The 72089-nt window shown below is 40.7% G+C and overlaps 3 protein-coding genes across 4 annotated transcripts; 2 read left to right on the top strand and 1 right to left on the bottom strand.

Annotated features, from left to right (window-relative positions):
• Positions 1 to 15247: 15247 nt before the first annotated feature.
• On the bottom strand, positions 15248 to 17239 carry LOC149389715 (putative aquaporin TIP-type alpha). Its single transcript, XM_089623570.1, has 3 exons — positions 17025 to 17239; positions 16782 to 16887; positions 15248 to 16405 (listed from the first exon to the last, which is right to left on the bottom strand). Exons 1-3 carry the CDS (start codon positions 17111 to 17113, stop codon positions 15614 to 15616), a joined length of 987 nt encoding a protein of 328 aa, XP_089479696.1. The 5' UTR covers positions 17114 to 17239; the 3' UTR covers positions 15248 to 15613.
• A 26589-nt stretch (positions 17240 to 43828) lies between these two features.
• On the top strand, positions 43829 to 47344 carry A/N-INVB (Plant neutral invertase family protein). 2 transcript variants are annotated; one of them, XM_089623378.1, is made up of 5 exons: positions 43829 to 43937; positions 44329 to 44720; positions 44846 to 45277; positions 45996 to 46554; positions 46842 to 47344. In XM_089623378.1, exons 2-5 carry the CDS (start codon positions 44331 to 44333, stop codon positions 47129 to 47131), a joined length of 1671 nt encoding a protein of 556 aa, XP_089479504.1. In that variant the 5' UTR covers positions 43829 to 43937; positions 44329 to 44330; the 3' UTR covers positions 47132 to 47344. The 2 variants fall into 2 exon arrangements, with proteins under 2 accessions (XP_089479504.1, XP_089479505.1); XM_089623379.1 differs by having other exon boundaries at positions 43870 to 43937; positions 44324 to 44720.
• Positions 47345 to 61026: 13682 nt separating this feature from the next.
• LOC149389713 (5'-methylthioadenosine/S-adenosylhomocysteine nucleosidase-like) lies at positions 61027 to 64250 on the top strand. Its single transcript, XM_089624586.1, has 8 exons — positions 61027 to 61263; positions 61371 to 61434; positions 61662 to 61753; positions 62190 to 62296; positions 62407 to 62481; positions 62936 to 63010; positions 63096 to 63188; positions 63667 to 64250. The coding sequence occupies exons 1-8, from the start codon at positions 61176 to 61178 to the stop codon at positions 63862 to 63864; spliced, it is 792 nt and encodes a 263-aa protein (XP_089480712.1). The 5' UTR covers positions 61027 to 61175; the 3' UTR covers positions 63865 to 64250.
• The last annotated feature ends 7839 nt before the right edge of the window (positions 64251 to 72089 follow it).

The following is a 72089-nucleotide window of genomic DNA, read 5'->3' as shown; positions in this document are numbered from 1 at the left end:
ATGTAAAGAAGCATTGTGTTAATTATCACGTTTGGCGTGTTAAAAAATGTGTGCTTCTTAATTTGGTTTGTTCTGAGGTTAATTTAACTTCGGTACCTAAGGACACCTGGTGGATAGACTCTGGTGCAACCACTCACATCATGTGTCTATGTAGTTATGCCTCCATTAACGATGCTTAAAGATACACCTATGTGGGCGTTGACCAGAATATTGAAGTTGAAGCAATCAAGAAATTTAGATTATTATTAAAGACTAGATTTTATTTGGATCTTGATGAAACATTTATGGTACCGTTTCTTAGACGAAATTTGATATCTATTTCTTCTTGGGACAAATTTGGTTATTTTGTTCATTTGGGGATAAAAAAATTAGTTTGTTTCACAATTCAAATATGGTGTTCTATCTTTTTATCAGGATATGATGATCTATATTTCATTGATATAAATGTTTCATTTAATGAATCCTAACAGTTAAGTACTCAAGGTGGAAAGAAAAAATTAACCATCGAGACTTCGGCCGCGTTATGGCACAAACGATTAGGTCACATCTCCCAAAAAGAATAGAGAGACTTGTATCATACAAAACTCTAGATCCCTTAGATTTCACAGACATTTATATATGTGTGAATTGCATATAGGGAAAATAAATCAATAAGAGAAGATTTGAAGCCAACGGAACTTCAGACGTGTTAGAACTTATTAATACAAATATTTGTGGACCTTTTTCAACATCTTCTTGGAACGGTTGACAATATTTTATAACGTTCATGAACGATTTTTCAGGATATGACGACATATATCTCATTCATGAAAAGTCACAGTCATTAGACGTGTTCAAAAATTTCAAAGCTCAAGTTGAAAATCAACTCAGAAAAGGAATAAAAAGAATCAAATCTAATCGCGGTGGTGAGTACTACAGTAGAAATTATAGTTCAGGTGAGCAACGTCCACGACCGTTTGCTAAATTCCTAAAAGAATGCAGTATCGTCCCACTGTACATTATGCCCGGTTCGCCCACTATGAATAGTGTTGCTGAAAGACAAAACAAAATGCTTAAAGACATGGTAAAAAGTATTATTTGTCATTCTACATAATTTGAATCGCTCTAGGGAGAAGCACTCAAGACTGCAGCATATATCCTTAACAGGGTTCCAACTAAGCCAACGAACAAAACCTCATACGAACTTTGGACGGGCAAGAAGCCTAGTCTGAATCATATGCACGTTTGAAGATGTCTAGCTGAGGCAAGGCCTTGTAAGCCTAATGAAAAGAAACTCGACTCAAAGACCCTGAGCTGTTATTTTTTTTGTATACTCTGAGAGATCCCGAGGGTACAAGTTACCATAATTAAGTCAATTTTCGACACCGAAAATGCTTGGTTCTTTGCAAATGTCGAGTTTGCAGGGGGGAGATACAATAAGACAATTTGTCTTGGAACATGATTATGTTAATATTCCCATAGATGATATTGACAATGATCAGGAATTAACTCCAGACATTGTTTAAGACACAATTCAAGACAATGTTAGGGAACCCCTTGCTCAAAAAATGGTTCCAGAAGAATAAACTCTAGAACCTCAAGAACATATGCCATTAAGAAGATCCACTAGAAACAGAAGAAGTTAAATACCAGATATGATTAGGTTGTAATTCTTCAAGAACATTATGATGATATTGGAGTGAAGAAATATGATCCTATCAACTTCCCTAAATCCATGGAAAGTTCTGACTCTCAAATGTGGATCGGTGTCGTGAATGAAGAGATGAAATTCATGAAGGACAATGACGTTTGGGACCTTGTACCATTACCAGAAGCTGTGAAACTCATAGGTTTAAAATGGATATTTAACACCAAAGTTCATCTTGTTGCAAAAGGTTTCACACATAAAGAAGTCACCGATTATAAAAGAGAATTTCTCTCTGGTTTCTGCGAAAGACTCTTTTAGAATTAAAATGTCATCAGTGACGCATTTTGACCTTGAGTTACATCAGATGAATATGAAGACGACATTCCTCAATGGTGACATCGAGGAAACAATTTATATGCTGCAACGAGAAAATTATGTGTCAAAAGACATAAATGGCTTGATCTGCAAACTTAAGAAATCCATCTATGGACTCATTCATGCATCTCGACAATAGTATTTCAAATTTCACCAAGTGATTAATTCGTTCGATTTTGAAATGAACTTGGTGGATGAATGTATATACCATAAGTTTGTGGGAGTAAGTGTATTTTCTTGTCTTATGTGTCAATGAAATTTTGATTGTCAGCAACAATATAGGCTTATTGCACATCCACTTCATGATCTATGACGTTCAGTTGTATCAATATACGTGACCATTGATGGGTATAGCTATGATAAATGTAGTGGATGCCGCTTTGATTCTATGTTGATATGGTTGATAGACTGGATTGGTTATGAGATACATTTAATTAATGACAGTAAAGTTGAGCTCCTTCGGTTATTTTTTTGCGATGTATAATTATAAAGTTAAACATATAGCCCAAGTGGCAGATTGTTGAATCATTAATCCAACGTTGGGCTTATATATTAAATAATTATGTGTTGTGGGCTGTCAATAAAGATTGCTCATTAAAAGTTATCTGATAAGGTTTACGTATATTGGGCTGAAATATAAAGTCCTCTAGGTTAACATAATGGTTCTCTATAAATAGGGCTGGTCTTTAGGTCACACATACTAACTTGTTATTTTCTGATATCTCGTCGTTAGAGTGAAACAAGAGAGAAACAAAAAGCTGTTCAGAGTATACGTATTGATTTAGAAAGCCAACCGTCATAGATTTATCAAGTACGCTTCCGCTTTTGATTTGTGCTTTTTTAATTATTCAACATGATTCGATTATAAAATTATGTGAGCCGCTCTTTAATACTATGTTCTTAAAAAAATTTATTGGCAGCCATATTTTGAAATGCTGTTTGGAAACTGATACAGTTTCATTTCCTCGACTTTTGCCATACAGCCTATGTCCACTTCCCCAACCGGTCAATTTGTTAAGAACAAGTGGAAACTGCTTATGTTAAGGATAACGTAGCTTGCTTTTAAATAATCAATATTAAATCTTTTAAGAAAAAATAAATTAAATATCGAAAATCAGTCGATTTCTGCACAAGAAATTAGACCGTGGGGCACTACTACAAATATGCTTTTAGAAGCAAAAATGAATTAGAAGCAACATGTCATGTCTAATTAGAGGCAAAATCTAACTTTTAGAAGCGGTATGTCGCTTCTAAGCAAATCACCGAGATATGGTACAACAAAAAACATTAATTAAAACCATGGATATATCATATGTGTCTTTCTTTTAATTAGACGTTTTCAAAGATAGATTATCCGATACACCCTCAATGTCTAATATAATTTATGATATAACAGGTGGTGTAGAATACAAATTAAAATTAGAGAAAATGATGACAAAAATACTTAATATATTGGATTAGATACATTTTATTATTCATTTTTTTTTCGACGTGTCGCAATCTTGTGATGGTCTGATTTTACAAAAATAAATGGAGAAGTTTCATCCAGAGGGAGAGAGAGAGAGAGAGAGAGAGAGAGAGAGAGCAATGGTCAAATAGCTATACAAGAATCCAAATTTACATACCAATTATATTAAAATCATAGCTCAAAATTGATACACATTATTCAAATTCACCAGCAAAGAAAAACATGGAATTTACCTGTCTAATGTGTTCTTTATCACCTCGTAATCTGATAAGCCCAAAATAAAGAGTCACTTGTTCTCATGAAAAATATCGAGTTCCAGGCTCGCTCACTATCAACGACCAACAAATATTGAAAAATTAGTACATAAAATAATTTTAGAGTGTTGAAATCTAGGTCGTCAGTTCGCCCTCTCCTTATCATTTTGTCACCTCGTCTAAGCCAAGCTTCACCTCGTCACTTCGCCTTTCCTTCTGACAAGCGTGCCTCGGAAACTTGCACTTCTTGGAACTCATCTCATATGGAAAAATGTTGCATTTATTTGTCATTCTTTTTCTATGTATTGTTCTCTGTGTAATATTTATTCTTCTCTATTTCCTAGACATATTTATTACACGTATTTATTACACTCATGTATCCACCATATGTATAAATAGGTGATACAAGTTCATATCAATATAAGAAATATTCAAAGTCTCGGAACACTCTCTCTCTCATTTCGGATTCTCTCTTTCTTTATCTTTTCTACATGGTATCAGAGCCCAGAAATTCAATCATCATGAACTCCTTTGAACACTCATCCGCCCTCAACAATACTTCGACCACCTTGCAGACCTCACCCACTCAGTCTCAATCTGAATCCTTCTCCCAACATATCACGAGCCATAAACTCAATGGCCACAACTTCCTACAATGACTCAATCTGTGCTCATGTTCATATCGGGACGAGGTAAAGATGACTACCTCACAGGTGTGGCTACATCTCCGAAGATCGAAGATCCGGAATTTAAGAGTTGGAAGGCAGAAAACAACATGGTGATGTCCTGGCTCATAAACTCTATGCATCCCAAAATCAGGGAAACCTTCCTCTTTTACCCAACGGCAGCGGAAATCTGGCAAGCAGCTAGAGAAATCTTCTCCAACTCCGAAGATGTGTCCGAGCTGTTTGAGACTGAGAACACTTTCCACGACCTACGTCAAGGAGAGATGTCTGTTACTCAGTTCTTCAGCTCGCTCACGCATCTATGGCAGAAGATCGACCTCTACGAACATCACCAGTGGACCTGCTCCGAAGACTCAAAACTCTACCGCAGGATAGTGGAGACCAAACGTGTGTTTAAACTATTATCCGGGCTCAACCAAGACCTCGATGAGGTCAGAGGTCGGATACTCTGTACAAAACCACTACCATCTCTCCGTGAAGCCTTCTCCGCGGTCAAACACGAGGAAAGCAGGAGGAAACTCATGCTTGGAGTTATCCAATCGAGCTCAATTCCGGGCTCATCCTCAGAATCGTCCGCCCTCACTATGCATGGAGACGAAGCACTTGTAGCTCGCATCTCAACAGAGAGACCTCGCAAACCTCGCCCCTACTACGATCATTGCAGACGACCTAGACACCTCCGAGAAACCTGCTGGAAGCTGCATGGGAAACCACTGAGCTCGAAGTCAACCCGAGACACTAAGGATCTGAACTCAACTAGAAACTTAGTATCCACCTCGTCCGCTGCCTCGACCTCGACCTCGACCTCGACCTTGGACTCCTCTCCCTTCAACAACGACCAGCTCGCTATTCTCCAGAAGCTTATCCAACAAGTCCAACTCAGTGGAGAACGCTTGGGCATTGGTCCTCTAGGTAACTCTCCTAGAGCCCTCCATGTAAGCTCAGAGAATCCCACAACATGGATTGTCGACTCTGGAGCCTCTGATCATATGACTGGTAATTGAAGTCTATTCACAACTTACTCCGTTTGTAATAGAAGCATATCAGTCACCATCGCCAACGGAGCCAAAACTCAAGTCACTGGTATTGGCACCGTGGTCTTGACGAAGTTCATGAGGCTAGACTCGGTGTTCTTCATTCCTCAACTACAGTGAAATCTCTTATCTGTGCATAAGCTCAACAAAGACTCTAAATGCCGAACTATTTTTTATCAAAGTTCATGTGTGTTTCAGGAATAGGTCACGGGGAGACAGATTGGTAATGTCGAGCTGAGTACCGGACTCTATGTCATCAAGCCAGATCAGCCCGCCGTGTGTCAACTAGCCCAACATTCACCCCGATATAAAGAGATCATGCTCAATCACATTAGACTAGGACATCCAAATTTCATGTATCTCAAAAGACTGTTTCCTTCTTTGTTTATCAATAAAAATATCAATTCCATTTAGTTTGACATGTGTGAGTTCGCTAAACATACTCGAAGTTCATATCACCCCACCTCGTACAAACCATCTCGCCCATTTGCCACAATTCACAGTGATATATGGGGGCTCTCAAAAGTTCCCAATATCACTGGAGTTCGTTGGTTTCTTCTCTTTGTTAACGACCACTCTAGACTCAGTTGGATATACATGATGAAACAAAAATCCGAAACATCCAACATATTCAAAACCTTTCACAAAATGGTCTTAACACAGTTCGACACCTCAATTCAAATTGTCCACACCGACAACGCTCGAGACTACTTTAATTCCGAGCTCGACGATTTTTTCAAAACACATAGCATAATTCACTCCAGCTCGTGCGTTCACACCCCGCAACAAAATGGGGTAGCCGAGCGGAAAAATCGACACATTCTCAAGGTCGCTCGAGCCATCATGTTCTCCTCAAACCAAGGAAAAAAATGTCGTTTTCGTTGCCGTTTTGAGGCTCCTGATTTACGGAAAGTCGTCATGCCGATGGAAAATCGAACGGAAAAAATGTGGAAAAGGGCAAGTGAAATGCCGTTTTCAAATGCCGTTTTCCATGGAAAACCGACGTGCCGATGGAAAACCGAACGGAAAAAATGTGGTAAAATATATTATAAATATATACATACATATATTTTTCAATTTTTAAACATATATAAAGAAAATACATTATGTATATAATCTTTTTTAATAGAAAATTGTATATATATAATATTTTATAAATGTGTGTTATTAATAATATTTAATATATATAATTTATAAATGTGTGATATTATCTATTAGAATTATCTCATATAGTATGTGTGATATTATATATAATAGAATTGAATATTATATATAATTTTTAAATGTGTGATATTATATATTAGACTATGTGTGATATTATCCATTTAATTGTGGACTTGAATAAGGAATTAAATGGATATGACCCATTTGCAACAAAAATTAAGGACCCAGTTGCAACAAAAAAGTTAATTTTGGGTCAGAAGTGAAGCTTAGGGAAAAAGCTGATGACTTAAATGATCAATTAACCAACTCTTGGTTATTACGTTTGTTTTCTTCTTCTTCTTCTTCCTTTCTTCTTCTTCTTCTTCATGCGTCATCTGCTGCAGAAACGAACAAAAAAACCAGAGTTTCGCTTTTTTTTTTTTCTTTTCCTGGGAATGTCGGCGACTTTCCACGACACGTTGATGGTTTTATACAGGGAGATGAACGACATTGACCGGCAGAGACCAAGCGAAAACGACATGCCGTTTCTTGGAAAACCGAACGAAAAATTAGAAGGAAACGACACAATTGCTTGTTGCCAGCCGTTAACCCTCCGAAATGGAATTTCCAGCCGAAATTCCTGGAAATCCGGCGGCATTTAGTTCCTTGCCTCAAACGTACCATCTCATTCTTGGGGAGAAGCAGTCCTCACAGCCACCTACCTCATAAATAGAATGCCATCTCGTGTCCTTGGTTACAAAATCCCAGCCCAAGTCCTTCTAGAGACATACCCTCATTCTCGTCTCATCTCAACACTACCTGCAAAAGTATTCGGCTGTTCAGTCTTCACTCATTCTTATGACCAAGATAAACTAGAACCAAAATCACTAAAGTGCATCTTCTTTGGCTATTCAGCAACTCAGAAAGGATACAAATGCTATGAACCCCAGTCACGAAAATTCATAGTCTCCATGGATGTATCTTTTCATGAGTTCAGTACTTACTTCGCCAATTCAGTTCGTCAGGGGGAGAATAATGGAAATGACTTCCCAAATTAGCTCATCATAAACCCAGAATTCTCCTCTCCTCTTAGTCCATCCAGTTCGCCCTCAAGTCCAACCTCGCCTATCCAAAACACGATCACCTCGCCTCCAAGTCCGACCTCACCTGTCCAAAACACGATCACCTCGCCCAGCTCGCCTCTGACTCCTAGCTCGCAAACATCTGAACCTTCTCCTTTCGAACTTAACATCACGCAGAGTCCGGTACAAGCTCGCGAAAAGGATGTCTCTCCGAACCTAAACCGCGACACTACTGAATAAGGTAACACCTCATCCCCAGACTTACCTATTGCATTGAGAAAACCTGTTCGGTCGTGTGGTCAATACAGGATGGAGGATTACGTGTACTATGAGAACCTATATACGGGCTACGAAGCCTATGTGGTGAAGTTAGATGAAGGAAAAGTGCCACAATCCATCGAGGAAGCCCTTCAGATTTCAGAGTGGCGAGATGCTAGTCATGCCGAGATCCAAGCCCTCGAACAAAATAATACGTGGGATATCGTCGAGCTGCCACCAGGCAAGCGAATTGTTGGATGTAGATGGCTCCTCACCATCAAACACAACCCAGATGGCACAGTGGAGATATTCAAAGCTCGCCTTGTCGCAAAAGGGTACACTCGGGCATATGGCATCGACTATCAAGAGACGTTCACTTCAGTCGCGAAGTTCAATACTATCAGGATCCTTCTTTCACTAGCAGCCAACTTAGATTGGCCTCTCATTCAGCTCAATGTGAAGAATGCTTTTCTAAATGGCGAACTGGAAGAGGAAGTCTACATGCAATTCCCACCAGGATTCGACAATGATCAAGGTGCCAACAAAGTCTGCAAACTCAAAAAGTCTCTATATGGACTAAAACAGTCCCCTCGAGCATGGTTCGGAAAATTTACCAATGTGCTCAAACGTTGCGACTACGAGCAGAGTCAAGCAGACCCGACACTCTTCTCAAAGATCTCACACAAGGCAAGCACATCATCCTTAGTGTGTATATGGACGACATAGTCATCACCAGAGACGATCTAGAAGAGATCGGGAGACTGAAACAAACTTTGTCATCCGAGTTTGAAGTCAAGGACCTCGGCATCATACGATACTTCCTCGGCATGGAAGTAGCTCGATCTAGAAAAGGGCATCTCTGTTTCCCAGCGCAAATACACTTTGGATCTCCTCAAAGAAACTGGCATGCTTGGCTGTAAACCAGTTGACACTCCGATGGATGCCAATGTGAAACTTCTAGCTCGCACCACCGAGGTCGTCACCGACAAAGAAAGATTCCAGCAGCTCGTAGGAAAACTCATCTACATCGCTCACACGAGACCAAATATTGGATTCGTAGTGAGTATGGTAAGTCGATTCATGAGTAATCCTTTGAAAACTCACATGGACGCAGTTATGCGGATTCTCCAATATCTCAAAGCTGCCCCAGGGACTGGTCTCTCCTTCAAGAAAAGATGAAGTCGTGGTGTCGAAGTGTTCACAGATGCGGACTTGGCCGGATATGTTCCAGACAGACGATCAACATCAGGCATGTGCACATATGTCTGGAGAAATCTTGTCACATGGAGAAGCAAGAAACAGTCTGTTGTCTCAAGAAGTAGTGCTGAAGCCGAGCTCAGGTCATTAGCAAGCGGAGTATGTGAAGGCATTTAGCTGAAGAGAGTTCTCGAGGATCTCAAGATCGTCATCGAAGGTCCAATCAAGATTTTTTATGATAATCAAGCCGCTCTCAGCATAGCTAAAAATCCAGTCCACCATGACAGAACGAAAAATATTGAGATCGATCGATACTTCATCAGTGAAAAGATTGAAGCAAAAATTATCGATATGGAATACATTCCGTCAGGTCATCAGCTCGCCGACATTCTCACCAAAGCCCTTCCTCGAGCGACATTCTCCGAGCTAAGCTTGATCTCCTTAACATATACAGTCAAGCTTGAGGGGGAGTGTTGAAATCTAGGTCGTCATTTCGCCCTCTCCTTGTCACTTCGTCACCTTGCCTAAGCCAAGCTTCACCTCGTCACTTCGCCTTTCCTTCTGACAAGCGTGCCTCGGAAACATGCACTTCTTGGAACTCATCTAATATGGAAAAGTGTTGCATTTATTTGTCATTCTTTTTCTATGTATTGTTCTCTGTGTAATATTTATTATTCTCTATTTCCTAGGTATATTTATTACACGTCTTTATTACACTCATGTATCCACCATATGTATAAATAGGTGATACAAGTTCATATCAATATAAGAAATATTCAAAGTCTCGGAACACTCTCTCTCTCATTTTCGATTCTCTCTTTATTTATCTTTTCTACATAGAGCGTTACCCAAAAAAATATATGAACTTGAGTTTTGTTTCTACAACACAATTGAGGGCTGGTTGTGGTGGTTGCGAGAAGTTGCGACAGTGGCTGGGGGGCAAAGGCAACGGCGATGGAAGTGGCGGTGGCGGGCTTTGGCGGTGGAAGGTTGGCGAGGAAAGTTTTACGGCAGAGAACAAACGAGAGAGAGAGAGAGAGAGAGAGTTTCTTTTTAGTTTTTTTTATATATATTATTAGATAATAATTAGAAAAATATACAATTTAAACGTTTGACATTGCTAAATAGCAAATGTTGGTAAATTTTAGGTAAATAGCCATTTTCATACGTAAATCTTAGATAAATAGCCAATGTTTGATACATGAAAGTAACTATTTACTTAACATTTACATTTGAAAGTAGCTATTTATCACCTAAGATTTATCAAATATTGGCTATTTAGCAATGTCAAACATTTAAATTGGTTATTTTTCTAATGAATACATAAAATAATATTAATAATAATAATAATAATAATAATAATAAATTTAGACTATTGATTTGAAGTAGGTAGTAACGGTGAAACTCGAGCTTAATATTAGGTATATTTTCCATCGAAAAAAAATGAGTAACAAAGTATATCTAACTCAAAATATTAGATATTTCTATTGCCATTTCTTCTACACAAAGAATGAGCGAGAAGAGAAATAAGATAGCTTATCCGATAAAGAAAAAAATAGTTGGTCTATGGAATTGGTCCGACGACTTCTTCACTTAGTACCCGGAGTTCAATAAAAATATATAGCAGTGATTTATAAAAGCTTATTCATGTATATCAACAAAAGGGTGCTTGACTATATTGTGTTTAATTCGTGCTATGAGAGTGATAATATCATTTGTTTCCTTTCTTTCTTTCGTTCTTTCAATAGTAGGGATATATAATATTATATTTGATCAAGGAAAATATCGCATATCACTTATCATTATCAAAGATCAAAGTTGGCTAGCGATCCCCTATTCTCATTATTAAATGTGGTCCTATATGGACAATGATGTTTTGTAATAGTAATAACTCGTATAGGTCATCTAAAGTAGTTCCCTTCAATCATGAAAATGGTCGAAAAATATGTAAAATCTATTCTACAGTTAATGCGATTGGACAATATACAAATAAAACTATTTCAAATACTCTTTTTATATATAGATAAATAACTTCACAAACTCCATATAATTTATTTTTAATGAACTCCTAGTAGTATCTTTATAAGCAATGTAATCATATACAGATACTATTTAAATGAACTTCTAAAATCAGGCTCGACCATTTGGTAAGTTAGATAATGTTTTGATATCTTAATCAGTTTATTATATGCAAATGTAATCATAAATTTATATGTATAGAAATTATGCTCGTAAAGGAATATAAAAAGTTTAGGGCAATATAATAATGTTTACTCATTAGTAATAATATTTCTTAAAAAAAAATCAAATAATAAAAAATCTATCATGAATTATTGCTATTGCTATGGTAAACGGTAAACCTTACCTGCCTGAAATTTCATAGTCTTGACTGAACTCCTAGTTCAAATCAAATCACTGCCAACTAACCCCAGTGGGCTTACGCAATAATTCAAATACTTATTTTGATTTAGAAAAATTAGATTCTGTATTGATCATATATCAAAAAAATCACATTAAACTCGCACTAAATCAACGAATGAACGGTTGACCTTTATCATATTACTTTATTATAACTACTGTTCTTCTCACGAATAAAGCTATAACTGTATACTACTAGAAAAATGCTATTTGGTGGAATTTTTTAATCCTGCCAAAAATAAAATAGGGTACTTAAAAAATTATTTTTACGAACGCTATCAAAAGATATATATGTTTTCGTGGGTATCAAAATTTAGATACCGGTCAAAATTGAAGCGCCATGAAATAAAAAGAACTACGTACCACCTAAAAATGCATTATTGAATTATTTTATGCGATATAATTTTTTTTAAATCTCAAATTTTAATTTTATGAATTAATAGTGGAGTAGAATTAGAAATGAGCAGTGTAGCAAAATAACCAAAATGAAACTATGAAATTTTTTTTTAGCCTATGTTTCACAACTTTTAGAGAAATAGCCAACGGTTTTTGTGCCAATAATTAAGGTCTGATTTACCCTTATTTATTAACAATTTCGTCATTTTCTCTCTCCTACTTTTTCTTACATTTTTTTTACATAAAAACTTAAAAAAAAAAAAAACCATATCTATCTCATATGAACTCGAAATTGAGTGATTCCAAATCCTACGGGATTTGTGACGCTGAGATATTCAAAAATAGTTCAATTGTGTTTGATGAAAAATCATGTTTAATACTATAGATGTAGAAAAATCACGTTACTACCTTAAATATGGAAATAATTGAAATTTTTTGAAATTATCGACATAAATATAATTTTTCATCAAACACAATGGGTCTATTTTTGAAGGTCTCGACGCCATGAATTTGTAGGATCTGAAATCACTCAATTTCAATTTCGTATGAGAAAGTTACGAATTTTTGAAGTTTTGATGCAAAAAAAATTATTTGAAAAAAAATAAGAGAGATAAAGTGACGATTTTGTTAATAAATAAGGGCAAATAAGACCTTAATTATTGCCACATAAGTCATTTGGTTATATCCCTAAAAATTATCAAACATAGGTTAGATCCAAAATCACATGTATAAAGTGGCCTAGTTAGTTACAAATCTCATTAGAAATTGTAATCTCTAACTGCTTAAAGAAATAACAGAAAAAGAGAGGGAAATGAAAAGATTAATAACTAAGAGCCTCTTCAGTGGAACGTTATGCGCTCCCTACTTTCGGCGCAAGTGCTCCACTCGAGTTGTATCACCCATGCTTTATAGCGTGGGCTGGTATTTTACAATAGTGTAGTGCTATTTGTAGCGCTGCACTGTTTAGTGCATTATTTATTTATTTAGTTTTTTTAAGTTTTAAAATTTGCTCAAATACCTAGATTTTATATATTTATTTAATATTTACCCCTAAAATTATTTAATTTATATAAAATTTATTATTTTGCATAATTAAAAAGACAACAATATTTTAAAATACAACAATGATGTTTGCACATTGCAAGAAAATTATAATATTAAAACGGTCATAATAAACTAAGTGAAATTTGTTGTAACTAGCCAAGTTTGTCATTCTTATTGGGGGAATAGCCCAAGTTTCATTTTATTAAGCAAATAGCCTATATTTTCGGCTCAGACCATAACGCCCTTGGTAAATTCGCAAATAGGTTAATTTAATTAACCTACTGGAGTGAGTTAGGTTAATTAATTAACTTATTGGTTGAATATTAGTTTAGGTTATGATTTTTTTGTGAGTAAAGTTAATTTACTAAATGATTGAATTCAGAATCAGGTTAATTAATTGGATGCTTTGAATATCAATTGACTTAAGTTATGATTTTTGTAAATTTTTTGTGAATTTCAAATCATTCACGAATCAGTTAATTAATTAACCTAACGCACTCCAGTAGGTTAATTAAATTAACCGATTCGCGAATTTACAAAGTGCCTCTCCTCAATCCCCTCCATCGCCGCCGATTTCCTCTCCGCCGCCGATTCCTCTCCCCCCGCCGATTTTCAAGTCAATCTGAGCCTAAATTTACTCACAAAAAAATTCAGAACCTAATCTAATTTTTTCAACCAATAAGTTAATTTAATTAACCTAACTCACTCCAGTTGGTTAATTCAATTAACTTATCGCGAATTTGGATGTTCTAGGGTTCGTTAATGGCAATCTCAACGCAGACCAAGTCAACCATGGCCAGAAAATCCCTATCGACGACGAAAAGCTGAAACGGCGCAGCTCAGAAGACGTCGTCGCCTCCGTCGCTGACTCCGACGTCGGCTTCGACGCCGACGCAGGAGTTTGTGAACCTCACGGAGCTCCTCAGCATGGCCGGACCGTTCAAGACGTTCCTCGGCCACCTGATCTCGATGAAGGTCATCGAAACGGTACAGAATCAGACCAACGACACGGAGGAGGGAGTGACGATCTTCATCCCGAAGGACTCGGCGTTCTCGTCGCAGAAGAATATGCTGAAGAGAGAGAGGGAGAGATAGAGAGAGAGAGAGAGAGAGAGAGATAGAGAGAGGGTAATTTAGGTAGTTTAGATTAGTTGGGCTATTCCCTTAATTAAATGAAACTTTGGCTATTCTCTTAATATTAGTAGGTTGATTTGGCTAGTTAGCAAAATAGCCCATAAACTAATACCAAACACAATTACATTAGCAATATGGAAGAAAATCAACAAGAAAACTTAAAAGACATTAAAAAACACAATACAACAAAATAAAATTACAAAAGTTAAACTAATATTCTAGAAGATTGGTGCCGGATCCCCCGAGACCGGTAAAATATTGAGAATATGAATCAGAAGTCGGAGGTGGTGCATGGGATTGTTGTTGTTCATTTTACTTTATTTTAATTGAGTTGTGTTGTAATTTATTTTATTTTAATTGTGTTGTGTTGTATTTTATTTTTTGTGTTGTAATTTTTATTAAAAAAAATTATTTTATTTAATATGTATTTATATTTATAATTATAATTAATTTATCGAGTAATATTTTACTCATTATCATAATTCTTCTAAGTTATATAATTAGTAACAATAATAAAAATATACGGGTATGAGTATAAATAAGAGATAAAAGGGGATAAAAATAGAGTGAAAAATATAGTGGAAAATAGAGTTCGATTGAAGATAAATCACTGTTTACTGAAAAATAGAATGAGAAATAAAAGGATTGGTTGGAGATGGCTTAAAGAGGGAAAGACTATATGCGTTATGTTAGTGGGTTGTATGTAAAATTAATTTACAGCAGTTTACAATATTTTTTACTTTTATTTTTTGAGAAATACAGCAGTTTATAATTAATATGTGTATATATATATATATATATATATATATATATATATATATATATATATATATATATATATATATATATAACTCCTGAATATTCATAGAAAATATATCGCAATTATTATTTTAGTTTAGCAAATAAAGTGAATAATAACACGAGACTATGTATATATTAAAATGAATGCAAATGTCGCATTTATTTGACCTAAGAAATAAAACTACCATTCTAAAATTATAGACCAACTGAAATTTATGCAAAACAATAAAATAAAAATTACTTACTGAATTTAATAACATAGTATATATACCATAAAATCTTGGTAAAAGACCAAAAAAAAAAAAACAAAATGGAAATAAACAGTTTGAAATAATATTGTAAGAGATCTGTGATTGATTATAACTTGATATTACTAGATAATGCAATATAGTTAATAAATAATAAAATAAAAACATAAATAGATGGCTGTCTTTCAACTAACCGCTCAAGTATGTATTCTCTCCCTACACAGTACATCCTTTTATTGCCCAGCATAAAAATATAACATTTCATTTAGTAACGGAGACATATTACGACGACGTAATTATTCGGCGCAAACAAGAAAGTAGGCCTCCTTGGCCATAGAGCTCGGCAAAAGGTCAAAGTTTGACTAGTACTACGATATAAAAGGAGATAGATAAGACTTACATAATAAATATTTTTTTTATTGAAAGTAAGGCTTATTAATTGATTATCTTATGGGAACATGGCTTTGATGACATTAGAAATGTCATGCTTGTAGCCATCGGCGTGGTAATGCTGACGTGGAATGAGCTTGGTGTACAAGTAGAACGCCACGCAAGCAATAGTAGGCCCAACCCAAAACACCCAATGGCCATTCCAGAGGTGTCCGCCGCGAACAAGGGCTGCGCCGACGCACCGGGCCGGGTTCAACCCCACCCCAGAATACCCTTTTTCTCCGGTGACCACGGTCGACACGAAAACAAGAAGCCCGACAACAACGCCGATGATGGAGAAGATCAAGACTTTTCCGAGATCCCTCGCCTGCTTGTGGTCGAAGGCCATCCATATGGAGGCCCACAGGAAGATGAAATTGCAAAAAATCTCGAGCCAGAGGCCTTGGGCGGCCCCGAGGCCCGTCATGGTGGGCCCGTCGGGGCCGGGGCTGATGACGTGGAGGGTGCAGCCCCCGAGGGCGAAGGCGTTTGCGGTGGCGGAGCTGACGACGGCTTTGAGGGCGAGGGCGCCGAGCATGGCCCCTACGCACTGGGCGAAGATGTAGACGGCGGCGCGAGAGAGGGATATGATCCCTAAAAGCGCCGCCGCGAACGTGATCACTGGGTTTATGTGGCCTCCCGACACCGGGTTTGCCGCCAGGAGGAGGATCGCCACGATGAACGCGATCAGGATCGACATCACGAGGTTCGGCGCGCTTATCTTCGCCTCGATCGTGGAAATTACTATGGTGTCTAGGGCAAAAACCAACACCCCCGTCCCCACCAGCTCCGCCAAAGAAGCTCTCCAAACCTAAACATGAGAAATTTTTAAATAAATAAAAATAAAAAACTCACTTTAGGACGTTATACAAAATGGCTATGATTTTTGAAAATTATTAGCTTAATAAAATTATATGATTTTTATTTTACTTATGCGCCTTTGAACAATTTGTTTTTCTTACGCATCCTGCAAATTTTAGATTTTTTTCTTTTATCAAATTAGCCCCGTTCCCCGACTTTAAATCCTAGCTCCGCCACGGTATATGTTTTCCATTTGCTTTATATAAGATTTGAATAAAATTTAGAAAGTCAAAAGCAAGGTAGAGACATCTTTAATCGACTAAATGTTTCTACTTTGAGTAGATAATTATATAGATCACAGATATAGATATATATTTTTTGCTGACCTCTAAAGAGAAGAGCTCATTCAAGCCCAACAGTTCAGATAATTTCCCTGTTTTAGAATGATTCTCTTTTCTTTCATCGTCGTCATCAATCCATATTTGCTCTTGCCTGAAAAACCCGGCCCGTTCATAGGAAAGATATTATACCATCATTTCACTCTAGGTTTACGTATTAAATCAATTATAATTTTTTTTTAAAAAACCACTAAATAAACAATAGAAGATAAATAAAAATAAAAATTATACGGCTCCGTTTCCGCAGAGGAAGGTTGAACTTTCATCCCGGAGCCTGGATGGACACCATCTGAATCACTCATCATCAAGTTTCCAGCCATTATATGATGTTAAGTACTTACTAGAAACTTAACCCTATATTTATCTTCTCTTTGAATGAAATGTATATGATGTATGGGTATATATATGTGGGAGTGAGAGATTTTGTAATAAGTATATCACTCATATAGCGTAGTCGGCAGGTAAAATTTACATGGAATAGTAGTAGCAACTAGTCTAACTTGATAGCGTTCTCATCCATTTAATGTCAACTACACATCTCTCATTTTTTTTTCAACGACATTTTGGGCCAAAATTTATTGTTCTTGATAATATTTTCCCAAGGGGTTGAAATCGAAATGATGTAATATGCATGAGGGTTTTTTTTTTACGTCAATAATACATGGTGAGTTACTCATTTATTTATTATCATAGAGAAAAATGTAAAATGGATATAATCTTGGCGGGACTTCTAGTAATTTAACTAATACTGGTGGAGGTGGTAGAGAATTAACCATTAAAATACGAAATTATAAGCAACTAAACCATATTATTTGTACTGATATTTTATGCACACTGTGATTTCAAATTTATTAATCTTATTCGTACGTTGAGGTTACTTTGGAATTTATTTATTTATTTCGTAGCAATTTGATCCAAATAGTGACTTTTTATTTATTTGTCTAATTTTCTAATGACTAATAATAAGACATATGTTCGTATCATAATTTGGGAAGTTTGAATTCTCTAGGTTTCCTCATTTATTTCTCTTAACCGTATAAGGGAAAAATACGTTTGATTCGTCTTTTTTCCTTCTCATTTTCAAATGTTGTTCAAGTATAATTCTTATCGCGCAGTAACTTAATATATGATTATAGTACATTACATACAGAGGGAGGTTATATATTCGAACTATACCTCTGGAATGTATGTATTATGTTACTAATCCATTAAAAATAAATTAATTAAAGGCTATTTTTCTTTTCTGTAATCAAAGCAGTCAAAGTATGACATATATAATAATGCACCGGATAGATTAGTCCTCGCTTCTCATAAAATATATAAATAATTAGTCTTCCTCGAGGATGAAGTGTGAACCTATCCAGATGATTTTAATAGTATGTCCATTATTTTGCTGAAAGTTGGGAAGTCGAATAAAGTAGGGTCAAGCAAATTGTTCATTAAGTTTTAGACCCATGAAAATGAACTAATTGAAAAGTCTACACTACTCCTTGCATTAAATACTAACTCCCACTCAAAACATTAGGAGAATTATGAGCACTGGGCCAGGATCACGTAGTCACAGCCGGGGCCCAATGTCTAAGTAAAAACTCCAAGTCTAAGCCCATTACCAAACAACTTAGTGAAAGAAACAAGAAAGCCCGCAACACTGATCTGCGACACGCACGCTTATCCGCGGGAAGGAAGTCTATATCTGCGGATTGCAAGACAACTCGCGGGGATGTACACACGTCACGACATTGACCTCGCCAAGAAGATTCGAGTCACCAAGATTCATGATCGACCCCTTCGGTCCATTTCCCTTCGATCACAATGCTCGACTATGATCAAGTCTTGACTAGAGTAGGTTCCAACTCCAGCCCCGTGAAGGTTTGGACTGTTCATGGATCTCTCGTCCCTCGCTCGGCATTGGCATCAAATGCAAGGCTTGGACTAGACGTTCCTCGCTTAACCTTGTCCTTGTTGGCTCAGTATCCCCCTCTTGTCCCTCGACCTCGGAGAACGTATCAGCTTGACCATCTTACATGTGGTCCAGTCTTTCTCTCCCTCTCCTTCTCTATTAATAGGGGACCTCACTATCGAGAGAATGTAAATTCTCTCTAACTTACAAACACTCTGCAAAAACACAAGTCTAAACTTTCTTTTCCTCACTCTAAACTACTAACGTTTTAGAGAGGAGATGAGATCCATCATCTCAACCTAATGTTGAGCATCAGATAGCGCGTTAGGAGCAATATCTCCGCACCCTTTGACTTCATTACGGATTTGCTCTCTTGCAGGAATTGGTATACTTTAGCAACGAGGTAAGAGTTTTCAAATGAGAACAGCATCCTAACTTACGCATGACTTCAAGGTCTGACATTGAGTCAAATTGTAGACTTCTTAGATGTTAGTATGGAATTGAACATTAACATTAACCATAAAAGAAGTGAACTTGATCCAAAGTCAACAAAAATGTGTATACTTAGATTTTTCACCGAATTCAATGTTTTTGTTGGGATAAAGAGAGAGAAAGAGAAATGAAGAGATATAAAGAGAGATGAAGAGAGAGAAACAAGGAATAATAAAAAGAGAATATGGAGATGCAAACTGTGGAGAAAAAAAAAAAGAGAGAAAAGATTCATCACGAGAAGAAAAATTCCCTTAAAAAACTATCAAAATTTATTGAGAATTTATTAAAGTAGTTAAGAAAAAATAAAACATAAATAAGTGAAAATGAGGTGATGCTAGAATAGGTACAATCAATGATTAAAATTTCGTGGTATTGTGGGGAATTTTTGACGAAATTGCGCTATTTTAGAGATTTCGGCACAAATGTGTCATTTTGGTCGTTTTGCCGCATTATGTCGTCGTTTGTCGACGAAATATTCCGACACAGTGGCATCTTGGTACCGCACGTCGCCATCTCCATGTCATTTCGGCTCAATATGTCATCTGAGATAGCCTTTAAAACCCAAAAATTCGCAAAAGGTTGACGAAGAATCCAAAGCCGAAACCCTAAAAAATTCGCTCAACCTTAGCTCTGCAAATCGACGACTTGTCCTCGTAATTTCGGCCGTGCCCATAGTATTTCGCCGTTTTCAGTGCAAAATCAACAACATTTTCGTCATTTCTTGGTAATTTCGCCGACATTCCCGTGTTATTTCACCAGTTTTGTGCCGACTGTTTGATTATGTGATAAATTCAAATTGTTTTGATTTTTTTGGAAAAATCTTTCCGAATGAAAGTTGTGTATTTTTGTTGCGGTTCACATATGTTTTTTCTCAATTTTTTTAAATAGAATCCGAATATATTTATTATTTGAGACTTAGATTTCAAAGTTGGAATTTCTTGTTGTTTTGATAGAATATGAATTTTTTTTAATTTGAGACTTAGATTGATGGTGATAATGTATTGCATGTAGGTAAAGAACGATGGCGGATGCAGGCGTACGAAAGTAGCCGGAACCCTTAATCATTTCATATGCAACTATTGGCTCAATGTCGTTTGACCAAATGTCGTCTCATTCCTACGATGAAGGTTCGTATGTCTTCAAAGTTAGAATTTCTTGTTGTTTTGATAGAATCTGAATTTATTTTAAATTTGAGACTTAGATTGACGGTGATAATGTATTGCTTGTAGGTAAAGAATGATTGCGGAAGCAGGCGTACGAAAACATTGTACAAAAGTAGCCGGAACCCTTAATCATTTCATATGCAACTATTGGCTCAATGTTGTTTGACCAAATGTCGTCTCAATCCTACGTTGAAGGTTCGTATGTGTATCCTTACCCGTGTCCTTATCCACTGCATGTGCATGTCCCTATTCGCGTCCCCATCCCCCACTAGTACAAAATATAGCATCAGGTGCGACTTTTTTCGCACTTGAAAGTGCAAAAGTCGCACGTGATGACACTTTCAGGTGTGACTTTAGATGCGACAAAGTCGCATCTGAAAGTCCGCACCTAATGATTTTAGGTGCGACTTTTCGCACCTGAAAGTCGAACATAAATTTACACCAAAATAATATATTAAGGCAGGATATATAGCATCAGATGCGACTAGTCGCATCTGAAACCTTCGCGCGAAAAGTTTCAGATACGACTAGTCGCATCTGATACTCATTCGCGCCTAATATTTTGGCGGGATACAGTACAATCAGATGCGACTAATCGCATCGATACTTTTCCCGCGAAAGTATCAGATGCGACTAGTCCCATCTGATTATCTTTAGTTTTTTTTTTAAATAGAATCAGCATATAAAAAATTCTATTAGAATCAATATTTTTTTATTAAATTAATTAAATAATTTTAATAATAATTATTATATAATATTAATTAGAATAATTATATAAATAATTTAATAGAAATTCTAATATTAAATTCATAAAATTTGATAATTTACGTTCAATAAATTAAAAAAATTACAATCTATTCTTTTTGTTTCCCTATTTCACTCGGAGTGTTCCAATTCTTGAATGCACGGCCTCCTCTTCCGCCAGATCTTCCTCGTGCGCCTTGGCGTCCTGGTGCGCTGCCGCTCGAACGATGTCGCTGAAATTCTACCGAATCTGGCGTCTGAGCATTCGGCATTGAAGCTGGTGACGGCGTCTGAGCATTCGGCATTGAAGCTGATGGCGGCGTCTGAACATTCGACATTGAAGCTGATGGCGGCGTCGTCCAAGGGTGCAGCATCGCGGGGGATGTCTGCATGGGAGACGGATGCTGCTACGTGTAGGCAAAGAACTGTCGCTGAAAGGCCTCCATCTGAGCTCGTTGTTCACGCCTCATCTCTTCCATTGCGACCTGTTGTGCGGCCAACGCTGCTTGTAGCTCGCTAACCACTGGATCTGGAACGCGCCTCGATGACGAACCTGATGACGAGCTCTCGTCCTGAGCCTGAGCCAAGAGATACGAGGATCTCGGGATCAAGGGACCTATCCCGACATACCAATCTTGACGTTGCCCGAGAACAGTATCCATCGCGTACTGCTCCGCCTGATCTATGTCAAACGTTTGGCCTGACTCCGCTGCTTGTCGCTGAATATCCTCGACTTGAGTCCTAATTCGCGCCTTGAAACATATGTTAAAAAAATTATTAAGATTATCAAATATTGATTATTAAGTAATTAACACAAGAAGCTTACAAATGCTTGTTTCGTCCAATCTGCCGTCCAGTTGCCTTGATACACGCATCGATCATCTCGTATCCCATGCAAAAACGCGAGATCTTTTCGAAATAGGACACAGTCGTTAATACACGCATCAATCATCTCGTATCCCATGCCAAAACTCTTCAGCTTCGCCTTTGCCTCGTAATGCTTCTCCTGAATTCGATTACCAACTGGATGAGACTTCTTCAAGAGCTCCAAGAGTTCTGTGAACGACTTGTTCGTCCAATGGTTCGTGACTTTGAGGTGCATCGTCGAAATCCTCGTGATCCCTGATATCCTCCACAGCACCGTGCAATCCTCCTATTCCTCTCTGATCTGTTCCTCCGATGGAATCTTCTTCATGAGGAAGGACGACACGCTCGAGCTCACCGTGATGATACCATTTTGTGTAGCCTGGGGTAAACCCTTTGTTTAGCAAATGATTCCTGACAACCCCGATGTCGTGCCATCTCACGTTATTGCAAGGTTTGCAAGGACACCGATATTTGTCATTTTTGTTAGGGAATCTTCTTGCAGCGTGAATAAACTCGTTAACACCGGTTTTGTACTGCAATGTCAGCCGATTATTCTCCATGATCCAATCTCTACTTGGATTGGACATTTCGCTGAATGAGAGCGAAAATGAAAGTTGTGAAGAGTTATTGATAAAGGACGACAGAGAACAAAATGAAAGAGAGACTATGACTTGTATGTTATTTTGAAGTCGGATTGAATAAGTTGGGAGTTTTTAGACTAATTGATTCGAAACTCTACCGAAATTTCGGTAGAGTTTCCCCTATTATACTGACAAACCAAAAACCTGCAAAATTATTTAAAAACATATACAAACCATCCAGAACTATCTTACAAATTAGCTCAGCCCTAAACCGAACCTCCGTGGTTCGGTCACAACATTTTATAAATGAAAAAGCCAAATAAACAAAATATCACAAACTATCAAAACATTTCACAAACTATTTTTCTTATTTAAAGTTACAATTTCATTTCATGTTAAATCAACTAAAACTAATCACAAATTCATTAACTTAAGAATTAATGACATTTTTAGTCCCTGGACTATGTCGTGTGTAACAACTTGGTCCTTCGGCGAAAAAAACTGCTTTTTTGCTCCTTCGTTATAGACAGAGTTTGACTTTTAGTCCTTCTGTTACATTTACCGTCAAAACAACCGTGAACTAAGTCATATACTTATCACCTGACTTTCAAAGAGGGGCAAAATTGTAATCTCATAATAAAATTAAATTACATAAATAAAAAAAATAAGAATTAAAATAATAAACTCTCCATCTTCTTCATCTACGAATTCCGAGACTCGGTGTCCGATGAAGACCACGATAGGCTCCGCCACGGCGGATATCCTCTACGTCGCCGGGGTAGTTGTCAGAACTCCTTCGCCGGAGATCAAGACCGCGCAGTTCGACCACAAGACTGGCGTGATTTGGCACGATCTCCGCCGGTTTGAGCTCGCCGCGACGTGCTTCGAGAGGGCTGCGGATTTGATTTCTAAGATCAACGCTAGCTCGGTCACCGACGGCGGAGAGAAGAAGCTCCTTCTGGATCTGAGCTTAGCCAAGGCTCAGACGGCCTAGGAATCGGCATCGGACCAAAGCTTGGTCGTGGTTCTGCTGAGCCGCACGAAGAGCCTCCTGTTTGGCTCCGTGGAGGACTACACAACGATCGCCAATCAGTACCTAGCGTTTGGCAAGCGATTGTTGTCGAAGAAGAGCGAGAGCCCCGGCCTTGGCAAGGCTCTGAAGCTTTCGGTGCCCAAGAGGAAGAGGAGATTGCACGCCGATTTGGATTTGAAATGGCTGTCAATTTGGCCGAAGCCAACCTCGTTCGTGTTCCATTATAATCGAACCACGACCCTTACTTCATCTTCTCGCCTCTCCGATTTCCTCGGCGCCGAAGACTCACCGGAATCGAAGGATCGGCGTTGTTACAACATTCCTCGCTGTTGCAGAGAGATAGAAGAGTTTTTTTGTTGTGGCTTTCTTGTCGTTGTGGAAGAGCTTTTTTGGATTTTTTTTTATCGCCGTCTCCTGCGTCGCCGCCGTCGTCCTCCTCCTCCTCCTCCTCGCCGTCTTCCTCCACTACCTCAGTGGGAACATGCTCGAGGGACGTTTGGACTCGGAGTTCCTGCTCTCTCCACGGAGCCAAACAGCAGCCAAACTCCGAGGGACGTTTTGTTGTTGTGGAAGAGTTTTTTTTTTTGGTCTGTGTGGGTGGTAAGGTCGGAAGAAGAAGAAGAATGGGGGAGAGTCTTTTTTTCGTATTATTTTTTTTTTGTTTTATAATAATAAGAGTGTAATTATTAAGGTCATTTTAATAATTTCAATCATTTTATCCAACACGTGATGAGCACGTGTTCAATTTCCGGTTGTTTTGACGGTAAATGTAATAGAAGGACTAAAAGTCAAACTCTGTCTATAACGAAGGAGCAAAAAAGCAGTTTTTTTCGCCGAAGGACCAAGTTGTTACACACGACATAGTCCAGGGACTAAAAATGTCATTAATTCTTAACTTAATTTTAACCTAAACTTCATTTTATACTAAACATGTCACAAAACATCAAAACATGTCACAAAACACAAATAAAACTTAGTTTTAACCTAAACTAATCAAATTATTTAACATGTGACATTATCAATTACAATTACTAATCAATTTGAAAGTAGCATGTTACAATTACAATTTTAATTGTTACCGGTCCTTCTCGGCCCGGTAGATCGACGACGGCCACGCTGGCGGCCGTCCTGAGACTCACTCGTCCAAGGCCGGCGCTCATCCAAGGCCGGCGCTTGTCCAAGGCCGGCGCTCATCCAAGGCCGGCCCTCGTCCAAGGCCGGCGCTCATCCAAGGCCGGCGCTCGTCCAAGGCCGGCGCTCATCCAAGGCCGGCGCTCATCCAAGGCCGGCGCTCGTCCAAGGCCGGCACTCATCCAAGGCCGGCGCTCATCCAAGGCCGGCACTCGTCCAAGGCCAGCCCTCGTCCAAGGCCGGCGCTCATCCAAGGCCGGCACTCGTCCAAGGCCGGCGCTCATCCAAGGCCGGCGCTCATCCAAGGCCGGCCCTCGTCCAAGGCCGGCGCTCGTCCAAGGCAGGCGCTCGCCAAGGCCGGCGCTTGTCCAAGGCCGGCTCTCATCCAAGGCCGGCGCTCATCCAAGGCTGGCGTTCGTCCAAGGCCGGCGCTCATCCAAGGCCGGCGCTCGCCAAGGTCGGCGCTCGTCCAAGGCCGGCTCTCATCCAAGGCCGGCGCTCGTCCAAGGCCGGCGCTCGCTAAGGCCGGCGCTCGTCCAAGGCCGGCGCTCGGCCAAGGGGTTCCCCAAACATCCCTTGGCCGCCTATAAATACAGGGGCCGCTCCCCTAGTCCAGGTGATCCGAAATTTGAGTACTGAAACGCTGCCGAACTCGTACCTCGCTCGTTTCTCTCAAGTCTCGACCGCTAAACACTAAACCCTCCACAAACCACCTCAATCCTACTAATGTTGAGCGTCGGAGAGGTAAACAGGGGCAACCCCACTGTTTTCCCTTTGTAGTTCACACCTTTCCTGTTTGCTTTTCAGGTGCCTGGACGAGACAGATACCACAGACAGCTAAGGGACGACTTGGGATACCAAGTCCGACACGCTCGAGTCGAGACGAGACCACTTGGTCCGGCCTTGGGTCTGACCGTCTGCGACTCCTAAATCGTTGTCCGAAAAACTACGACAACATTTTGGCGCTAGAAGGAGGGGCTCTCTCGACCTTGACGACGCATTCCCTCTACCAGTTTTCTCCCTTTGTTCTCACGACTCTCGAGAGATGAGTCACATTCCCACCACCTCCGCGGGTACCCGAGCGACGAGCTCGAGGTACGGCCTTCGACGCCTCGCACATCGTCTTGAAGGGCAACCTCGCGATAGCGAGAGCCAGCCCCAAGACCCGATGAATGACCCCGAGGCCGAGCTCCGAGAGGACATGGCCCGGCGGCTCGCGGAGCTCCTTGACCGCCCCGGCGTCGACGGTACGCTCATAGCTAACTTCATCGGCTATGACATTGAGGATAGGTCCGCCCAAGACGACTCCGACCCCGACTATGTGGGGGAGTCGAGGACCAATGAGGCAACGCCCAGCCTTGCCCCTTCACGGCCCGAGAGGTCTAACGATGCTTTGGCCGGGCCGTCGCACCTGGCGCGACAGCAGGCGCGGTCACATTCCCGGGGACTCGCCCACTCGGTTTCAAGAGGCGGCCGGACACGGCCCCTCGCCGAGGAGAGAGCGACTCTGGTGGATGATGGGGCCGATAGCCGGAGCGCTCGCCGGACGGTCCGACCAAGGGCGACCTCGCCCCGCCACGCGCCGAGTGTGGACCTTAGAGAGCGCCTGACGGCGCAGAGAAACTCCCGAAGGGAGGATCTCCGCCAAAGGCTAAACTCTCGAAGGGACGCGCTCCCCGCCGCAACTCTCGGCCGGCCTCAGGCCAATGCCGTGGACCAAGCGTCCAACGAACGCCAACCGGTGACTCCCGTGGCCCCGACGGTCGGCCCTGCTAACGGGCTTGACATGGTCACGATGATTCAGAGCCTCTAAATCAAATCATCGAGATGAAGGAGTCAGGGAGGCAAAGGCCGTACGGAGGGATCGAGGAATCATACTCTCCCTTCGCCGCACAAGTCCTCGCGCAACCATGCGTGGGAAACTTCAAGTTATCGTCCATTCCCCCCTACGATGGACGTACGGACCCCCACTTCCACGTCCAACACTATGAGACGTGGATGACGATGCAAGGGCAGACAGACGCCACCCTCTGCCAAGCCTTCAGCCTGACCCTCACAGGGTCGGGGTTTGAGTGGTTCCGAAGTTTGAGGCCGGGGAGCATCTCGTCTTTCTGGGCCTTATGAGAGGCGTTCCTTGCCCGATTCGCCACCCTCGTGGCGCAAAAGAAACCAAAAACCCACCTCCTCTCTATCCGACAAGGAAGAGACGAGACGCTGAGACAATACCTCGCTCGCTTCACTGAGGAGTCTCACAAGGTCGAAGGGTTTGACGACAGGGACGCCATCACGGCGATCACCGATGGAGTCCGCACGAGCGACTTCCTCAAATCTATTGTTGGCAAAGTCCCACGGGACATGGCGGAGCTAATGGCGAGAGCCCGCACATACATGGGAATCGAGGACTATCTCGACGACCGAGATGGCCGAAAGTCAGGAGGACAGGGGAGTCGCCGCCGCGACGATCAAGACGGAGATCGCCCGGACCCTCGAAAGAGGAGGAATAAGGGAAGCCAGGCCCCTAACGGCCGTTCCCTCCCTGGGCCGAGGCCGCCACATGTCGATAGCTTCCGAAAGTTCTCGACATTCACTCATCTGAACACTTCGCCGGAGCGGATTCTGGCTCTGCACCGTGACAAGCTGGGGAGTCCAACCCCTCTCACGAAGGATCCCGCCAAGAGGGATCAAAGTAAGTATTGTGACTACCATCAGGATCATGGGCATCTGACATCTGAATGCTACCAACTCAAGCGTCAGATTGAGGCCCTGATTCAAGATGGGAAGCTGAAAGAATACGTCCTTAGAACTATCGGGACGGCCGCGGCACACGGAGGCCGCCCGTGGCAAGAAAAGAAAGGTCCGGCGACGGTGACCGTCACGGACCGCGCGGCAAACGAAGAACCGGAGAGCTCATAAATTCACGTCGTGGGTGCGATCTTGGGCGGCCCGGAGTTCGGAGACTCGGCCACGCAGAGGAAGAAGTACGTGCGCGAAGTTTCCCAAGGGAAAATAGCACACTACATCAACCACACGTACGAGGCCCCTCCTCCGGCCCCGTTCGAATCCATGTTCTTCACCGGCCAAGAAGCGGCACGAGTGCTCCATCCACACAACGACGCGATAGTCGTCTCTGCCCCCGTCGCCAACAACCTCGTCCGGAGAATCCTAATCGACAATGGGAGCTCCGCCGACATAATCTTCAAGTCGGCGTTGGACAGGATGAAGCTATCCGGGATGAGACCGACCCCGATCTCGACCCCACTCTTCGGCTTCTCCGGGGAGAGGGTCATGACGGAGGGAACTATCGACCTCCCGGTTACCTTCGGTACCCCGGGGGGGCTCGAGGTTACCCACATCGTGTCGTTCCTAGTCGTGGATCAGCCATCGGCATACAATATCATCGTCGGCCGCCCAACTCTCAATCGGCTGAAGGCCATAACATCCACGTACCATCTAATGATGAAATTCCCGACCGAGAAGGGGATCGTCGTGATGCTGGGAGACCAGTCAATGGCGAGGATGTGCTACATCCAGGGCGTGGATGGAAAAGGGAAGGGAATGATGGTAAGCACCGTCTTCCAGCTCGGGGACAAATTCCCCTGCAAGATAGAGGAGGGAGGCACCTTCGAAGAGCTAGACCAAAGGGATGATGTCGAGCGTCGAAAGGTGGAGACACCGGACGACCTCGTTCCCGTTGTGTTGGACGACGCCAAGCCTGACCAAGTAGTCAAGGTAGGCGCCCAACTCCCATCTGAAGTCCGAACCGAGCTTGCCGCTTTCCTCCGAGAGCACAAAGATGTCTTCGCATGGACGCACGCCGACATGCCGGGAATTGACCCCGAAATAATAGTCCATCATCTTAACGACGACAAGAGAGTAACTGAGCGCGTTCAACCGCGGCGGGCGTTCAGCGGTGAGAGGTACCAGGCCATTGGTGAAGAAGTTGACAAACTTCTCGCCGCCGACTTCATCAGAGAGGCGGAGCACCCCAAGTGGGTGTCCAATGTGGTGATGGTCAAGAAGCCAAACGGGAAGTGGCGGATCTGCATTGATTATAAAGATCTTAACAAAGCCTGCCCGAAAGACAGCTTCCCTCTCCCGAGGATCGAGCAGCTCGTGGACGCCACAGCGGGCCACGAGTTGCTAAGCTTCATGGACGCCTACTCAGGCTACAACCAGATCCGCATGCACGAGCCGGATCAGATCAAGACCACCTTTGTTACGAACCGTGGACTTTACTGTTACAAGGTCATGCCATTTGGCCTCAGAAACGCGGGAGCGACGTATCAGAGGTTGGTGAACCGGATGTTCGCCAATCAAATTGGCAAAACCATGGAGGTCTACGTGGACGATATGCTCGTCAAAAGCCTCAAGGCCCGCGACCACGTTCGAGACCTCAGGGAGATGTTCGCGATCCTACGACGCTACAAGATGAAGCTTAACCCCAACAAATGCGCTTTTGGGGTCGAGTCCGGAAAATTCTTGGGCTACATGGTTAGCCGTCACGGGATCGAAGCTAACCCTGAGAAGATCAGGGCGATCTTAGAGATGAGGTCGCCACATAAAGTAAAAGAAGTTCAGAGCTTGACGGGAAGGATCGCCGCCCTGACGCGATTCGTTTCCAAGGCCACTGATAAGTGTCAGCCGTTCTTCAGGGCACTGAAAAAGACCGACGGGTTCGTCTGGACGGAGGAGTGCGAGGAAGCGTTCCGCGAAATGAAAGCCTATTTCACCTCACCCCCGTTTCTCGCAAAGCCAAAGAATGGCGAAACTTTGTACCTCTACATCGCGGTCTCCGACAAGGCCGTAAGCGCGGTCCTCATACGCGAGGAAGACAAAGTGCAATGGCCGGTCTATTACGTGAGCAAGGCGCTCCTCGACGCCGAGACCCGATACCCGGAAATCGAGAGATTGTCCCTCGCCCTTGTCATGAGCGCAAGGAAACTCCGACCCTACTTTCAAGCGCACCCCATCGTGGTGCGCACGGGACATCCCATCGAGAAGGCCCTTCAAAAAGGGACCTCCTCTCGAATGGCCGTATGGTCCCAGGAATTGGGCGAGTACGGAGTCGAGTTTCAGCCGAGAACCGCCATCAAAGGCCAAGCCCTCGCCGACTTCGTAGCCGAGTTCGCAAGCACGCCCTCAACTGGCGAGGGAGACAAAGGTGATGAGGACAGAGAAGACAAGGAGGACGACCACAGCGAGTCGTCGAAGAAGAGAACCAACGACCCGATAGGGCCGGTCTGGGACTTGCACGTGGATGGCGCGTCAAACGCCCGGGGGGCTGGCGCCGGCGTTGTGCTCACAAATCCCGATAGGGAAAAACTGAGATACGCCCTGCGGTTGGAGTTCAAGGCTTCCAACAACGAGGCAGAGTACGAGGCTCTGATCGTTGGCTTGGAACTAGCGAACAAGCTAGGCGCCCAAAACCTGCGCATCCACTGCGACTCGCAGTTGATTGTGAACCAGGTTAAGGGCGACTACGCCGCAAAAGAGCCAAACATGGTCGCATACTTGTCCAAGGCCCAAAAGAATCTAGAGGCCCTGTCGTGGTTCGAGATCGTCCAAGTTCCTCGAGAGGCGAACATTGATGCTGACGCCCTGGCTCGCCTCGCGTTTGGGATAGACGAGGAGGGCGAAGGCAGCGTCCCGATCGAAGTATTGACCCGACCCTATGTCTCGAGAGGCGACGTAGGGGTAGTTGACGAGACTCCGCCTCCCTCATGGATGACTCCGCTCGTGGAATTCCTTAAGCGAGGAGTCGTCCCCGAAGACAAAGAAGATGCCAGAAAGCTGAGAAGCTTGGCGCCGAAGTACACAATGAGGGAGGACAACTTGTTCAAGAGAGGCTACTCCATGCCCCTTCTCCGCTGCCTGACCGAGGTCGAGGCGAGGAAGGCGCTCCACGAGGTGCACGAGGGGGTGTACGGAAACCACGCCGCCGGACAATCTTTGGCATTAAAGCTACTAAGACTTGGATATTTTTGGCCGACCTTGAAAAAGGACTCCCACGAGTGGGCCAAAAAATGTGATAAGTGCCAAAGGTTCGCCCACATCCCGCGTCAAGCACCGGCCCCATTGTGTCCAATCATTGTGCCGCGACCCTTCGCGAAGTGGGGAATCGACCTCATCGGTGAGCTACCTACGGCCCCGAGGCAATACAAGTACGCGATCGTGGCCATCGATTACTTCACAAAGTGGGTAGAGGCTGAGCCGCTAGCAAAGATCACCGAGGCGAACACGACGAGCTTCATTTGGAAAAGCATCATCTGCCGCTTCGGGATCCCCGCGTCAATTGTAACCGACAACGGGAAACAATTCGACAACGCGCGCCTCCGAGAAATGTGCGAACAATTGGGCGTTAGCAAGACTTTCTCCTCTCCCCGCCACCCTCAGGCCAACGGTCAGGTCGAGGCGGTTAACAAGACAATCAAAGAGAACTTGAAGAAGAAGCTGGAGGAGCGAAAGGGGGCTTGGGCCGACGAGCTCCCCATGGTCTTATGGGCATACCGCACCACCGCTCGAAATGCGACCGGCGAAACCCCTTTCGCTCTCGCGTTCGGCGTCGAGGCCGTGGTACCCGTCGAGACCAAGCTACCTACCCTGCGCATCGAGGAGTACGAAGAAGCCACCAACAACGACGCAATCAGGCTCGAGTTAGACCTCATAGACGAGAGGAGGGCGGACGCACTTACCCGGCTTGCTGCACAAAAGAAGAAGGTCGAGAAGTACTACAATTCCAAGGTCAAGCTGCGGAAGTTCGCCGACGGGTGCCTCGTTCTTCGAAGGGTGTTCCAAAACACCAAGGTGCAAGGTGCGGGAGTTCTAGGCCCCACCTGGGAAGGCCCGTACCACGTGCGTCGAGCCATCCACAACGGCACGTACGAGCTCGAGAACCTGGAGGGACTCGTGTTCACGCACCCGTGGAACGCGGAGCACCTTCGGCAATACTACCAATAGATGCCTTTTCGCTCACTCTACGTTTTGTTGTTTTCATGTTGTTTTCGATTTTTAGCAAAGACAATTTTAAATTTCAAGTTCGGCCAACGGCCTGGGATGTAATTTTTTAACCATTTCAACATTATAATGAATTACATTTCGCTTCAAAGCATTGTGTTATAATTTCTAGTCTCCTCTACGAGCACCCAAGAAACTCGGGGGGCTAAGGAGGATAGAATGATGGTAACAAGCTCATTTACCCCATTTTTTACGCTCCACCTTTCACGCACCGAGAGGTAGCGAAACGTCCACAAATCGGATCCGCGCACCGGACCTCCGACCCCGCACTGAGAGATAGCGAAACGTCGACAAGTTGGATCCACGCACCGGACCTCCAACCTCGCACGTCTTTCACTGCGACACTCTCGCGCAACGTTGCGCCTTGCACACCGATAGGCAGTAAGGCGTCGACGGATCACGTCCGCGCACCGGATCGTCGATCTCGACAGTCAAAGCCCAAAACGTGACACGCGTACCAACAAGTACCGCGCTCACTGAGAACTGCAAGCTCGTCCCGATACGCACGCCGATAGGTAGCGTACTCGCCGGAGGATGAGCGCGACGGCCACCCAGCTCGCACACGCCGATGGGCAACGAGTCGCGAAGGGATGGCCGAGAATCGCACCCACCGGATGAAACCGGTCTAGCCGGCGTCCTCGGGAAACTTCACCGCCAAATACGGCAGTAAGCCGTACAAACCGGTTACGCTAGACATAGTAAGCCGAGTTCGTAAGACACGCATTGCGCAAATCGATTACACTAAGCGTAGCAAGTCGAGAAAATAAGACGCATAATAAAAAGAAAGCTTCAATCAAAGCAAAACAATGTTGCACAAACATAACAAAATCCGAAAGAAAGCGTAAAGCGAGCGCTAAACAAGTGCGCAGAAAACCAAAGAAAACTTGGCTACTCTGAGCCGTAGTCGATCTGCTCTTCGTCGTCTTCGGGGCGAGGGGCGCCTGACCCACCAACGGTTTCTCCACCGGACCGACAATTTGACGACTGGGCGGCCTCCGCAGGAACTTCGGGAGTCAGGTCGTCCTCTGGCAACTCGTCATCCAGAGGAGGAAACATGGCGTCAAAGAAGGAAAATGTAACCCTGCGAGACGCGTTCTCCTCCGCGGTCGCGTCTTTGACCCGCATGGCCACCTCGTAATGGGCCACCTCCAGCGAGAGATCCCAGTCCTCCTCCAACTCCGTCTTGGATCTGCACCTCCGCTCGTAAAGTTTCCCTCTCCCTCTCGGCCTTGACCCGGGAGATCTCGCTCGCCGACAGTCGAGCGTGGACGATGTTCAGCTCCTCGTCTCGGCTCGAGAGCGCCGCCTGGAGTTTCTTTGTCTCCCCTAAGAAATTGTCAGTCGCCTGCTCAGCCTTCTCCCGAGATGCCTTCTCGGCCGCCGCCTTCTCACGAGCTCGTTTCAGTTCCTCCTCGAGCGCCTGAAACTCTTGGACAGTGCGGACCCCCGCCAGGGTGGCAGCATGGGCGGCCGCCGTGCTCTCCTTGTCTTTCTCCATGATTTGCATGCGACGCAGTAAGTCCCGGAGGATACGGTCGCTCCGTTCTTGGCGCGCGAGCATCTGTGGGAACAAACAATATACGTACGATCGAAATAAGCATAATGGTTGCACATAAGACAAGCAAGCAAATCGTACCTTTCGGGCATCGCCGATCCCACTCTGGAAATGCTCGAGGTCGCTCGCCGTCAGGAGACTCTTGAAATCCCGCAGAGAGGTTTCAAGGATCCCTCGAGAGCATTGATCCCTCAGCTTCGCCGCTTCCGCTAAGAGCATCGATTCCATGCCGTCGCTTAGCATCGATTCCATGCCGTCGGGCGCCGCCGACGTATGGGCACGCTTGTGGCCGGAGGACGAGCCGGGGAGGGTCGTCGACGATGGTCGCTTGTTCGAGGAATTCGCCTCGTTCCTCGCCCGCGTTGGAAGCCCCCCATGGCGAGCCTCAGCTTGTGGTTGAGCCGCGGTCACGGCTTCGACGTCGAGCGCCACCCTCGGTACTTGCGTGCGCGGTCGATGTCGCCGGGTCATGGTATCTGAAAAAGATAAAGATACGACAGGTTAGAATGCAATACAATGGAACGCGCACTAACGGGAAGCATATGTGTGGTTAGTACCCCCCACGTCAGGGGGAGGAGCAGACGAGCCCCCCGCCTCTGATTCAGGGTCTTCCGTAGCCTCCGCATCGAGACTCGGGCACGGGGGAGCGTCGTCTCCAGGCGTGAACCACCCAGTCCTTGCCATTAGGTCTGGGGATTCGAAGTGCGGTCCTTGCCGCCTTGATTCCGAGACCGCCCTGATCACCGCGTTAAGCTCAGAACCCTCGATATCGCCACAGGTGGGAAATCAGCCGCGAGACCGAAGAAGAGAGGCGCGACCCCGAAGGCTGACTCGGACACCCATATCCAAGGGTATCTGTGCTTCAAGTTAACCTTGCTAATGATGGCGAAGCGCTTACGGTGTAACGCTAGGTAGAAGCCCGGCTTCCCCGACACCCCTCGTATCGTCATGTGGTCCTGGATGTCGTCGGCAGTGACGGCCCTCTTCTTCGCCCGATAAAGCATCATATGGCGCTGTGTCATGTCGGTAGAAGGCCGGGGACATCTGTAAAGCGTGCACCCCCAGTCGAACTAACAACTCCTGGATAACCGGTTGAAAAGGTAACCTTAGTCCCCTGCGAAGACTCGCCTCGTGGATCGCGGCGTACCCCCTTCGAGGGCGGGACGGAAGATCATCGGGCAACGGTCTGAGGATTGACACAGATTCCGGGATGCTGTAGCGTTTCCTCAGGCTCTTGAAGCTGGCAATGGATATCAAGCTCGGGACATCGACACCCGAGCAGTCGAGGTTGCCCCGCACGGCTGATTCTCCTATCGGGAAGGTTGAGGTCCGCGTTTCCTCCCGCGCAGTGGAAGAAAGTACCCTCGCCGCAGGTGCTACGCGACGGCTCGACGAGTCACCGGAGCGTTCGGAGTCCGGGACGTTGCCCGAGCGCTCGACTGGTTGCCGGCCGGCCGGGTCGCCGCCGTCAGGCCGGCCCATCCTGTGGCCGGCGACGCTCCCTCCTGTGTGCACGTCAAGCCCGAGGACCCAGCCCGTCTCCTGGGTGGGTGGCTCCTCCACGCGCGGCCCAGGCGACCTCCGGCCTCCAACGCGCGCGTCAGGCCCGTCGGCCCGGCCCAACTCTCGGCCGGTCGGGTCTCCGGCCCGTGAGCCCTGCCCGGGCGTCCCAGCACTCGCCCCAGGCGCGTCCGGCCCACCAGCCCGGCCCAGCTCACGGTTTGCTGGGCCCTCCTCGCGCGCGCATCGCCCGGCGGCCCCGTCCGGCCCCCAGCCGGTTGGGCTTTCCTCGCGCGCACCAGCCCGGCCTGGGGTCGCTCACGCCGCCCGGGCGTTCCCCCTCGTCGACGCGCCTAGTGAGCGCCTGGTCGGCCCGGCCCAGTCGGGTTAGGGCTTCTTCGGGGCTGGGGTCGACCCAGATCGCGCCGCCCCTGGTTGGCTCGTCCCCCGCGATGTCGGCCCCCTCCGGCGCGTCTTTCCAGCGCCGGCCACTCCAGGCGCGGCCGTCTCCGGCGCACGCGTGTCGCCCAGGCCGTCGGCAGGCGGAGGGGCATCGTTCCCCGGCCCAGGCGGGTCCTCCCCGACGTCTTCAACGCCACCAGCGCCGCCTCGAGCCCAGGCGCCTCCTCCGGCGCGCGCGCTGTCCCCGGCATCCTCCTGTCGGCGCTGGCCGTCTCCGGCACGCGCGCCCTCTCCCTCGTCGGCCAGCCACGCCTCCACCAATGAGAGATCCTCTCCGGTCATCTCGACAGCGTTGATCGAGTGCGACGAATACCGTGTATCGGGGATCGTTGGTGGAGGCGAAAATTGAGCCCAAAAAACATCCAAGTCCACGTGGTTGTCCTCAAACAAGTCATACAAATCACCTTCAATGGTCCCACGCCCCGATAGGTGGTCGATGGGGTCCATGGGCGTGAATAACGAGGCAAGCATGATCGATAAAAAATAAAAATAATATTAAAAGACGCCGGAACATACCTCTTGGCGGCGGGCTTCTCCGATGGGCCGACGTTGGACTTTGAGTTTACCACGCGATTTACAATCGATGATAAACTCGTTGGGCTAATGTTACCGGTCCGTCTCGGCCCGGTAGATCGACGACGGCCACGCTGGCGGCCGTCCTGAGACTCACTCGTCCAAGGCCGGCGCTCATCCAAGGTCGGCCCTCGTCCAAGGCCGGCGCTCATCCAAGGCCGGCGCTCGTCCAAGGCCGGCGCTCGTCCAAGGCCGGCCCTCGTCCAAGGCCGGCGCTCGTCCAAGGCCGGCCCTCGTCCAAGGCCGGCGCTCGCCAAGGCCGGCTCTCATCCAAGGCCGGCGCTCATCCAAGGCCGGCGCTCGCCAAGGCCGGCGCTCGTCCAAGGCCGGCTCTCATCCAAGGCCGGCGCTCGTCCAAGGCCGGCGCTCGGCCAAGGGGTTCCCCAAACACCCCTTGGCCGCCTATAAATACAGGGGCCGCTCCCCTAGTCCAGGTGATCCGAAATTTGAGTACTGAAACGCTGCCGAACTCGTACCTCGCTCGTTTCTCTCAAGTCTCGACCCCTAAACACTAAACCCTCCACAAACCACCTCAATCCTACTAATGTTGAGCGTCGGAGAGGTAAACAGGGGCAACCCCCCTGTTTTCCCTTTGTAGTTCACACCTTTCCTGTTTGCTTTTCAGGTGCCTGGACGAGACAGATACCACAGACAGCTAAGGGACGACTTGGGATACCAAGTCCGACACGCTCGAGTCAAGACGAGACCACTTGGTCCGGCCTTGGGTCTGACCGTCTGCGACTCCTAAATCGTTGTCCGAAAAACTGCGACAACATTAATTTCATTAAATAATTTTAAACTAAACAACCTATTCATGTAATTATTCGACTAATTACAATTCCTAATTGATAAATTACAATAAATCAAAACTAATTAGAACAAAACAAATTTAAACTAAACGCTAACCTAAACACATTACTAAACATTAACATGGTATTGTAATTAATTACAATTTCCTTACAATTACAATTAACATACTAATCAAAATTAAATTAAAGAACCTAAACATATTACTAACTATGTAATTAAAATTTACAATGATTAACTACAATTATATTAACTAACATTTACATTTACATACTAACACTTAACATTCTAAATAATTAATTACTAACATATCTATTTAACTAACTAACATTTACATACTAATTAACTAACTAACATTTTATATCAACTAGCCTAATTAACTAAACTAACAGCCAGCTTATATAACAAACAAATTTTTTTTTTTTTAAAAAGCTAGACTTACTTGGACAGCTCGGGACAACAGGGGACGGCTCGGTGAAACGGCGGAGGAGGGATCGAGGCAGCAACGGTTCGGTGCAGCGGGGAGAGAGACTCGTCGAGGACAGGGGACGAGGCAGGGACTCGTCGAGGACAGGGGACGACAGCAGACTCGTCGAGGATAGCTCGGGACAACAGCAGCCCTGCTCTTGGTTCTCGGTTCAGTAAAAGGGAAAATAAGAGAGAGAGAGAGAGAGAGAGAGAGAGAGATAGATAGAGGTGGTGAGAGATAGCTTATCGGGATCGCAGCGACACCGAGGCAGCAGGGCTGTCGGGGCAGAGACGCCGAGGCTGTCGAGGCTGAGCGGCGATCGGAAGCTCGGCCGGAAGAGCTAACGATGACCTGACGGAGAGAGTGAGAGTGAGGCAGAGAGAGAGCTGGAGAGTGAGAGTGAGCCGGAACCAGGCTCGGCAGAGATTCGGAGGGACAGCGCCGGAGCTGTGGTCGGAGGGGCTCGAGGCCAAGGGGCTGAGCGCCAGGCAAGGTTCAGAGGGGCTCGGGACGTGTCTGTGAGGCAGAGAGAGAGAGACATTCGGAGTTTAAAAACCGAGATTCATTTTCAGTGAGAGAGAGAGAGATAGAGAAATACCGGTGGCAGTCGCAGTAGGGCCGACGGCGGAGAAAATCTGGTGGAGAAGCGCGCAGAGGTCGTGGCTCAGTGAGGCAGAGAAAGAGAGAGAGAGAGAGCTTTTTTTTAAATGTCTGCGAAGTGGGGAAGACGAAGTGCAGACATTCGGGTTTATACAAAAACCTAAATTACATGTGCGACTTTGTCGCATCCGATGGATCTTTCCGGTGCGACTAGTCGCACCTGATAAGTTATCGGGTGCGACTAGTCGCACCAGATAATATTAAAAAAAAAAAAAATAATCGGAGGCCACGTCATAACTGAATGAAAAAAGAAGGGGGAGAATTGGCTCGCTTAAAATTTAAAACAATCAGGTGCGACAAAAGTTCCTTTAACTATCAGGTGCGACTTTTTCGCACCTGATACTCAAAATTAAAAACAATTTCAGCGAAATTTTTTGGACTTCTGGGTGCTAATCGGGTGCGACGAAAGTCATTTAGATGCGATAATTAGGTGCGACTAGTCGCACCTGATAGTCATGCGCATCAGAAAACCAAATTTGTAGTAATGCCCATGGACACCGTAGATGATGGTTTGCCTCAAATTGTTGGATATACGATCGGGACGCTTCATGGAGCATTACTTCAGTATCCCGTTCCTCTGCAGTGTTGTTGGAGATAACCAGTCTAACTACTACAACCATAACTTAAACTACCAATCTAACTATGAGGGTCATATGACATGGGCTGACTATTGTGATCTCCAAACACGAACCGGGGGTTACTATCAACTTCACCGCCACTCAAGCTACTATTGACTCTTTTTATATGTTTTGAACGTCGTATGTGTTTTGAACTTCTCTTTGTTTTTGAACCTATCATGTGTTTTAGACCTTTTTTTTTGTTTAGTTTTGTTTTGTTTTTTTTTTTTTTTTTTATGATATGTGACATTGTGTGTTGGAGACTTGAATTTGAAATTTAAACCTATTATGTATGTATTTGAAACTAATGTTGTTACGTATTTGAAACCTATTATGCGTGTATTTGAAATTTAAACCAATTATGTATGAAGTATGAATTTTATTTGTTATGTTTAAAATTATGCAACATTATTTCCGTCGGTATTTTCGTGTTTTATCGAAATTTGCGTCGGTACAATTTATTCAAATTTCTACATTTTTTCATCGTCATTCCCATCAACGATATTGGAGACCATCGGCACGAAATCGACTGTCTTTTTTGTATGAAACTTTGTCTATGGACTATGGCTAATAAAACTACATAACCCAATTTTCTTTTTATAATAAATGCAATACTAAAGCGCAGAACCACCAAATCACCGTTCACATCTAAACCTGAGTTGTGAGCTGCAATTCCTACACGTGGTCGAAAAGGTTTTCAGGAATCAGAACATGCAGTTATATTATTTAGGACTATAACTAAGAATTGAGATTAAAAAAGAAAAAGAGTTTTATGCATCCAATGGTTCAAGTTCCCAAATGTTTAGGACAAATTCATGCAGAGAAAATAATATTGATTATCTACAGTTTTATCTTTTATGTATGTATATATACATACATATATACACACACACACATAAGAATATTGGCAGTCTTCTTAACAGTTTTGTCTTTATTAATGAATACATCATATATATAATTGTATCTCATAGACTCGTACCCATACCAACAATCACTTACATCAATTCACTAAAATTTAATCCCATTTGAAAATATATAATTATTTATTAAATTAATTGACATACATTGTCAATTGTTATATTTAGGTTAGCCCGTAATGTTTTATTTGAATATTGCAGTTTTTTTTTAATAACAACTTTGGGAAACAAATTAATTGAATCAGCTATAAACATAAGGTGAGAATTTAATAATAATTTACAAAAATAACATTTTTGCCCTCTCAACTATTGTAAGTGTAACAACGTGATTCTTGTGATTTCGGCTTAAGGCGTTGCGTGGCTCTGGTCGTACATCACCGACTCCAAAGTCATGGATGTGTATGATAAGCTAAGTCAGGTTCTTGATAAAATTACATATGTAGGGTTTGGAATCTCAGTTGAAAGAGACTGAAAGAGAATTGATGGAAAATTTGACCTCTATTTTGCTCATCTTTATTTCAATCTTCTTTCTTTGTAATTATACACCCAAAAAATAAAAAATAAAAAACAAAGCACCAACAATGGCCTCAAAGAAACAATCATTGTCCGATAGATCTCGTTTGCGAAGCTCGCGCTAAGGAGATTTGTGGTCTTGAGTACTGTCTGAGTCATCGAAGGCTCGTAGAGTAGCGACACATGTACGAAGTTTTTTGTTCGGCCTCAGTTTGCCTACGGCGACCGACAAGTGGTCGGAGATCTTCGCTTTATTTTCATGGACGACGCATATTGGAGCGATCAGTGTAAAGAATTTCGTGGACCCGGATGAAGAAGAGGAAGATGAACAGATTCCATCGATGATTTTTTTTTTCTTTTTGTTTTAGTGTTTCCTTATTTATTATTTTTTTTTTTTGTAAAAAAGTTTTATGATTTAGCTAAAAAAACCACCGCTAAGAGACATGCCGTGAAGAATTGTTCGTTGTGCCGTGGTGAAATTTGCTCGTGGTTCGCTGAAGAAGACAATCTGGAGAGAAGTGGTGGAGAGAGGATGAATATGATGGTGATTTTAATGGTGAGGGTGAGAAGAGAATACAATGAAAGGTGGTCCGACGGTTGGTTGTGAGAAGGCAGTGGCGGAGGACAAAGCCGTTAGCCACATGGTCGGGATGTAAAAGAGAGAATGATAGTGAAGATGAGAAGACAGAAGCATAAAATAATTATATTTTTTTGGGAGCTTGAATAGACTAGTCAATTAGAAACATAAATTTATCAAAATAGCCAATGTTTGGTTTATTTTGCGAAATAGCCAATAAACCACATTAACCAGCTTTATCAGACAAAAATATTCATCATTAAAATGAAGGATTACTGAATATAAATTAATTAATAATATTATATAAATAAATAGAAAATAAAACAATAAAAAACTCTTCCATTTATATATTAAAAAAATCTCTAAAAATATTATGAGATCTTCACTGCTAAGTCAACTTGTCATCTATCTCGAGCCGCCGATTATTTGACCGGAGCGACAGAGCCTCCCTCACTTTCACCGCCTCCACCTCGGCCAACTCTACCTGAAGAAGTGACTCCATAGAACGCGCAGGCTCGCCGTTTTCGTCTTGAGCAACTAATTTTTCGACCGGAAACGCAGAGCCTCCCTTGCTTTCGCCGCCTCCGAATTAACAAGAATTAACACTAAATTAACAATAATTAACATTGAATTAATAAGAATAAAGCAAAATTAATTCGAATAAACCAAAATAAACACAAAAATAAACAAAAAAATGTGCATAGAAATTTACACAAATATACATAAATATACCAATTTAGTCTCCCCAAAGCTGGGTCGCAAAATCTGCGATGAATGACGGCGTCGATCTCAGTGGGGGTCCACCCTCATCAATCGGAGAAGAATTTAGGGCATCCTTCATCTCTCTCCGACGCGGAATGGAGGAGTAAAGGCATGCCGGCAGATTTAGGTCGGACTTTCCTCCATCGCGCGGCTCCGGGAAGCACGAGCCATTACCTTGAGCAGCGTCGGGAAGGGATGACGTCGACGGACCCGGGGCAAGCAAGCTACCCCATCGCACGCGAAACTAAAGAAATGAGGCGTCGGAATCAATAGAGGCGTGCTCTCCTCGTCGCGCGAAACGACAAGGAACCACGATTGACGGTCTGTGATCTAATGCGCACCGATGAACTTCACAGTGCGATCTTTTGCCACCAAGTCAGAGAAGATGGTGCGACGATGACGGCTAGTTCCCGCTCGGTAGATGATATGCCAAAGAGATCGACCTCAACCATCGGAGTTTCTCTGTTGTTGATATCTGACGCACGCGAACTGACTTTACGACGTGATCCATGGTCGCCGAATTCGCATATCATGGAAATGGAAATGGCTTACGAAGTGGAAGAGAAAATGATATTGCTTTTGAATTCGTTCTCAGAGGCAACAGAGGATTTTTTTAATTACAAAAAGAAAATAAATGAGAATCTAAAATTTATATTATGATTAATAAGTTTTTATTCAAATAACCATTTAAAGCGAAAAGCGCAAAATCGGCATTAAATATTTTATTTAATTGCCACATCATCAGATTTGGCTATTTAAACAACAATTTTTGAAAATGTGCCTAGTTTGCAATTCCAATGTTTGAGGTTGGCTAGTCGGTGTAATTTTTCTATTTGTTTCATATATATTTTTTTAAGGAATTTTATATTTGTTTTTTTTTATCTATTTTTATTTTGTTTGTTTTTAATTGGCTTACAAGATTTCAGAGTTATCCTTTTATAAGCGATCACGTGATAGGCACATGCTAAGATAGCTTACGAATTTTTAAAAAATTTGACAGAATGACAAAAATTGCTAAAAAAAAAAAGTTTGAACCCCATTAAAACAGTTTTTAGAGTTCAACAATCGCGTTGTTACATCTGCCATATTTAAGGGGACAATAATGTCATATATTCTTTAAAAAAACCAGAGAAGACGTTATTTAGTATTCATTTGTGTTACTGTTGATATCTCACATCCAATTTATGTTAAAAAAAAAAATTAATAATTTCTCTTAAAAAAAGGACAATTGTAGCTCCAAGTTCCAACGAACCTCGGAAAAAAAATTATTAAAAAGATATATACCGGCTTAATTAAAAAATTATGCATGTATCTGACATCATTCTTGTAATATAAAATTTAATAAGCTGCAATTTAACATAAAAAGGAATTAAGCTTGTTTTGCTTAACTTATTTAGCTTGTTTTTAGCTTTTCTTAAAAACTAAATCATATTTAAGTGGTTGGTAATTTTTTTTAAAGTTAAAAAATGCTTTTAAATATTTTAACTAAAAAATTAAAAACTAGAATTTGAAAGTTTTTGTATTGCAGTTTTTGTTTTTGGTTTGTACATTCTCTCTTAATCTTTTTTTCCCCTCTTACACTAACTTTAAATTATAATTATCTTGATATGCTTTTATCAAATATTTTTTTTTAAGTCACCAAAATTTATAATTTATTTTTTACTATTTATAGATACCCACTTTAATTTATTTTTTATATACTAAAAAATATCTTAGTATTATTATGTGAAATTTGTTGTAACTAGCCAAGTTTGTCATTCTTATTGGGGGAATAGCTCAAGTTTCATTTTATTAAGCAAATAGCCCTTATTTTCGGGTCAGACCATAACGCCCTTGGTAAATTCGCGAATATGTTAATTTAATTAACATACTGGAGTGAGTTAGGTTAATTAATTAACTTATTGGTTGTATATTAGTTTAGGTTTTGATTTTTTTTTTAGTAAAGTTAATTTACTAAATGATTGAATTCGGAATTAGGTTAATTAATTGAATGATTTAAATATCAATTGACTTAAGTTATGATTTTTGTAAATATTTTGTGAATTTCAAATCATTCACGAATCAGTTAATTAATTAACCTAACTCACTCCAGTAGGTTAATTAAATTAACCGATTTGCGAATTTAAGTTTTGCTCTTATATATGAAGATAATTTACGTAGTGAAATATTAATTGGACTATTCACTTAATTTATTCAAACTTGGGCTATTCTCCTAATATTAGTGGGTAGTATGCTCACTCTCCCTTATTATTGATTACATTTTATATAAATAATTATTACTCACATTAATATATATTTTAACAAACACTAAATCTGTAGTTACAACTATTTTACAATAGTTTGACAAACAATTGTTTAATTTAAAAAATAGTTTTTTTCAAAGACGAAATTTAAAAGCATTTTTTTAAAAAATAAAATTATGTCAAACGGTGTCAGTATATAATATTCTTTAAAAAATATATATTATATAATAAATTCAATTGATACGCTTCAGTTTATTACACGCATATTCCGTACACCAAGAGAATCGGAGTTCAGAACCTCCACGTGGCGGTCACTCAGCCCGCAATCGCTGAAAGAGTGACCGGCTAGTCCGGTTAGCGAGGACCTACCTGATGGCGTACCAATGATATTCTATATTGTAGTAAAATATAAATATACACTCACACTTACGCTCTTACACTGAGAGCTCTCATTCATTTTCTTTCGGTTTCTTTCATTTCTTTTTTCGGTGTCAGAGGCACAAAAGGCGTGGCTTTCCTAGAGAGCCTCTCTCTTATTTCTCTCTGAAGACGAATTGAATTCAGGTTCGTCAGGTTTTCTTTCAAAACTCTCTGGTTCGTCTTGTGACTCAATGCATGTTCGTTTCGGTTCTTTTGGTATTTTCGCTGTGGAATCGTTCGTGATCGGATCTTTAGTTTCCATTATAGTTACCTCTTTTTATGATTCTTTGTTTGTAGTGGTGTTTGGATTTGTGATTTTAATATTTTGAACGTTCGTTTGGTTGAGTGTACCACTGTTAGATCGATATAAACAAGATTCGATGATCTTGAGGATCATATGAAATATCTGTGTTATTGCATTTTTGTATTGAAGTGCAGAAATCGGTTCTTGATGTTGTCTTGGCTGTGTACGACATTTTCTTGTTCGTGAATTGTGGAATCTATGAATCTGAAAAGCTCCGTATCTATAGGATAGCAATGGAGCGCTGTCAGAATAATGGATGTTTGAAGATCGGCGAGCCTCTGAGTTCTGTAGCAGAGATCGATGAATTTGAGTTCGTTAATTTCAAGGATAGGCCAAGAACTCTGAATACAGATCGGAACAAGTCTTTAGACGAGAGGTCTCTTAGTGAACTGTCCATCGGGCTTAACGCGGAGAATTTGTATCGGTACAAAGATGGTTTCGATTTGGTGCACTCGCCTCGAAGGTCGCAAATTAACACCCCAATGTCTCAGCATACTGAAATGCATCCGATGTTGAACGAGGGTTGGGAAGCTCTGAGGCGTGCTTTGGTGCATTTCCGAGGCAAGCCTGTTGGGACAATTGCGGCTTTAGATAATTCCGGATCTGAGCTCAATTATGATCAGGTGAAGAAGAACTTCCCTCTGTTGTTTAGAGCTATGATATATGCCTGTGCATGTTGTCTCGTGATTCTCTGTCGATCTGTGTAGAAATTTAACTCGATTGTTTTTTTTTTTTCATGTCTTTAAAGGTGTTTATTAGGGATTTTGTCCCGAGTGGGTTGGCTTTTCTGATGAATGGGGAACCGGAAATAGTGAAGAATTTCATCTTGAAGACTCTCCGTCTTCAGTCGTGGGAGAAAGTGATCGACAGGTTTAAGCTCGGAGAAGGAGTTATGCCGGCTAGCTTCAAAGTGCGTCACGACCCCATAAAAAACTCGGAGACGTTAACGGCGGACTTTGGAGAGAGTGCCATAGGAAGAGTTGCTCCTATTGATTCGGGATTTTGGTGGATCATATTGCTCCGGGCTTACACAAAGTCAACGGGAGACTCGTCCTTGGCCGAACTGCCTGATTGCCAGAAGGGAATGCGCCTTATTCTAAGCCTGTGTCTATCAGAAGGGTTCGACACATTTCCTACGCTGCTATGCGCTGATGGATGCTGCATGATCGATCGCAGGATGGTAATCTATCTGGCCCCATCTTTGATTTCACGATCGCTTTTATCTCAGCTTGATTATTCTATGTTTTTTTTGTTTTATGATCTACAATCTTGATTTGAAGTGTACCACCGACTCTTGGCTCTGTTATAGTAATGGTAGAGGTGCTAACTTGAGAATTGTCTTTTGGACAAGATGATAAATTTGTGGCAAATTATAGTACTTAAATCGGTAAATTTAAGTATCAGAAACCGTGCACAAGGAGTGTATTTTAATCCAATCTTATAAAATAGGTGTGTAGGAATATAAGCTAAGCTGTGGAAGATATTTGAATAAAGTTGCTGACCATGTGGACCCAAAGTTGTGTCCACTATATGCTATTTATGTCAGTTAACACTTTATAGTAGTAGAGGAATACTGTTGTCAAGCCCACATATCTTTCACTACTTCTTTAACTTCCGTTTCTTGAACTAGTCAAATTACAGGGGTTATTTAATTCGGTCAGTCCAGAAACACACGCATCATTTCACGCCTTTTCAGAAGAGAAAAAAAACAAGGCAGCTCATGACACCTTATCAAGCTTGTCGCGATTGGATATCCGTTCTATGAAATCTTTTCCCTCGTCGTGCTTCAGTAGAAGCAAGGCATATCTTAACGCCATGTAGTGTAGTTTTCTTTTGCGTTAACAAATTGATGTATTTGCATTGAATTCCGCAATTTCTAATGATTATCTGTTTTTCAGGGTGTCTATGGATATCCCATTGAAATTCAGGCACTTTTCTACATGGCCTTGAGATCTGCCTTGCTTCTACTGAAGCACGATGACGAGGGAAAAGATTTCATAGAACGAATATCCAACCGCTTACACGCCTTGAGCTTTCACATGAGAAGTTACTTCTGGATTGACTTGAAGCAGCTCAACGACATATATAGATACAAAACCGAGGAGTACTCACACACAGCGGTCAACAAATTCAATGTCATACCCGACTCTCTCCCCGAGTGGATTTTCGATTTCATGCCGACCCGCGGCGGGTACTTCATCGGGAACGTCAGTCCGGCGAGAATGGATTTCCGGTGGTTTGCCTTGGGGAATTGCATCGCAATCCTCTCTTCCTTGGCCACGCCCGAGCAATCCACCGCAATCATGGACCTCATAGAATCGCGATGGGAAGAGCTGGTTGGTGAAATGCCACTGAAGGTCTGCTATCCTGCGATCGAAAGTCACGAGTGGCGGATCGTAACTGGCTGTGACCCGAAAAACACTCGATGGAGCTACCACAACGGAGGATCGTGGCCAGGTATTATAGTACTTTTTTTTGTAAATAGTGGTAAACTATTTGTTCAGTGAACAGTCATACTTTATATTCATGAAGCATAAGACTGTTTTTTCTTCTTCTTAACAATACTAAAAATGCATGACTATTTCAGGACTTAAAGAGTGTCTCTGATGGAGAATGCTATATTTTATGCAGATAACATGGAAGTTTTAAATTACCAAGCTTTTTTAATTCTTATATTATGCTATTTTCTTTTGAATAAAATAGATCGTGATTTTTGTAATTGGTATTGATTTTCGGTGGTGCAGTTCTGTTATGGCTCCTCACAGCAGCTTGTATAAAGACGGGACGACCACAGATCGCGAGACGGGCCATCGAGCTCGCGGAATCGAGACTGGTCAAGGACAACTGGCCCGAATACTACGACGGGAAGCTTGGAAGCTTCGTTGGAAAGCAAGCTCGGAAACTTCAAACGTGGTCGGTCGCTGGGTATTTGGTGGCCAAAATGCTTCTTGACGATCCCTCTCATATAGGCATGATCTCCATCGAGGAAGACAGGCAAATGAAGCCCGTTATGATGAGGTCGAAGTCTCTGTAGATTCTGAGGAAGAGGAAAAACAACAGAAAAAAAAAAATATAATCAAGCTGATTCATGTTTCGATTTAATAAATTCTCGATGGGAATGAACTCCTTTTTTTTTTTTAGTTAATGGATTATTACTGTCTTCGTTTCTTTTTCTTCAGCTTTGGTCCAATTCTTTATTCTTAGTTTCAAAAATTATATTAATGCAGAGATATGTGCTTTAGCATTTTTTTTTGGGTAATATAGCTAAATAGCCTCCTATAAATATACAGTTTTGGATATGGCCAACATTCTGTTAATTTTGGGTAAATGGCCAGCCCAATTTATTTACACGTACAAATATACCAAAATGTCCTCATAACCGTTCCCGCCCATATAGCCTACAAAATAAATTAATTAAATCAATATTTCATCTAATAACTACCGCGGTTATTACGCTCTTCCTTAATCAATACCAAAGATACACAAATATTCTCTCTCATTCAACCACAAATTCAAAAATCCCAAAAAAAAAAAAAGCAGAACCAGATTCATGTCTCCCGAAGTCTCTTCCTCCGCCGAATCCCCTCACCACCACCACCATAACCCCTTGACGGCGAGATCTCCGGTCCACAGACACAACAATTTCGGCTCGACTCCGATCCCGAACGCCTCCGATAACCGCCCTCGATCCTCCTCCGCCAATCGCCGCCGCAGGTGGCTCGACATGGAACAAACCCTAGGCGAATCCGATCCTAATTCCACAGCTCCCACTCCTCCTTCGTCGCCGCGAGCTCCGATCGCCTCCTTGGAGGCCAATTAAAAAAACGCCCCTCCCACCAACCTCCGGAAACAGAGGCTCGCGAGGCCGATGAAGGAGAACATCGGAAACCGCCACACTCCGGTCCCGCACCACCCGCCTTCGAAGAAATCCGTGGCCCGGCCCGACACTCCTGTGTCGATGCTCTCCGCCAACCTGGACCGCTCGATCTCGGTTCCGTCCAGGTTCAGAGCCACGCCTCAGAGACCCAACAACAACGCCGCCGCCTCCGATTCGTCCAGAGGCGTTTGCAGAGGGAAGGGAGAGGAGAAGAAGGTTGGGACGATCCTTGGAACTAACTGTTCTTCTCTTTATGACAATTGTGCGCCTTTTTTTTGCTATCTGTTTTCCCCTTTATTTTTTGTTTTCCAATCCTAATTGTTTGCTTTTCTCATTATTTATTTATTAATGAGTTTAATCCGGATATGCGAGTGTTTGTCCTTGTATTAAACCGTTGGTGATCTGGTACTGAGAGAGTGGAAACAGAAAGCTTAGTGACACTACTCTTTTACGTGAAAATATTCATGATTATTGGTTTGGGGATTTCATTCATTTGTTGTTCTGTACATGTAGTGAAAATTTCCATTTACACGTGAAAATTAACGTGAAAATTTCCATTTACACGTCCAGAGTTTCATCTGTTCTGTACAAATCAATTAACGTGAAAATTTCCATTTACACGTCCAGAGTTTCAGGGAATCATCACCATTAATGCCGATATACACAGACCAAAACACACGTCCAGCATAACTAAAATGCAATAACTGCTTTCCAAAAAAAGTTTATTCCGAAAATAAAAACCATTTCGGTACATTTCAAATTTCAAATTAAAACTGCCTCAATTTAAAAATGAATGCGCAATTAATAAGGGCAATTCAGTAACAAAAAAGCAGTTAATTTCCTGCCACGTAGGCGCAATGGCCATTTACAAAAAATTAACCAAACGTTGGCTAAAACACAATTGCCACTGTTTTTAAGGCTTATCTGGCCAATTATTTGTTTTTTTTTCTTGTGAAAGAAAACGTGTAGACCAAGTTAAAAATAATTGAGCACCCTAATAATGTTCCGAAAACCAAGCGTTTGCTTTGTCCATGATGATCCAGTATTGGAAAATGGTGTCAAATTGACGAATATTATATATAGAACGTCTCTGTCTCTCCTCTTATATATAGAGAAATTTCATTTTCTAGACCCAAAAGTTATGGAAATATCTCAATTAGACCCGCTAGTTAAAAAATATCCAAAATTGGACTTTTGTACCAATTTTGGATGAAAATACCCTTAATTCAAAATAAACCCTCTCTCCATCTCTTTCATTCTCACTCTCACTTTCTCTCCACACCAAAGAACACCAAATCCGATGAGTTCCAACGCCCACCACACCAAATCCGACCGAAATCACCATAAATCCGACCTCCACCGAAAATACATTTGATTTGAATGAGATTTGGGGGTGATTTTTTTTTTTTTTTTTTAATCTGGGAATTTCCGATGAAGATCATCGGAATCCATCGGATTCGGTCGGATCCGACCGAATCCGATGGATTCCGATGGATTCCGACGGATTCCGACGGATTCCGACGGATTCCGACGGATTCCGACGATCCGACGAGTTCCGATGGATTCCGACACGTTCCGACGGATTCCGACACGTTCCGACATGTTTGAATTTTTTTTTAATAACTTAAGATAAATAGAAAGAGTTTTATTTATTTATTTTTTATTTAAAGCCCATATAACACTATTAAACAAAATTCATTCTCTACTTATTAGTATGTTGTTCATAATAAAAAAAACAACTAATCATTAATTAGAAAAAAAAACAACTAATTATGTTGTTCATAATTAAAAAAAAACTAATTATTAGTATGTTGTTCATAATAAAAAAAAACTAATTACAAAAAACAAATCATTATTAGTAATGTTGTTCATAATAAAAAAAACAATTAATCATTAATTAGAAAAAAACAACTAATTATGTTGTTCATAATTAAAAAAAAACTAATCATTAATTAGAAAAAACAACTAATTATTAGCATATTTTATTAGTATATTTTGTTCATAAATAAAAAATAAAAATAAAAACTCTTTCTATTTATCTTAAATTATTTAAAAAAAAAAATTCAAACATGTCGGAATCCATCGGAAATTTCCGATGAAGACCATCGGAATCCATCGGATTCGGTCGGATCCGACCGAATCCGATGGATTCCGATGATCTTCATCGGAAATTCCCATATTTAAAAAAAAAAAAATTGACCTCCAAATCTCATTCAAATCAAGGGTATTTTCGGTGGAGGTCGGATTTATGGTGGTTTCGGTCGGATTTGGTGTGGTGGGCGTTGGAACTCATCGGATTTGGTGTTCTTTGGTGTGGAGAGAAAGTGAGAGTGAGAATGAAAGAGATGGAGAGAGGGTTTATTTTGAATTAAGGGTATTTTTGTCCAAAATTGGTACAAAAGTCCAAATTTGGATATTTTTTAACTAGCGGGTCTAATTGAGATATTTCCATAACTTTTGGGTCTAGAAAATGAAATTTCTCTCTATATATATATATATATATATATATATATATATATATATATATATATATTCTTGATTTCTTTTGGTACGGTTGATGTAATTTCAAATAGGTGTACTCCAGTTTTGTTTTTTTGTTTTTGTTTTTTTTTTTTCATATCTACATATTCCATTATATTTTTGGATGTAATGTTATATATTTATCCAAATATTAAAAGTTAACAAATTATTTTGTATTCCAAATTGAAACGTGGCATGTGTTTGTGAATATTTAAAGGGAAAATATCAAGAGTATCTCTCTAGGGATGGCAATTTGACCCGTTACTCGCGTTCCGACCCGTTACCCGATTTATTCGGGTCGGGTAATATCCGTTCTTTTTGGGTAAACGGGTAATACTCGTTACGGTTTTAACGGGTACGGGTAACGGAATAGTCATCCCGTACCCGGTTACCCGGGACCCGACCCGTTAACTTTTAAATATTTAAAAAGATAATAAATTTTTATATGTTGCAATGAAGATGACCAAATTTACAATGAAGATGATCAATTTGCAATGAAGATTTCTTTTGTATTTTTTATTTATTTATTTTGAATTTTAATGTTTTTTATATTGTAGTAGGACTTTGATATTTTTCACCTAAAATTTATTATTTTTAAACTTTATATTGTTGATGAATTTTTATTTTATAAACGGGTAAGCGAGTCTACCCGACCCGCTACCCTTTTTTTAAACCGGGTAAACGGGTAACGGGTCTAATATTTTTAACCCGCTTACCCGGCGGGTATCCCCGTTACCCGGCCCGTCTCAAAATCCGGGTAAACGGGTCCGGGTAACGGGTAAAAAATTATAGCGGGTACGGGTAACGGAATAGGTGTACTCGGCTTTACCCGTACCCGTTGTCATCCCTAAGTATCTCTCATGTTTAATCGAAATGCGAGATTTATCTCTTCGATTTCTAGAAATATCAAACATATCCGCTCAGTTTAATATAAATGACATATACCTCCCCTAAAAAAATATGATATTACAAATATCACTTTTTCGTTTATTTTTTACAAAAAAAGTAATTTTAACTCCTCAAAATTATTTCATTAAGGGTATTTTGGAGAGTTCAATTTTTATTTTTTATTTTTGTAAAAAAAAAATAAAAAAGGTGATATTTATAATATAATATATTTGTAAGGGAGATCTATGTCAATTATATTAAACTAAAAGTATATGCCTGATATTTCTGGAAGCTGAAGATATAAATCTTACATTTCGATTAAACCTAGGGGATACTGTTGATATTTTCCCATTTAAAAATATTTAAATGTGCATTGTTTTGTGTCCGACTCTAGTATTGTATTGCTTTTGGAAGTCAGCTTTTATTGTTAATTTTCATTTGGTAGCATTAGAAATTTGAATCAATGATATGTCATATATATATATATATATTCCCTTTCAAACAACGAAAAGCTTTATTTGTATCATTGTTTTCGAGAGTGACATGTTGTATTTCAATACTACCCTTTTTTTTTAACATTATTTGGAATTTTGCGATGTATGTCTTCATGAACATTTTTTTATACATAAAAGAATATTCTACATAAAAATAAGCTACATCCCTCGTGTAGTAGTGGATGGCTTTAAGAAAGCAAAATATTAAAATATAATAATGATCTTATAAATATACTTAAATTCATTATAACGAGCCTGAAAATCAATCACGTCACCATTACAAAATGATAAATTGGTCGTTTTATTCTTGATGTTGTAGAAGTATTGATTGGTGATGAGTACATTTTATACAATTGAATTTTTCTTTTTGACTCTTGCATATGACTTGTTCTTAGAGTATTTTAAAGTTATTTCAAGCATCCGTGATGAATTTCAGGTAAAAGGTGAAAATGGAGAGCCGAAACGTCTTTGAAATATGTTAGAGCTATTTGTGAGTGTTCATGGGTCAAAACGATGCTTAATTGAGTCATTGACAAGATGAAGCGACAATTCTGAGCTCCGCTCGGCGCGCTCCTCATTCCGAGCGCTACGTAGGAGTCTCGGCCTAAGTCCAGAATGTTTTCACATGGATCGCGCACTTCTTCGCACGATGTGCTCTCGCCTACCCTCGTCTTCCCGCATTGTGCCCTGTTCTCGACAATTTCAGAAGGTCTTTGTGCGGACCGCGCAATCCTCTGCGTGTTGTATTTTCGCCTGCTTTCTTTGTGCTACGCGATTCCTCAGATTTTGACGAGCTTACTTTCCGTTTTTGATATTTTGTTGGTCCATGGATCCCAAGGATATGGATTGCTCCGAAAATCACCCATAAACTTATTTAATTTTTTTATTATTGTGTTGGCTACATTGGGGAGCTTTTGGAGAAGAGAAAACGTGTTATTCGTCATAATTGATGAGCCGACGAGTCTCTCGATCGGTCTCTAATTCACTTGCTCTTCTTCTTTTTCTTCTTTTTTTTTTTTTTTTTTTTTTTTTTTTTTTTTTTTTTTTTTTTTACTTTTGTGCAATCTAGTTTGTTGTTGAACATCCTTTTTAATTAATATGAGTTTGTTTTTAGTATCATTGTTGATTTTAATGCTTTCGATTATTGTTTCGTGTATTGATGATCATGAATTTGATTAGATGCTAGGTTTTTATAGGGTTGCAATTACCTGAAATTGATGTTGGGTGATTCGTTAGAGATAGATTATGCTTGTTTATTTCAATTTACGGATCGTTTGTTATGAATTGTTCTTATTGATTTTTAGTGATTGATCACCATTAGATCCGTCATCTAAGATTGTTTGCTTTTCGAGAAAGAGTAAATAGTCGTGCTCATATTAGGTTAGTAGAAAACTTGCTGGGATTGTGTAGTCGTTTGAATTCCTATTCTTATCGCCCAAATAATACTCGTACTTACACTATATTACATGCCTCCTATTCAACTCTCAGTGCTAACGAAGATGAGAGCTCTAGTGACTTACCATGAGTAGAAGGAGCCTTTAGAATTCGAAGCAAGATGGGCCCTCGGGCGAAGGAAGTTCATAAAGAAATAATTTAGACATAAAAATGACAAATTTGTATAGAAATATAAATTTGTCATTTTTATGTCTAAATTATTTCTTTATGAACTTCCTTCGCCCAAGGGCCCATCTTGCTTCGAATTCTAAAGGCTCCTTCTACTCATGGTAAGTCACTAGAGCTCTCATCTTCGTTAGCACTGAGAGTTGAATAGGAGGCATGTAATATAATTTTTTAGTCGCTTGTATTTTAATAAATAGAAGAATCAACTTTGAACTTAGGGGCCACTAATTTATTACTTCAAGTTACTAAGAGCATCTCCAATGGTTCTCTCTATATTTTATCTATTTTTAGCTACTTTAGCTAAAAGAACTATTATAGAGAGCCATTTTTTTCATCTAACTCCAGCCATGTTCTCCATTTTAGTTAACATCCATTATTTTAATATTTTATTCTACATGTTAAATTTTGAAGGAAAAATTCAAGAGTGTCCCTCGTGTTTAATCGAAATATGAGATTTAACCCTTCGAGTTCTAGAACTATCAGACATATCCCTTCAGTTTAATATAAATGACATATTCCTCCCCTAAAAAATGTGATATTACAAATATCACCCTTTTTGTTTATTTTTTACAAAAAAAATAATTTTAACTCCCCAAAATACCCTTAATAGAATAAATATTTATAAACTATTTTATTAAAAAAAAATCAAAATCCTTCTTTATAAAAAAAATCATTAACTTTTTATGAAGAAATTTTTTAATTTAATTTTTTTTTGTATATAGAATAGAAAATAAAAAATTATTTCATTAAGGGTATTTTGGGGAGTTCAATTTTTTCTTTTTGTAAAAAATAAACGAAAAGAGTGATATTTATAATATAACATATTTGTAAGGGAGATCTATGTCAATTATATTAAAGTGAAGGAATATGTATGAGATTTCTGGAAATTGAAGATATAAATCTTGTATTTCTTGAATATGTCTGAGATCTATGATATTGAAACATTAGAATTGGAAGAATTGTCATGTGCAATGGATGAATTCTGGTCACATTCATGAGCCAACTATCATTTTGGAAGCTATTGCTTGTAATGATCTTCGGATATGACATGCATATTTTGGTTTACCAGGATCTCTTAATGATATCAATGTGATTGATCGTTCTAATGTGTTTCATGATCTCACGGAATGGCGTGCTTCGCTTGTTAATTATTCAATTATGGTAATGATTATACAATGGGATACTATCTCGCTGCTGGGATTTATCCATCATGGTCAACATTTGTCAAAACCATACCATCTCCACAAGTATATAAGAAGAAATTTTTTGCTACATGTCAAGAGTCTGCGAGGAAAGATGTAGAGAGAGCATTGTGGGGGGTGCCATAATTGCGATTTGTAATTGTGCGTGGTCCAACTCGTTTTTGAGATCAAGAAACACTTGGCGATCATGCATACTATGATTATTGAAGATGAGGGAGATATTGGTCAATTTGATTTCAACTATGATGTGGTTGATGAAACTGAACCATCGGTGTCATATTAGCATACAAGAGATTTAAGTGCTTTAATTCAAGCCCATCGTCAAATTAGAGACAAGCATATGCATTCTCAATTTCAATGTGATATTGTAGTTAATTTGTGGGAACAACATGGAGCGACTTAAATAGTATAAATGTAGTAGATGAGTGAAATATTTGATTGTACTACATGATTTCAAAATGCAATAGAACTAGATAATATTGTATTTGAAACACATACATGTTATTGCCATTATTTAGACCTATCCAACTCTTTTCATAACTATCTCCCTTTAGAGACTTTTATAGTATTGAGCTTTAAATATAGGCAAGTTAGAGGTATCAATTGCCATTATTTTCTCTTCTTCTGTTTTTCTAGCTGTATTTATTTTTTAAAAATCAAGAATAAGCCTTTCAAACTCCATTTTTTTTGCGAGCCATTTCCTTCTTCTCTTCAAACAGTTGCCTACATAAAAAAGCCGCAGGCGTCACTTGATTTTTTCCGTTGTCTTTTTTCAATTGAGCCTATGATGCTTTTCTTCCTATTGGTCGATCGAAGTTAACATTTGTTTCATTTTCCAAATCTTCTTCTTCTAAATTTATAGAAGATGAGGTTGAAGGAGAAGAAGTGGTTGGAGTAGAACTTTTTGTAGACTTTGATTTCTTCTTTGAGATTCCAAACGTCTATTTTGGATGGTTCTTCAATTCATTCCAACAATGTAACAATTGAAATGTTTGACCTCCTTAACATTGTTGGTATAAAATATTTGCTTGAATAATCTAAATATTATAAACAAATTAAAAAAAAAAAGAAATCAAACAACATAGTATAAATATGAATATATTTAAATATGATTAGTTAATACCTTGTCTTGCTCGTTGACACCACTTTGTTATCTTCCATCAATTTGAGTATAGTACCGACAAAACTTATTCACCAAGAGTTGAAGTCTGGACCACCGATGCATCAATGAGTTGGCAGTGCGTTGAGATTCAAACAATTTGTACTCGTGAAAGTAATCAGAAATTCTTTGGCAATGTTTCACATATTTTTTTTATTGTTGCCTTGTATAGCATCAATACTAGCGTTGAGCTATGCCGAAACAAAAAGACTATCTTCCTCATCAACGGACCGTTGAAGATTTTTTTTTGAAGACTCAATTGGGTTAAATAACTATGATTACAATAATATTAAAAAAGTTTAGCTAAAAGATGGATGGCTTGCTATATTTAGAGAGCTCTCTATTTTAACAGTGCTCATTTTTTATTTTGCTAGCTAAAATAATTAAGGAGCTCACATATCCTTAAGTAGATATAAAATAGAGAATCTACTCCATTCAATTTCATCCCGCCAAATATCCTCATCTTTGATTAAAATAAATAAACATGGATTGAAAGTCGAGAAATGAAAGGACTATAATTTACAATTAATTTGTTTGTGACAATCGAAGATTTATGCATAAATATTTCTGTTGTTAATAGCATTATTTTATAAAGTATATAGTAGTTATAAATACCTTTTGTTTCTTTAATTTATTCCTGTAGAAAAAATTGCAACTTTAATTTACTTTTATAATGTTTTTTTTTATTAGCAGTACAATTTCATTCGACAAAAACATGTGCAAGGAAGAAATTTATGGCTGAATTTGAAAATGAGAAAAAAAAAATACTAAATCGAACTATTTTATCTAAAAGAAAATGATATTTATATAGGTTGAATTAATGTTGATAATGACTGTTGATAGTGTGTATCATTTCTTGGTTTATATTTTACTTTTTATTTAATTTGTGTCTTTCTGTAGCATTGCAACATTGATTTACTTTTGTCTGCCTAATCCGTAAGGAGCGTAATAAACTTATATTCAAGGCTAAATTAGTCGGTGTGTATTTATAGCAAGGATTGAAATTGCATATAAATTGAGTGGAAATTGTTTCTTTTTTTTTCGTTAGAAGAATGTTATTTTATTCACAACGTTATTTTATGCCGCGGAAAATGCGTGAAAATTGTATCGTTTTTTTACGGTATTATTGCGTTTATATCTTGAAACGTAAGATGTTTCTTTAAGCAGAGAAACCCTTTTTGGTGATGTTGGTAATTATTTGATTTATATGACATACATACATACATATATATATATATATATATAATTATATATAGTCCAGCAAATACACAATATATTACAATGAACCGTCACATTTTTTCGGCGACATTCAAAATCAAAATTTAGTAGTTTCATGGAGCATTAGTAAATTACAAATTATTATAGAACAAAAAATTAGTTTGAAAACTCAAATACATATATTATTATTTAAATATTTAATAGGGGCACTTAGATCCGTAGTCCAATAGTCGGCCTCATTCTTAAAAATAGTCAAAATTTCATTTTATTAAAAAAATAGTCAATCGCGCAGAAGTGAAATTAAATTAGCTAATTTAATTAATTTAATTTACTTCGGTATGACGGACTATTTCTTTAATAAAATGAATTTTTGGTTAGAATATTAAAAAAAATTAGAGGATTGGCTAGTTGCAACAAATTCTTCATTTTAATTTACATCTTGAAAATGTTTTATTTAAATTGAGATGTAAATCAATTTTTCAGGTCTAGTTGTCAGTAAAATAACAAATTGAGACTAATTGATTTATATTAAATGTGTTAGAACTTATTATGTATTTTTAAAAATTTATTATGTGTGTCTAAATTTCAAAGTTTTCTTTACTACATGTGTTTGGATTTGGAACATGTTAAATTATGTAACACTATTTTGTTCGTAATTTTCATGGACACTAATTTTTCAAATTATAACAATATTTTCTTAATAATTTCGTCGACAATGTATGTATGTATGTATGTATATATATATAATAAGCCATTTTCTATATTCATTTGTATATCTAATTGTTATCTACATTGATTTCTTATTAGTACACCGATAACGATATTTCATGTAACTACAAGAGGAAATGACGGTAAAAATCCCTTAAGTTCTAGGAAACAACTAACATAATTCATATTCTTTTATTTTGAACGGTAGAAGTCCATAATCTTGACAATTACACATTATGTTGGTCCCTAATGCTATATGACGTTAAATTGTTAACAGAATCAACATTTAAACGTTTATTTTGTAAATTACATAAAAAATAAATCATTAAAACATTTAAAACAAATCATTTTGGAGACCACTAATCAGCACCACCATGGAATTTAGAGCTCAGGACCACCACCACCACAACCACCACAACAACAACAACTACCACCACGATCAAATCAGGTCCGCCACTGCCACGTCAGCACCCTCCTTCGCCCTGGCTGCCGCCACATCATTCCCTTCCGAGTAAAGAAGGTCTCTCTCAACAACAACAACAATAACGCGTCGACGATGACGTCATCATCCCCGGCCCCAATCCTAGGCAATTGCACTGGCCAAGCCCAAACACTAGAGCAGACACCCCGTCCTCTCACGCAGCTCCACCTCCAATCTCCGCCACCGCAGAAGCCCTACGCCGCCGTCAAGTACTGGGAGTGCCTCAAGAACCACACCGCCAGCGCCGGTGGCTCGGTCTACGACGGCTGCGGAGAGGCGAGGAAGGCTCGCTCGAAGCCCTAAAATGTGCGGCTTGCTCCTGCCACCGCAACTTCCACCGGAAAGACCTCGACGGCGAGGGATCCGCCGCCGAAGCCCTAGAGATCTACAACCCTGGGACACGGCGGTCCAGCAGCACGGCCAATCCGCTCCAAATCACCCCTCCTACGCAGCTCCACCACATCAATCACTACCCGAGCCCTTACTCCCACCACCACGCCCACCATAGCTACCACCACAAGATTCCTATCGTGCAACTAATGAACGTGGCCTACGGCAGCGGCGGGACGGAGTCGTCGAGCAAGGAGCTGAATTTTCTCTTCCATCGTCGATATTTCTTTTAATTGTTTTCATTGATTTGAATTGTTTTAATGATTTATTTTACAAAATAAACGTTTAAATGATGAATCTGTTAACAATTTAACGTAATATGACATTAGGGACCAACGGAATGTGTAATTTTCAAGATTAGAGACTTCTACCGTTCAAAATAAAGATTAGGGATTATGTTAGCTGTTTCCTAAAACTTAAATCAATTTTTCAGGTCTAGTTGTCAGTAAAATAACAAATTGAGACTATGTTGGAACTTATTATGTTTTTTTTAAAACTTATTATGTGTGTCTAAATTTCAAAGTTTTTTTTACTACATGTGTTTGGATTTGGAACATGTTAAATTATGTAACACTATTTTCTTCGTAATTTTCATGGACACATATTTTTCAAATTATAACAATATTTTCTTAATAATTTCGTCGACAACGCAGTCCAATCATTGCTTAATAGTAATGTGCCCTCTTATATGTGTGTATGTATATATAAATATACATATATATATATATATATATATATATATATAATAAGCCATTTTCTATATTCATTTGTATAACTAATTGTTATCTACATTGATTTCTTATTAGTACACCAATAACGATATTTCATGTAACTACAAAGAATTAGGTGTGGTATCTTTATAGTGATCGATACTTCAATAAAATTCTACTCTTGATAAACTATGGGTAGTAGTTCAGGATGGGCGTTCGGTACGGAAACAAATGGAAGGAAGGCACCGTTTGTTTATTTTGGCTCACAAAAGTGACGAATTTTGTGAGGCACGAAAATGACAGAGGGACTTTCGATATCTGGCGGAAATTGGCAGAATGGCATACGGAAGATGACAAACCAGTATGTACTGTTATGCATTTGTGAATGCTTTGCATTAAAGGCTATTCAATCTCAGACACTTGAGTGGTTTTAACATTCAATCTCACCCATTCATATCATTTTAAATTTGATTTTATTCTTATTTTTTTTTCTTGATTACCGGAAATTAGTGAAAATGTTAATTTTCGTTATGCTTACCGGAAATACCATTTTCGTTAACTTTCGAAAGACAAAGAATTGCCTAATGAAAATACCATTTTCTTTAAGCCACGAAAGACACTAACGGAAACAGAAATGGTATTTTCGTTTCCTTCCATTACTCGTAATGAGTAGTGGTGTTAAAATTTCTGGTCAATAATATGATATTACATGAGATTTTCACTCGTAAGAAAAACAAGAAAACAATGTTAGCCTAGGTAGTTTATTTTATTGAATTCATGGGATTTATTTTGGGCATACTACAAAAATAGTGTTTTTTGAGTTATAAACAATCATTTGAATGGATTTTTCTCGATGTTTACAATGCTTTATTTTTTTTTTTTTTTTTTTTAAAAAAAAAAATTTGTGTATTGTTTTGAGTCCTCTATTTAATTTTATTTAGTGTTTACAATTTTTTTATAACTAAATTAGTTGGTCACCATTTGAAGAAAGACTATTTTGAAAGGATTTAAAATAAACGTTATTTTGAAAATCTTACAATTGAAAAATGTTATTTTTTCAATTCTCGAATAATTATGTAATTTTGGTCAATAATGTCACATGCGGTTGTAATGTTAAGATATCATATAATTTTGATCATATAATCACTTCTCAAAAAATAAATGATTGGGTTGTGACGAGCCAAATTATTGATTATTTTATGTGTAGTGCCAATTGATTTTTTCATATTCTAATTTTTTATGCTTATTTTAAAAAAAAAAAAAAATAGTTTTTTCTGCTTATATTAAAAATATATTTAATATTTATTCTGAATGAAGCTTTAAATAAAAAAAGTTGAATAAAACTATTAATATTAAATAAATTGTAAAATCAAGAAAATAATAAAATGACAAATATAGAATGTTTTTTTTTTTCTTTTTTTTTAGCTCAAATTAGTAAAATAAAGTTGTAACAATCATTGTTGTACGAAATTAAAAGCATTGTTCATATTTAGGAAATTATGTTTCAAAATTTGATATGCGAGGTAATTTTCTATTGGTATATGTAACATAATATTTAAAAGTTAAAAAAAAAAAACTAGTAGTTTCTAAGCTTGAGCGAGTGCTACCAAAAAAACAAAAAATAGTAAATAAAGCTCGAGTGAGTGACAATCCCGTGTTTTTATTTCATTCCCGATTCTCATTTCTCACAGCCCAATAGTAAGTCCAGAAGATAAATATTTTTTCGCATTGCGCTTCGTCTTCTTTCTTCTCTCTCCCTCTGGATTTCCCGAGAAAATAGGAAGACGAAGAACAGAAAAGAAGTACAAGCTATGCCTCCAATCGGCGATATTAATGCTTCGGGAGAGGAAATCGTGGTTCATAACGAAACTCCGATCTCCAATGTTCTCATCGTCATCGGTAATATTTTTTTTCCTCTCTATTTCACATTGTATATGTCTCTGTGCATATGTAAATGCAATCAGTTTTTTCCCCTGGATTTCGGTTTTTTGATTTGGGAATAACAGCTATGCAGACCGAAGCTCTTCCAGTGGTTAACAAGTTTCAGCTCTCTGAGGATCCTAACCCCCCGTGAGTTTTCTTTGTTTCTCTCATTTGTTATTCTTTGTATGTGTGTTTAATTTTGTTCGCTGATCGGATTTTTTTATATCACTTTTAGATACAAATTTATCACACCAAGAAAAAAAGTAGTCTGTTTGAAATAATGAAATACGCGTAGAGAAATTATTGATTTTTATTAAATAGCGTTTCTGAAGGTTTTTTTTTTGTAACATGTTAGAGAGTATGATCGGTTTCAGGTTCCCGAATGGTGTGCCGTGGGTTCGATATCATGGGGCTTACAAGGATCTTAATATCAATCTAGTTTGGCCTGGGAAAGATTTATCTTTGGGTTAGTGTTTTATTTCATCTTTATTGTTGGTTCATCTGAATATTTTTTGAAGGAGTTTCTTATGAAGCAAATTACTTTAGCACACAAGATGTAACATCAATTTTGACTCTGAAGCCGTGTAATGACAATTGTTTCATAACTTTCCTGATCAATATGATACCATTGATGAATTTTTAGCTCCATCATAGCTATAACCTTACCTTCATGTCATTATAAATAGTATAAGTTCAGTCTCAACAATAAAAGCAACTTTTCAATGTCATTACGGCATTATCTTAATCTGTTCCAGTGATTAGTGGCGATCAGTGTAATTCACATTAAATGACACACACCGAGGACATTAGAGTATTATTATATACGTTCCTCTTACAGTTTTTTTTATAAATATAATTTTAATAAAGAGTAATTTTTTGTATGCGGAACTCTTTGTTTCTAGGGGTTGATAATATCGGCACAATTTCTGCGTCTCTTGTGACATATGCTTCTATCCAAGCTTACAAACCGGACCTGATCATCAATGCTGGAACAGCCGGTGGATTTAAAGTACTCCTTTGATCATATTTGGCTGATTTAAAGTATTATATACATTGACTGGATCTTGATAATACTGTACGCGTTTCTATTTTTACTGATTGATTTCTTGATGATTCAAGGCCAAAGGAGCACAGATAGGAGATGTGTATCTTGCATCTGATGTTGCTTTCCATGACAGAAGGATACCCATTCCCGTGAGTAATGTTCTGGTCTCGACGTAGTGATAGAGTGATAAGTATAATCATCGTCTTAACTTAATCATAAAGCTCCATTGTTGATGGCATAGTACAGGGATTCAGGTATTGACAATTTTAAGCTTAAATACCTGTTATGCCATCGCCATAATTGGCATCCACTAGTTATGCTTTCATGTTCCGATCTGGTTATCTTATTTAAAATTTATAAATATCTTTTCCGTTGCGTATGAAGATAGAGATAGCGACAATAAGAACTTATGGTGACAATTTTAGGCTCGGAGAAAAACCAAAAGTGATTAGTGTTTGCTTTTTTCGTGAACAATTTGCATATGCTTATTATACAGTAATGCCAGTCCCCTAGGTCGCTTTTACAAGGTTTCAAACTTTACAGGTTCGATCTTATATTCGATCGTCCTTGCTTAATGCTTTCTTCTACTTTGTCTTCCCGTAGGTTTTTGATCTTTACGGAGTTGGCTTAAGACAGTCCTTACATACACCCAACCTTCTCAAGGAACTTGACCTGAAGGTTAGCAATTCTTTTTCATTAAAATTTAAAATAAAAAGAATTGAACTCGTAACTTTTGATTGAATTCGTTTGCACAACGCTTCAGACTGGAAAACTATCAACCGGTGACTCTCTAGATATGTCCCCACACGACGAAGCAGCAATCACCTCAAACGATGCTACAATCAAAGACATGGAAGTAGGTTTCATTTCCTTTTATCCCCGTTACTCAATTATAATATATCCATATTCCCATATGAAATATATTGACCTAATCCCCCTAATCTCTTATACAAGTTTCGTCGTCATCTTCTATATTAATTACTCTTATATACCAACTAACTTAACTTCTAAGTAGTATATATATATTAAAAGTTCCTCAAATATCTATGCTCAACAAGGAATAATCCACCCACACACTTGACCAATCCCGGATTAAGTCCAACACGGAATAATCCTTAAAATATTTAAGTTCCTTAACGTATTCCACCCAGTTTCTCTTTATCAAGAGATCTAGCTACTGCTACTGAAGCGTGGAACAATCTTATATAGCATAACAAAATTGTGTTTGGCCCTTGATTCCATGGGCCATCTAAGAACAAATTAAATAAATGCTCTCCCCTTAGAAAAATATTTTCATATTAGCCGCCCTTGAAAAGATTAGTGGCTTAATTCAGGGCGCGGCCGTGGCTTATGTCGGAGATCTTTTTGGGATACCAAAAGTGTTCGTGAAGGCTGTCACTGACATTGTGGATGGAGAAAAACCGACCGCTGAGGAGTTCTTACAGAATCTTGCGTCAGTAACGGCGGCTCTCGACCAAGCGGTCGAGCGAGTCATTGATTTCATCAGTGGAAAGTGCCTCTCCGAACTCTGATTTGTTTTCAATACCGATTTTATTTCCATGGTATGAGAGAGGGCTTTTAGCTCATCCGAGGTTATTTTACCACTTTCTTAAATCTATATATTTATATATTCTTTTTCCCCCAAACAAGTTTCCACATGTATAATTTGCATATGGCTGCTCATTCCACAAATAATAGGTTGTGGATATATTTTATTTGGTTCTTTTTTTCCTTGTTCTAGTCATAACAGAGATGATTTCGTGTGGACATTGATGGTCTTTGACTTGCTACATCTATTTTTTTTTTCGTACAACAACGCGAACTATTGTGGTAGTGTCTTATTTATTTGTTTATTTATTTTTTTTCTTCCAGATTGATAGAAGGAAACAGTATTGATCTCTTATTTATTTATTTATTATTATTGTTAAGCCGTTTTTTGGATTAACACTTATGGACACGTGACGCGAGGACTTGGCCACGTGTCTTCGAATCTGTGAGATTAGTAATGGAATATTCCTCTTATCAAGTGAAGAACATGATAATTGATTTATCACGTTCTTGGACACTCTTGTAGAGGGAATATAATTTGGCTTGGAGCCTTGGGTTTAGAGAGAGAGAGAGAGTAAGTTTTTCTTCTTCCACTCTAGAGAGAATGGAAGTAGATTGTTACTCTTTTTTTGTGTGAAACTGTCTATGTGAAGTGGCTTTGATCCTCTTTGTTCTTGATTTCGGTATCAAAGGTGTTTTTAGAGAGAGAAATAGCTGAGTAGAGAATTTGGTATATTTTAGTTAGAGAGAGAAAAAGCCAGCCCTTGATATGAGTTTGCCTTGAGTATTTATAGTGAGGGGTTGGATGTTGGGATAAGTTTGTCATTTGGCTATTGTTGGGTCGCGGGCAAGTATGTGAAGGAAATGTCTCGCGATCCTTTTTTGGGAAGGAAAATGGCTCGCGAGACTTTTTTGTGAAGGAAAATGGCTCGCGAGACTTTTTGTGAAGGAAAATGGCTCGCGATCCTTTTTGTGAAGGAAAATGGCTCGCGAGACTTTTTTGTGAAGGAAAATAGCTCGCGAGCCTTTTTGTGAAGGAAAATGGCTCGCGAGACTTTTTTTGTGAAGGAAAATGGCTCGCGAGACTTTTTTGTGAAGGAAATGTCTCGCGATCCTTTTTTGTGAAGGAAAATGGCTCGCGAGACTTTTTTGTGAAGGAAAATGGCTCGTGAGACTTTTTGTGAAGGAAATGTCTCGCGATCTTTTTTTTTTTGTGAAGGAAAATATCTCGCGATCCTTTTTTATGAAGGAAAATATCTCGCGATCCTTTTTCGCATCATGGGCGAATTTGGGCTGGACTTCACATTTCTTCATTTTTTGTTTGGGCCTTAATGTTTTTTCGGGTGAGGAAAAATCCATCATAACATTAACCCCCCAGTTTCTCGTGCGACTTGTCGTGCGAGAAATTTATTTGGTCGAAGGTAGTTTTTCTTTGTCTTTTTTTCAGTGGAGTTCGTGTGTGCTCGTCCGAACCGCGGGGTGTTTGACTTTGGGCTTTTCGTGAATTTGTTGTCTTTCTTGGGCTGGGGTTTCGCCTTTCTTCGGACTATCATACGCAACTTTGGTTACGTGATGTTACGCTACTTGGTGATGAATTCACCCAAATCACTTGAAGTAGAAGATCAAGTAGTGAGAGCTAAGCCTCCTATTTCCCTTTGAGAGTCCGGGCTTCATCTATCTCTGTGCTTCGTTGTGCATCGCGAGATGTCTTTTGGATCTCGCCAACCTTGACTGTTCCTCTTGCGTCCTGTTGAGCTTTAGCATCTTCGCATTGTGAGATGTCCTTCGGTTCTCGCCAGGCATTAACTGTCTCTCTCACGTTCTTTTGGGCATTAGCCTCTCCCGTGTCTTGATATGCCCTTTGGCTTACGCCGGATTTCGACTATCTCTCTGGCGTTCTTTCGGGCCTTGGCCTCTCCCACCTTCTGAGATGTCATTCGATTTTCGCCAGATTTTGACTGTTTCGCTAGCGTTCTTTTGGGCTTTCGCCTCACCCGCATTGTGAGATGTCCTTCGGCTTTCTCCGGAGTTTGACTATCTCTTTAGCGTTCTTTTGGGCCTTAGCCTCTCCCGCGTCGTGAGATGTCATTCGGATTTCGCCGGATTTTGACTATCTCTCTGGCGTTCTTTCGGGCCTTCGCCTCTCCCGCCTTGTGAGATGTCCTTCGGCTTTCGCCGGATTTTGACTATCTCTCTAGCGTTCTTTTGAGCCTTGAGCTCTCCCGCATCGTGAGATGTCATTCGGCTCTCGCCATGCATTGACTGTCTCTCTCGCGTTCTTTTGGGCCTTAGCCTCTCTCGCATCCTAAGATGTCTTTCGGCTTTCGTCGGATTTTGATTGTCTCTATGACGTTCTTCCGGGCCTTGGCCTCTCCCATCCTGTGAGATGTCCTTCGGCTTTCATTGGATTTTGACTATCTCTCTAGCGTTCTTTTGAGCCTTGAGCTCTCCCGCATTGTGAGATATCATTCGGCTCTCGCCATGCATTAACTGTCTCTCTCGCGTTCTTTTGGGCCTTAGCCTCTCTCGCGTCCTGAGATGTCTTTCGGCTTTCGCCGGATTTTGACTGTCTCTATGGCGTTCTTCCGGGCCTTGGCCTCTCCCGCCATGTGAGATGTCCTTCGGCTTTCATTGGATTTTGACTATCTCTCTAGCGTTCTTTTGAGCCTTGAGCTCTCCCGCATTGTGAGATGTCATTCGGCTCTCGCCATGCATTGACTGTCTCTCTTGCGTTCTTTTGGGCCTTAGCCTCTCTCGCGTCTTGAGATGTCTTTCGGCTTTCGCCGGATTTTGACTGTCTCTATGGCGTTCTTTCGGGACTTGGCCTCTCCCGCCCTGTGAGATGTCCTTCGGCTTTCGCCGGAATTTAACTGTCTCTCTCGCGTTCTTTTGGGTCTTAGCCTCTCCCGCGTCGTGAGATGTCCTCGTAGTCATATACCTTGTTGGATTCTTCAATGAACCGGTTGAGGTTGTGTTGGAGCGTCTCGTAGCTGCCCTGCTTGACCATCAAGAGGTATGACTTTTCCTTCATGCGCACTCGCGAGGCGGAGAAGCGAGTGAGGAACCTCTCTTGGAGATCCTCGAATGATTAGATCAACCGTCGTCCGAGCCGTTAGATCCATTCGAACGCGGTGCCAGTGAGCGTGAGGCAGAACGCCTGGCACTTTGTTGATGGTGACTGTCCAGCCATCCTCACGTTGGTTTGGTATTGGTGGATGTGGTAGAGGGGGTCCGAGCTTCCGTCGTAAAGTGGCATGGCGGGAGGGAGAAAAGTCCCTCCGGCATCGTCGACGTGGACGTGCGCTGCGAACGGCGAGGTCACGCCTTCGATCATGCTCCTGACGAGCGGGATCATTGTCTGTGCCGCCCGTGATTCTCGGACTTCTTCCCTCAGCACGTTAACCATGTTGGTCAACTCATCATTCCCGGCCTGAGTAGCGGTCGGCGCGAACCTGGTGGTGCGCCCTCTCTCGTTCGATGCCTGGGTGGCGTGCGGCGCGGGAAGCGTCGGGGTTGCCGTCGCCGGGGGAGCAACCTCCTGCTGCTCATGGGTCCCTGGGGCGGGCTGGTGCCTTGGGATCTCCCATCTGGCATTGAGGTGGCGCCTCAAGTTCACGTTTGGCTCCAGGCGCCCCGGCGACCTGGCACGTCGCGGCGGTGAGAACCTCCTTGCGTCCCCGCTGTCGGCGACTTCCTCCCCTAGTCTTAGGCGTTCGAAGGCGGACCTTCGCGACTCGGTTCCTGCTCCGGCCGTGGAGCGGGACGTTTGGGGTAGGGGGCACAAGGCTGCGCTCGCGGGTCTCTTCGTCCCTCGTCGCGGCGAGCCTCCGAGCGCTGCGGTACCTGTTCGTGGGCCATCCGTCGCTCCTCCCGGTGGTTGTGTCCGATGTCCCGTATGCTCGGGTCGGGCACGTCGTCCTGGCCGCCTTCGTCGTGACTCCTCGAGTAGACATCTCGCACCTGTCCGCTTCTCTCCCGGGCGTGACGCCTCATGGCCCGCTCGTCCCTGTCTCTTGCGAATTCACCTGCCAGCAAGAATAGACTGTTCTCGAGACGTTCCATCCGGTCGTCTCGCTCGATGAACACCGATCTGGCGGGGTTCGCCGCGTTGGTGGTATTCGGGTCAGCCGTCGGCATTGCGCCCGTCGTTGGACCGGCGCCCGCCGGGGGGGCTTCCTGGGCGTGTCCCTGCCTTGCCTGTGTCCGCGCTCGCGTGTGGAGCGCCACACTCTCCGTTCGCCGGGGAGCGCCACTCTCGGAGACGGCCGCGCGGTTGGACATGATGACTTCCTGACGTAGTTGGAGTTCCTTGGTACCTAAGAAATGAGTGTCTTTGCTGGTGGAGAGCCCGTACGTGGTTGTTCTCGGGATCCCCTCCTTCTAGCGCTAAAATGTTAAGCCGTTTTTTGGATTAACACTTATGGACACGTGACGCGAGCGGACTTGGTCACGTGTCTTCGAATCTGTGAGATTAGTAATGGAATATTCCTCTTATTAAGTGAAGAACATGATAATTGATTTATCACGTTCTTGGACACTCTTGTAGAGGGAATATAATTTGGCTTGGAGCCTTGGGTTTAGAGAGATAGAGTAAGCTTTTCTTCTTCCACTCTAGAGAGAATGGAAGTAGATTGTTGCTCTTTTTTTGTGTGAAACTGTCTATGTGAAGTGGCTTTGATTCTCTTTGTTCTTGATTTCGGTCTCAAAGGTGTTTTTAGAGAGAGAAATAGCTGAGTAGAGAATTTGGTATATTCTAGTTAGAGAGAGAAAAAGCCAGCCCTTGATATGAGTTTGCCTTGAGTATTTATAGTGAGGGGTTGGATGTTGGGATAAGTTTGTCATTTGGCTATTGTTGGGTCGCGGGCAAGTTTGTGAAAAAATGTCTCGCGATCCTTTTTAGTGAAAGAAAATGGCTCGCGACCCTTTTTGGTGAAGGAAAATGGCTCGCGACCTTTTTGGTGAATGAAAATGGCTCGCGACCCTTTTTGGTGAAGGAAAATGGCTTGCGACCCTTTTTGATGAAGGAAAATGGCTCGCGACCTTTTTGGTGAAGGAAAATGGCTCGCGACCCTTTTTGGTGAAGGAAAATGGCTCGCGACCCTTTTTTGTGAAGGAAAATGTCTCGCGATCCTTTTTTGTGAAGGAAAATGTCTCGTGACCCTTTTTGATGAAGGAAAATGGCTCGCGACCCTTTTTGGTGAAGGAAAATCTCGCGATCCTTTTTTGTGAAGGGAAATAGCTCGCGATCCTTTTTTATGAAGGAAAATGTCTCGCGATCATTTTTTGTGAAGGAAAATGGCTCGCGAGACTTTTTTGTGAAGGAAAATGTCTCGCGATCCTTTTTTGCATCATGGGCGAGTTTGGGCTGGACTTCACATTTCTTCATTTTTTGGTTGGGCCTTAATGTTTTTTCGGGTGAGAAAAAAATCCCTCACAACAATTATTACTTGTTTTAGGTCCATCAAGTGGTTCGAATCCTTAATACCACGTTGAATAAGGTACCCCATGACAGTTTTTTTCGTAAGATGCTAGTTAACCAACCAAATAATTTCAAAAGTATCTCGTTATTCCGTGATATTTGACAGGTGTATCCCGTGCAGCATGATTTACCTTGTCCCGCGGGGTATACCACAAAAAAGTTATCTTGGTGGAGTATTTGAGCAATAAATTATAGAGTTATTGGGGCATAAATATCTTATCTTTTTGTTTTTATACACTTAAATACCGCGACTTTTTTTTCAACGGTAAAAATACTTAATGTTATGTATTTTTCCCATCTCCATAGCCACACCACAACTCTCTATCTAGCCTTCAGTTTCTAGAGAAGAATGCTTGCCACCAAGGAAACCATCGCCACCGAGTCATGGTTTCAGTTCTTCGGCAATGGATTTAAATTTTTTTCATCTAGTTTTTTTTGTTTTTGTTTTTTTTTTCAAATTCAGATTCAATCCATCGCTGTTAAACGTTTTAGCTCAATTTTTTTTTTCAAATTCAGATTCAATCCATCGCTGTTAAACGTTTTCAAATCTCATCTCAATTTTTATTTTTAAATTTAGTTACAGATTGTGAACCCTAATCAATGCATGTATTATAATATTGTACAGAAAGTTGTCTGGTGTCATTGTGGGATGAGATTATTCCTATTCTATGACTTGTACCAAGATTTTGGATCAAAATCTACTAAACCCAAATAAATCATAAACTATGACTACTTATTTTCACTAAATACAAAAATACCCTTACTTTTAATAATATTTGATTTTTTTTTCTTATTTAATTATTTGACTTTCTTTTCGTTTTGAGTTCAGCTCTCTTCCACTCTCTCTTTTTCGTTTTTCAGTTCGTCATCTTTGTTTTTTCAATTTGTCTTTTTAGTTTAGGGTTAGAGATTTTCATGAAAAAAATTTGATCCTATTCAAAGTGTTTAAGTCGTTGAATTTCTGTGGTTTTTGAAGTTAAAAAACAAAGAAAAAACGATTCTCGAGATTCTGGAAAATTTTGAAAAACATCTGAAAATTTATTGGTTTTCGTTGAAGATTTATTGACATTGATGTCAATAAATATGCATTTTTATTGACATTAATGTAAATAAATCTTCAACGAAAACCCAGAAACGTTGAAGATTTATTGACATTGATGTCAATGAATATTCATTTTTATTGACATCAATGTCAATAAATCTTCAACGATTCTGGAAAATTCATTTGAAGATTCTGGAAAATTCCTTTGAAGATTTATTGACATTGATGTCAATAAAAATGCATATTTATTGACATCAATGTCAATAAATCTTCAACGATTCTGGAAAATTCATTTGAAGATTAATTTTCAACGATTCTGGAAAATTCCTTTGAAGATTTATTGACATTGATGTCAATAAATATGCATTTTTATTGACATCAACGTCAATAAATCTTCAACGAAAATCCAGAAATTTTCAGAAACTTTTCAAAATTATCCAGAATCCTGAGAATCGTTTTTTCTTTGTTTTTTAACTTTAAAAACCACAGAAATTCTACACGGAATCCATGGCGGGTTGTTCCGGTGGACACTTAGAGGTCGCCGCCGCCGGGATGGCCATGGGCTGCTCTCCGGCGGCCATGACCGTCGTTCCCAGGAGCTTTAGCGTCGAAGATTCCCAGGGCTGCTCTTTGGGTTTTTGTAATGATGTTTGTTTTCATAATATAAACTAAATAATTGTTTTTGTTTTTATTAATTAACTAATAAAAATAAACTAAATATAAATGATAAATATGTAATTACTCATTTCATTAAGTCATAGTTTAGGATTTATTTGGGTTTAGTAGATTTTGATCCAAAATCATGGTACAAGTCATAGAATAGGAATAATCCCTTGTGAGATTTATTTGATAACTTCGAACACATATTCACTAGTCATATATATATATATATATATATATATATATATATATATATATATATATATATATATATATATATATATATATGGTTGCAATATTAGTCAATTTTCTAATTTTTTTTAAGGATTTAGTCCAAGCTTTATTTTATTAGGAAAATAATCCATCAAGACGAAATAAATTAATTAAGCTAAGCAGATTAATTAATTTACTTCGGTCTAGAGGACTATTTTTCGAAGTAAATTAAATTAACATAACCAGTTAATTAATTTACTTCGGTCTGGTGGACTATTTTCTTGATAAAAAAATGAAACTTAGACTATTTTTTTTTAAAAAAAGTGAGTTATTAGGCTACTGACCTAATTGCCTCGAACAACTGCGAAAATATTTGCCAATGATATTTTCATTAATAAAGAACGAAAGTTGGGGGCTCGAAGATGATTAGATATTATCCTAGTCTCAACCATAGACGATGCCGGCCAGGGATCAACGAATATTGCTAACAGGACTCCGCTGGCACCTTATCAGAAATCAAAGTTTTTGGGTTCCGCTGGGAGTATGGTCACAAGGCTGTAGGTGGGAGATTATGTTAGTAGCCAAACTATTAATTTAATTAGACAAATAACCAACACTAATAGATTTCCCAAAATGCCATTTTCCCTTTGAGTCCAGAAATGGCAGAACTTATTCATCTTTCTCACGAACTTGTGACTGCAGTTATTCGCTCCATCGATGGGAGACGGTCCCCAAGTTGAATTATTAGGGCAGCGACGGTGCTGAGGACCAGGGTGATCGTCGCCGCTGGAGAAGACATAGTGGCGCTTGGAGGA

The sequence above is a fragment of the Urtica dioica genome, chromosome 8 (assembly GCF_054948205.1).
Source record: "Urtica dioica subsp. dioica isolate 48M chromosome 8, U.dioica_male_clone48M_v1_H2, whole genome shotgun sequence".
Lineage (NCBI taxonomy): Eukaryota > Viridiplantae > Streptophyta > Magnoliopsida > Rosales > Urticaceae > Urtica > Urtica dioica.
This window is presented reverse-complemented; position numbering and strand designations above follow the sequence as displayed.

What these genes read in the sequence shown, in the direction of transcription:
- A/N-INVB (XM_089623378.1), top strand. Translation starts at nt 44,331, where the DNA reads ATGGAGCGCTGTCAGAATAATGGATGTTTGAAGATCGGCGAGCCTCTG. An exon ending in CTGAGCTCAATTATGATCAG is followed by an intron (nt 44,721 to 44,845) that starts GTGAAGAAGAAC and finishes ATGTCTTTAAAG; the next exon opens with GTGTTTATTAGGGATTTTGT. An exon ending in CAACGGAGGATCGTGGCCAG is followed by an intron (nt 46,555 to 46,841) that starts GTATTATAGTAC and finishes TCGGTGGTGCAG; the next exon opens with TTCTGTTATGGCTCCTCACA.
- LOC149389715 (XM_089623570.1), bottom strand. Translation starts at nt 17,113, where the DNA reads ATGGCTGGAAACTTGATGATGAGTGATTCAGATGGTGTCCATCCAGGC. An exon ending in TCCTCTGCGGAAACGGAGCC is followed by an intron (nt 16,888 to 17,024) that starts GTATAATTTTTA and finishes CGGGTTTTTCAG; the next exon opens with GCAAGAGCAAATATGGATTG. An exon ending in ATGAGCTCTTCTCTTTAGAG is followed by an intron (nt 16,406 to 16,781) that starts GTCAGCAAAAAA and finishes TCTCATGTTTAG; the next exon opens with GTTTGGAGAGCTTCTTTGGC.
- LOC149389713 (XM_089624586.1), top strand. Translation starts at nt 61,176, where the DNA reads ATGCCTCCAATCGGCGATATTAATGCTTCGGGAGAGGAAATCGTGGTT. An exon ending in GAACAGCCGGTGGATTTAAA is followed by an intron (nt 62,297 to 62,406) that starts GTACTCCTTTGA and finishes TGATGATTCAAG; the next exon opens with GCCAAAGGAGCACAGATAGG. An exon ending in CTACAATCAAAGACATGGAA is followed by an intron (nt 63,189 to 63,666) that starts GTAGGTTTCATT and finishes GGCTTAATTCAG; the next exon opens with GGCGCGGCCGTGGCTTATGT.